Source organism: Amblyomma maculatum, chromosome 1, assembly GCF_055883805.1.
Source record: "Amblyomma maculatum isolate TAMU_Amacu chromosome 1, ASM5588380v1, whole genome shotgun sequence".
Classification (NCBI taxonomy): Eukaryota; Metazoa; Arthropoda; class Arachnida; order Ixodida; family Ixodidae; genus Amblyomma; species Amblyomma maculatum.
In genome coordinates this window covers 171,523,079-171,595,167 of record NC_139344.1, presented here as the reverse complement: position 1 = coordinate 171,595,167, position 72,089 = coordinate 171,523,079, and the positions used below count along the sequence as shown (strand labels likewise).

General features: G+C 45.1%; 2 protein-coding genes across 2 annotated transcripts; both read right to left on the bottom strand.

Annotated features, from left to right (window-relative positions):
- Positions 1 to 18,181: 18,181 nt before the first annotated feature.
- Positions 18,182 to 44,040, bottom strand: LOC146204873 (putative RNA-binding protein 18). Its single transcript, XM_084589588.1, has 5 exons — positions 43,838 to 44,040; positions 43,605 to 43,696; positions 41,052 to 41,265; positions 39,181 to 39,251; positions 18,182 to 24,832 (listed from the first exon to the last, which is right to left on the bottom strand). The coding sequence occupies exons 1-5, from the start codon at positions 43,838 to 43,840 to the stop codon at positions 24,649 to 24,651; spliced, it is 564 nt and encodes a 187-aa protein (XP_084445714.1). The 5' UTR covers positions 43,841 to 44,040; the 3' UTR covers positions 18,182 to 24,648.
- Positions 44,041 to 63,823: 19,783 nt separating this feature from the next.
- On the bottom strand, positions 63,824 to 69,258 carry LOC146204872 (uncharacterized). The gene is made up of 2 exons (XM_084605437.1): positions 66,592 to 69,258; positions 63,824 to 64,387 (listed from the first exon to the last, which is right to left on the bottom strand). The coding sequence occupies exons 1-2, from the start codon at positions 69,256 to 69,258 to the stop codon at positions 63,824 to 63,826; spliced, it is 3,231 nt and encodes a 1,076-aa protein (XP_084461563.1).
- Between the last annotated feature and the right edge of the window lie 2,831 nt (positions 69,259 to 72,089).

Below are 72,089 nucleotides of genomic sequence, written 5' to 3'. Positions count from 1 at the left end.
CCCAGCCGCAAGCGGCGGGTGCCTACGGCGGAAGGGGTCTACCATTCCCAGCCCCGTAGGGCCAAGAGCAGACACCCCCTGCAGTGCATTGTCACCGCACGTTAAAGATCCTCAGGTCCAAATTACTTCGTAGCCCTTTACTACGGCTCCTCTTCTCTCTTTCCAATTTCACTCCCACCTTCCTCCCTTCTCTTACGTCCACAAAAACAAGTTTTTCAGATACTGCACCTTTCCTTTCATGTGAAGCAACTGCTAACGGAAAAGCAGCCCTTGGCTGTACGATGTCCGCGCACATTAAAGGCTCAGAGGTGGGCAATTATTACTCCATTGCCTTCCACTACAGACTTCTTTCTGGAGGGATGGAAATAATTCTTTACGTTAATGACCTCGCGAACGAAGAAATCATTAATGCGCGTAAGAATCGTTATTGCAACATCTCTCGGGACAAACAACCCCTGCAGGAATATATAAAGGCAATCCGAACCCTCACATCGACTCCGACGTAACTGAGGCGGACGTCGGAGCAGCAATTTATAAAATCCGCACGCTCTTTGTACCTGGCGCTGATGGGATTACAAATAGTATGCTGAGAAACCTAGATCAAAACTCCATCACCCAGCTTTTTCACGGAACGTCAAGGATCATTACCGGAAACGTGGAAGCTCGCTAAGGTAACTTTAATTCCGAAACCGGGGAAAAAAACTTTCAATAGAAAACATGAGACCGATCTCCCTCACCTCGTGCCTAGGTAAATTTTTCGAACACGTAGCCTTGGCAAGGCCCCAGTCAAACATGAAGGTGTGGGATCTGTATCCTCACACTATGTTGGGATTCAGACCCCTTTTGTCCACACAGAACCCACTGTAAAATATTATGCATTAAATCTTGGCACCTGAGATGAACAACAGGCTAAGAGCCATGCATATAGATCTTGGCTTCACAAAAGCTCTCGATAACGTGGCCCACAAAGCTACCATAGGCAAATTTGCCGTGTTATCCGGTTTTGTCAGAGCTTTCACAGGAGCCCCTTGGTGCGGCGATTTGAGAAATATTCATTAAATTACTTATTTTCCGCTCATTTCTGTTCATAAAGTGGATTGTTTTGTTCACTCCCAATGCGATAGCTACCATCTGCGCTGAAAATCCCAGCGGCAATATTTTTATTCAGTATACCTTTAACGCTGCACTGGGACCTGCTTCCTCGTCACCACTGTTATATCGGCCATTGACTTTACAGCAGCCGTTTTTCACAAGCGAGAACACTATTTATTTACACTCGTCTAGACGCCACATGTTTCGTGCACACCCGTTACTGGGTCACCCGCGTGAATCCCCCGCGTAGTCTAGGCTCCAACTTATAACTATTGTAACGTGGAGATAAGGCGCGCCGGAAGCGGTACTGACAGAAAACAATTTGGCCGGTAGAAGTAGATCTACTGAAGAATTATTGACATTACAAATCTGAAAACAAAATTTTGAAAGAGACAAAAATTAAGAGGTGCGGAGTAAAGAAGGAGCATATAGTTTTACACACACACACACAAAAAAAATCTGTTGTGTGTTGCTACTACGCATGACGTTAAATGCGGAGGGAGTAATTACATCACTTTATTCTGATAACAGCACATGAAATACGAAGTAAATTTAATAGCTTGACAAGCCACCCTCTGGAATATGTGGGGCCAGCCTTCATTACCCTTTCTCGTCTATCGCGACATTTAAATGAAAGAAAAAAATTATTTCATCCCGGAACATTGTTATTTCTCATCGCCGTTCAAATACGACTTATTTCACATCCGTTGAGGGACGCTTTCGGTACTTACAGATCCCTGTCGCCTTCGACGCACGCGTTTATTGTGCTTCCAAATACTAGCAGGCAGGCCAATTTGAATGAACACTTGTCGGCTGTTAAAACGACTCACCTGTATACAAGGCTGCGCAGAAACAATCCTCGGCGTCGCAGCTTACAACGTCGAGTACCGGTAAACGGGCTCTCGTGGTCTTAGCCGTCAATGTGTGAACACGCTGCGTAATATGGGTTCGATAGATTCCAACTCAATCACTTACTGCGTCCTCACGCCAAGGCTCGCGAAAGAATGTGGAAGAAAAGATATTTTCCCCGTTTTGGCGGTTGCCTCAGTCCAGAGCCCGTACTCCTATCGCCCTAACGTGTCCTCCATCTCCAGTAGCGAAAAAACAAAAACAACAACGACTACAAGCTCGTTGTCGGGACGCCGTGGGGGTGGGGAAAGGATAAGACGCTGACCCCTGCCAAACCTATTGCCACTGCTGACAAGAAGGGCGGGGTGAGAGTGTATTGTGAGCAGGGGGAGCCTGTACACGGGAAAACTCATGCGTGGCTCTTCACGTGATTTCAGCACTGCTGGGAGATGACACATTGCACCTGACACGCGGAAACCGCCATCAGGGAAAGCGTGCTACACCCTTTGCTACCGCTTGTCGGTGCGATTCGAACGCATCTCCCCTTAATTTCTACGGTGTTCAAATGCGGAGGCGGAGGCAGGAACAAGGGGTGAAGGATGTGCTCCACGCGGTACGGAGAGGAGAAATGAGTATTCCCCAAGCTGGTTGGGGTCGTTGTGCGGTTGGGGTATAGTTGCGAGTAAGGGCGCGCGTGTACAAACTCAACACAACTCCACCCTCTTTGCGTCCCTCCATCTGCGCCCTGGTTCTGCCAACCAGGCAGCTGCCGACATGAGAAGGCAGTGCAAGACATTTTGAGGGGCAAGGATTTCAATAGGCTGCTACAGGAGAAAGTATGCATCATGCCCGGCCACGCCAGTTCCTCCTTCCCACCCCCCTTGTCCCTGTCTGCACACCGCCAGCCCCAGTCTTTTTATTCTTTGGCCTTTCATTGTTCCGCCAAAAAGGAAAAGTTGATGAAGCATGTTTATCGCCGAACAAATGCATGCACTACTTAGGACATCGCTTCTCTACCCTGCTGGATCAGGAAAGCGGCCGACGACTTCGTTACAGGGAGAGAAGGTAGGCAGATGACGATGGGCGACCTTTAGAAGTAGCAAACTTATTTACTTATTTATTTACTTCTTTTACATACTTAAAAACGATTACAGAATATGTGCGAGTACGTAATAGACGGAAACCAAAAGTAGAAATATAAAGCGCACTCTAAACCGCCAGTGTGCGATGGTCCCCAAGTGCATATAGCTACGTAAGTAAACTACTAGACTAGGCACCACCACTCCCACCAATTTCTCCAGGTGACTTCAGACATATTTACGCACACATGAGAAGGAATACTGGCGCTTTAAGTTGCGAGCTGTTTTGTTTTGTGACAGCGCCATTCGTCCAGGCTGAAATGGTTCTCTACTACCATGTAGAAAATGCTGTCATGGGAAAAAAGGGGTCTGACGTGTCCTGTAATTTTTCAGATAGGAAAGAAGAATTGTTTTTCTCTATCACCGCTTCGTTCAGCCGATCAAGGGCAAGCGGCCGTTATCTTCCGCGCCATATCTCTGCCGCCGCTCGGGTGACTTATCGGCTGACTACCTCGGGAGCAGTATTACTGGTATTACCGTTGCCGTTCTTATAATAAGCATTAAGTTCGCAAGACGTAAGATCATAACAGCACAAGGTGATTAGCGCGCGGGTACCTGTGTTAAGTTTAACTACATATGCGCCATTTATACCTCTGTTTCTTTTTGCAATGAGGAAACGACGTACTGTAGGCATACATCACATCTAGTGGCTATCACAGATGTCATATATGATTTCCCAGAAAGATATTTACAGCGAATTTAAACAAAAATAACAGCTCACTTAAATTAAAATGCGGGTATGCAAAGACGGATTAAACACAAATTATTAAAAATGCGAATGCTATTTTTCTTGCCGTTCGATGTGATTGACGTTTCCACCTTTTCTCTAATAGCTTACATTAAAGAAAGTCGAAACTTACTAAGACAAACTGAGTAATACAAGATAAATTTTTCAACGAACGTATGCTTACCAGTATGCAAAACGCAGGGTATGCGTTTTGCATAATGGTGTTTTAAACTAATACTAATCGCCCACACGATATTTTAAACTATACTAATCGCCAGCGAACAAAACTTGGGCAAAGAAATTAAAAAGGGCCTTAATTTGGTATGAAATATATAGAAAAAAATCATTAGTTCAAAAAAGTATACGCTCGGACAATATACACTTGAGTTAAGAAAGTTCGCGAACGGCCTGTTTCAATCCCCTGGTTCTTGCTCATCAACTGTGGTCAGCCATTCAATACTTGTTTTCTTCTTTTTTTTGGAGAGTACTATTTTAGTTCACGCATAGAAAAAGTTTTCAAAATGGTGGCACTTTATGCTAGCTTGTTTACAACACACTACATTTTAACGTCCTATAATTTGAGCGCTCATAAAAGTAATTTTAGTGTGAGCGGTCGGAAAGTGGGAAGGTGTGTGTGTGTGGGGGGGGGGGGGGGCGGAGGGGCGCCCCTTTGGAATAAAAGTTGGGGTGGGGGGTGACCGCCCACCTTTTGTGATGCTTATTTCATAAAGGTTTGGATTTTTCAGCAAATATTTTATATTAATAAATTACATTTTTTTCGGTAATTTATTGTGGCAGTCCTGCTGATTGAAAGTCACTTAGTCTCTAGTGACGTTTCAGTCCGCATGAAGTGCTTATTTTCCAGTAATTATGTGCAAATGGTAGTACATGGAGCTGTGCTTCTATATAGAACTTTTTATCATATTTAGAATCCATTAAATAAAGCAGCTGGCAGACATGAAACTCGAGCGGAAATTTGGTTCTAAATACTATAGGCACCCTACACCCGCTAGGCGCCGCCACCGTAGAGGCTGCATTCAGCGGCCCACGCGGCCGGTTCCTCGTCTCTGTTATGAAGGCACCCTCCGAGTCCCCGTACGGATTTCGTCTGCTAGCCGTGTGCCGCTGATTGTAGAGGCGGAATTTGGAGCTGTTAATGGGGTTGAAAAAGTATTTCGAGCGCAAAAATCAGGAAAGGAACGAAGCTTTTTGAGGCAGGCCATGTACACAACATGAAGGAGATACCATCGCACCGGAGATAACACCGGAGATAACGCACCGGAGATAACAGTCCGATGCGTTGAGCAGGCAGATATGCAGAAATATATTTATCCATTGGATTTTAGCACCGTGACTGTTGCGCTGCTAGTTTTATGAAATGTATCAACCTGCCCGGATTACCGCTACATTCTTAGAGCTTAAGTGATGCCTGTGATAGCGAGCGGAACAACCACTTGCACTTCCTCTTTTGCAGGCTGAAGGAAAAACATTTGAATCGTATAGGACGGGCACTCTTCTGCGCTAGATTTTGCATTTCCCACGAAAAGGCTGCTACATATCTTGGATTTCGTCGAAGGCACCCAATCCGTGCAATATCTTGGCTGCAGAGGTAAACATAAAAACAAATAAGCAGCACTCTGCTACGCGCATGCAATGAACGATCTGCGGCACCTTTATGCAATGTATGTGCAGCATGCACGGCAGATGCCAAGGAATATCCATTTTGTTCAACAAGTGGCTATTTCTACAGCATATCGTAAAAAAAAAGAAGAAAAAAAAAAACGGAGCTTAACACTTTCCTGTCCGCGGGAAAGGTAGTGGTTTTTGGGTGGTGTCATTAAACATTTTTTTTACCAAAACATTGTGTGGTATATGAGTGTTTGGTATCAAATTGTAGAGGAGGAAATTCTCTTTACAATGAAAGTAAGTGAAATGAATGTCTTTATTCAAGAATTTTCAAAACAATGAAAACAATAACAAAAAAAGTGTAGTGAAAAATAAAAAAACGCACAAAATATACAAATTTCTGATCATTGCGTTTCACTCCACACACGTTAAATTATGAATCCTCCAAATTTGAACTCATTCGGTTAAGTAGATAGTTCTTAAATGAATTTTTATTAATAATATCGAAAACAGCCCTCTGGTCTGGCAACCATTTACCGCTGACCTCACAACGAGATGGGCATATTATGTCCAGATGGACGATAGAGAAAAGATAAATGCAAGCACTGTGGGGTGAGAAGAACCCTCGACCATATAATCTGGGAATGTGCTAGCTCCCCAGGGGCTAAAGCAAATATAAATTGTAGAGCAGCCTGGGAAGCTCTGCTGTGGAGCGAGGTCCCTGCTCCACAGTAACAAGCCATCCGCCAGGCGGAAGAGGTCACGAAGAACTAAGACCTCTTTGCCTGCTTTTGACCGTGGAGCGGGGCGGGGATCGGGGGCCTCCTTATCTGGTGAAAGAATAAAGCTGTCATCATCATCATCATCATCATCATCCCCACATGTCGTCTGCTATTCGCGGTATCGGCTGCGCTCTTGCATGCACGCCGTGGACCGTGGTCACTGAGAGCTTCTTTTTTCTTTCTTCAGCAAAAAATATTGTATTCGCATATTCTTTTTTCTTTCACAAGCCTTCACTATAGTACGCGACCTTATTGATCCCCGGACTTGTTTTGGGCTTCGTCTAGAGATTATCGAGGAGACCTAAATCGATGGCTTTATGCTGTATTATTTAAACATACAATCAGAAGCACGCCCCGCCGGGGTGGCGCAGTGGTTGCGGCGCTCGACTACTGTTTCCAAGGATGCGGGATCGAATCCCGGCCTCGGCGGCCGCTTTTCGATGCAGGCGAAAAGCAAAGCGCCCGTACGTGTGCTGTGCGATGTCAGTGCACGTTAAAGAACCCCAGGTGGTCGACATTTCCGGAGTCCTCCACTACGGCGTCTCTCGTAGCCTGAGTTGCTTTGGGAAGTTAAACCCCACAAACCAATCAACCATATTATTCTTAAGTTATGAAAGTTAGCTTGACAATAAAATGCTCACGCATATAAAAAGACGCATGTCCAACGTTTCCTTCCGCCGTGTGCGCAGCGAAAGGGGGGAGGGGTTAGCGTGTTGCTGATTGCTGAGCTATTGCCCGCCGTCGCTCTTTAGGTCCAAAACTAAGAAATCCCAAACAAGCATACCTTAGGGCAACCCTGGACTTGCTGTTATATGCGCGTGTTTAGTCAAACGTAATTATTCCGAACTGGTAAAGCGTCCTTTTTTTTTTTAGTTATGTTCAGTGTGTGTGTGTGGGGGGGGGGGGGGGGGGGGGGGGGGCACGCGAAAGCATAACAAGAGCCTCCCATCTGCCGCCGTCTCCGCGTCTCCGCGTCTCGCTTGCGCGACTGCGACCGACTCCCGAGCCAAATGACGTCTCGTGAGTGCTTACACATACACACAGTAAACATACACCATTTAATATTTAGTGTGTGAATCCTAAACTCCCGCAGGAATACGTCGATTCGCGGATTATGACTGCGCCCCCAGCGCACGTGTTTGTTTACTAACAAGCAGCGCCGACATAGAACTGCCGGCTGCGCTCGCTAGACAGGGTCACATATCGACGCTTCCCGCTCAATGTGCACTCGCTTTGTGATGTAAGCAGTCGTCGATTTGGGGTCGCTACTGCCAGAACTACATTCGATGGCCACATATGCAACCGCTAAAGCTTGTGAATGCGCGCTCCCCAATCGCCGAAACTATGCAAGAAAAAAAAAAATAAAAAAAAATACCGAGGTGGCTCCTGCTCTCCCTGCAACGGTGGAAGTACAGTTCTTCCACCGTGGGTGGAAGTCGTGTGCTCCGCGTCTGTACGAAAAAAAAAAAAAAAAAAGAATCGTGCTGTCTCACGTGCTTTAGCAGCACTTTGGAGCTAGAACGCGTTTTCATATCAGCTTCGGTAACGGTACAAACACCGCGCGTACTGCGCCAAAACAAATGAGTATAATTATAGCAACCATGTATTAAACCGTAGATAAATAATGTTCAGCCCATTAAATATATTCTTCGCAATCAGCGGAATTCACAATCAGCGAAATTATTCTTTGCAATCTGCAGAATCAAAGAAAACATAATGAACTATTCTGTCAATAAAAGAATTGTTCGCGACATGTCAAGATGCTTCTGATACAAGCATTAAAAAATCAAGTTGGAAAGGCACCAACTGAAATAATATTTCACGCTAATCTGTCGGAAGTCGAGGTTAGCTGTAACGTCTTGCATATTGCAAAATGAAATAAAATCGGCATTTTTTGTGAGTCTCTTGTGCTTCGGGGCTGGAAGGCATTGCAATCTTAGCTTCAGTAGCTGTACGCAACTTCAGTTTACTGCAAAGCGCCGCGCGTACGGCACTGAAGCAAATGGGCACACATATAAGCAGCGAGTAATAAAACGTAGTGTAAATGCACACTCTATTTATATTACTCTTGGTAAGCAGCTAAACTGGAGAAACACAGACACATGAGCTCTCGTCAGAGATTTTGAGAATGCTCTTAAATCGTCATTTATAAATTAAGTGATATGATTTTAAATAATATCACACTCATATCGGCTGTGGGGAACAATGCGGCTTTTAAAGCCGTAGCAACCGTGAAAACGTGGCTCCGTCGCAGTTTTCATTAGAGGAAGCGGCAAAAGTCCGTTTGGTCGGTGGATTGCTGGCTTTTTTCCTTTGCACTTTTTTCGCTATTGCCTTTCTTAGACCGCGCCATTCATCCGCTGTATGCTTTTTTTTTTTTTCTCTTTCCTTTGTTCAGTTTTCTCCTCTGCTCCTTTCCTCACCTCACTCATTACTTCTTCCTTTCCCTTCTTCACCTGCGCGGCAGTCCTTTACCTGCCTTCCGGCAGTCCTTCGCCTGCCTAGCCAGCAGGTTTTCCGCTCGTCCAAATCTTTACTGTCCTGAACCTTGTTTGCCACGCAGTACTTGTTTTTTGTTCTGGTTGTGTCTATATAATGGCTCTTAGCTCAACGTATGAGTCACATGCTTCACGTGATTTCAATTTGCCAAGGACCTGTTCTGCGTTTGGATCCGGCTTAGGTTTGCGAGAAAAACTACCAGCTTGACTGTTTGCAACGAGGTACCGTTTTGCGTAGCTCCGAAATGAAAGGGAGTGAAATTCCAAGCTACTTGACAATGGTGTTACTTCAGCAACCCCGATAAAAACAAAACAAAACAATATAAAACTCCGTCTCTTCTATTCCACATTTAATGTCGCGACTTCTCGCAGCAGTTAAGAGTTGGAACGCCTTCTAATCTCAGCCTCAGTACAAATACCGCGCGTACTACGGAACAACCAAATGTGTACGAATATATATCAAGCCAGTATCTAAGCTCAGCATAAATGCGCACTTCTATGCTATTATTCATGGCCGTAAGCGAAATCGAAGAAATCTATAGAAATACATATAATTAACCCTATCATCAATAAAGAAATGGGTCGCCAGAACTTGCAAGATTTCTTTTCATACACCCATTCAAACATACAACTGAAACATCGTAAAGTTTTGCAGGAGGTCATGTTCAGCTGCAACATCTGGTGTATTGTAAAATGAAAAAAATAAAAAAGTGTATGTGTGTGTGTTGGGGGGGGGGGGGGAGGGGGGCATCTGTTGTCATTTGTCAGCGCGCGCTTCGCGGGGCACCACCAGACAGAAGCGCAACCCACGTGTTTTTTTTTTTTTGTTTTTTTTTTGTCCAATGTTACTAGACTGCCGCCGTCTGCGGCCGCTTCGCCGGCGCTCGCTCGGTTGCGAAACGTAAGCCGTGATGCGGAGTCACGTGAGAGGAGCGAGCGCGCTCACTGGTCCCAGACTGCAGCACCGTGGAGCAAAACCCCACGGCGCCGGCCATCCGATTTCAGGGAGTACCGGCACCATTAACTCCCCTCCTCCGTCAAATGCTGGCGCGACGGAGGCGACGGAGGAGGGAAAAACCGGCTGTGAGAATGAGGCCTAACATTTCTGGCCAAAGTCACTGCTGATGAGAATGGGGAAAATATAATGTGTAGCGGTTTGTTTTTTATTTTTATAACACAGTTAAGCTACAGACGAGCATCCATCGGGTGCCAAGTTCTCGCTCGGCCTCCGAACGCGATCGACCAAAACAGATAGGGCGACCGTCCGCTGATCAATTCCGTCGGCGTCGCGGGGCCGAGAACCCCACACTACTGTGATAGGCGACCGTTGGTCGTGCTGGCGTCGTTGCCGGTGCTACAGTGGCTAGAGTACTGGAGTGTGATTACCGCCAAGCGGCGCCTATGGGGAGCGTTGAAGCCGTCTGGTGATGCTTCCGCTAGACGGCGCGCCTTCTCGCTTACACGCTCTAGGCTTCAGTTTTAGCGCAGTTAAGTCGGATCTGATGATTTTCAACGGCTCAACTGATCAGGGTCTTAAAATACAAGGCCATGAAATACCTAGAGTAGCAGAATATAAATATCTGGGGGTATGGGTAAACGAAGGATTGGCATACATTGGAAAGCATGAGCAATCACTTAAGGCCAAAGGGCGAAGGAATGCCGGGATAATGAAGCATAAAGCATTGTGGGGATACAATAGGTATGAGGTTTTGAGGGGTATTTGGAAAGGAATTATGGTGCCCGGACGTACTTTCGGAAATGCGATTTTGTGCCTAAAATCAGAGGTACAGTCGACATTAGAAATAAATCAGAGATCGGTTGGACGATTAGCACTAGGTCTTTAATCACATGCATGCACGCATGGACTTTTCTGTCACGTCATAAAGGTTCGTGAGATTAGTGGGGTGTCACTGAATGTAGCGTGCAGTGTGCGCCTAACCGCTGATCTGGATCTCCTGGGTGCCGATCGAGGAACGTACGTGTTGTTCGCTATGTAACAGCTCGACACGGCTTTCGGCAGGTCGAGTTTAAACTATTGAAGTGGGTAATAATTCTGAAGTAGGTAATATACATACATATATATAGTGAAAAATGAAGACCAACGTGTGAAACAATTTATTGACGTTTCGGCTGTGGAACAGCCTTCGTCAGAATGTCGGCACTGAAATGGAAGTTACAGACAGCCTTCGTCAGAATGTCGGCACTGAAATGGAAGTTACAGACAGCCTTCGTCAGAATGTCGGCACTGAAATGGAAGTTACAGTATTGTAATACTGTAACTTCCATTTCAGTGCCGACATTCTGACGAAGGCTGTTCCACAGCCGAAACGTCAATAAATTGTTTCACACGTTGGTCTTCATTTTTCTTCACTGCTATTGACCGTGGCCAAAATTTCATTTTGGTGTGTATATATATATATATATATATATATATATATATATATATATATATATATATATATATATATATATATATATATATACATATATACCTGTGTTCAGGGGTAGATGTTTTGTTGAAGTCTAGCTTGATATATCTGATGATATTTAGCTTGACAACATCGAACGTGAACACGAAATGAGTGCTGCTATAGAATTTCATTTAAGCATAGCCTGCAAACATCTCGGCTCCCGGTGTTTTCCTTATTTATTTATTTATTTTAAGTACCTACACCGCCCATGAGGCATTATTGTAGTGGGGACACAACTACATACAATAACCCATGCAAAGAAGGTATCGGGAAACGTGTTAGCAAGGTAACACAACTAATGTAGTGTGTTACGTAATAGAACACTGACACACTAATAACACACTAATAGAACAGCGAATGAATTCACAGGTAATATAAGTGATAACATAACATACATTAAACACAGCGCTGGTAAATGCATGAGGTCTGGAAGAAATACATCACATCATTCCAACAGCACTTCGGACGCCAGGTGCAGAAACTACATCATCCGGAAGCTTATTCCAGTCAAGAATTTTTTTGGGGAAAAACGAATACTTAAATATATTAATGCGGCATAGATAACTCTTAATCTTTTTCGTGTTGTCTAGTCTCACCGAAATGTAATATGGCTGCTTTAGATAAGTGTTATTATTAATACCGGTACAGTCAATGTAAATGCTGTACAAGAACTTCAGCCTGAAGATTTTACTTCGGGTTGCTAAAGTCTACCACCCAATACGGTCGCGAAGAGCTCTTGATACGAAAATGATAATTGCCAGTTAATTAAACAACGCCGCTGAAGAATTGAAAAACAAAATTAAAATAAAAACAAATGGCGGTAATTTAGAAATTTTCCCAATGCTTCGGTGCATGCTAATCAATTACATAATGAAATTTCGTTGTGCAGCAGAGGTCTTTCTTCTTGTCTCACAGAAGAAAAACAGCCAAATTAAGCAGGCCAGGCAATATCAGTAGCGAAGCAAGACAATAACTGCGAAAACAAAATTACTACTATCCCTAAGTGATTCTTCAGCTGCTCACCTTTCTATTCGGAAAACAACAAAATTCACGGTGAAAAAAAAAATTCAGCGGTAGTTTACTAGCTCGGATATACATGCAATGTTTACAGCTCATGTTTAGAAAAGTATTGCCTCCTGTAGCTTTGTTATACCATGCCTTGCCACGTTTAGCTAAGTACTTAAATAGTTCCTTGGGTTTTCATTAGGATTAAGGAGGCCTAATTAACGTCTTTAGGCATGAAGCGAGGCATGCTGGGTAATCCTCCATGATGATGTCGCTGGCAGCAGACGGTAGGCAGCGTAGCCATGCTGAATGGAGCAAGTGCCTTGTCGTTTTCGACGGTCCACCGAGCAAATACACGGCTTTTTGTCGGCAGATTCCTGAAGAACATATACGCGTCGACGCTGTGCCTGAAAAATCGGGCGCGCTATGAAGAAATGCAAAGCGTGCAACACAGACCTGTTCAAGCTACGCGAGAACGACTGACTGCACTATGCGTCTGGACCTAGCCGCCCTTCGACATCGCCAACATTCATGATTTCTAGTTCTGGCAAGTAGTTTGATACTTCCCCGGATTGGCGTCGACCTTGCGTATCTTTGCCCCTGCGAGCCATTCGCATCGGCGTCGCTAGAAAAACTTCTTGCCTTCTCGCCCTCGTGCAGACGTATTTTTGAAATCGTGAAGAACCCGCAGTCGGCCTGTCCGATCACGCCAGCATCGTCTGCGTGCACTACGCGACCATGCAGACGAGCCTGTGTGGCAGTGCCGTGCAGCGTCGTCTGCTGCCAGCGACAACATCATGGCGGATTACTCAGCATGCATCGCTTCATGCAAGCTCCCTATAGGATGAAGCCAACGACCTTCGATCAAAGCGCAGCTTGAAAGAGTGGTAGCTTAATACGTGAAAAAAAAAATAAAAAAAAAATAAACTGGGTACCGAAATTGCTGAGTGGTCTATCTAGCACTGTGGCCAGCAACGTTAACCTTTTCTACCTCGGCCCGTGTCTGGTGGCACTTACTGGCGGCAAGTTTTTCTTGGAGTGATTGCCCAAAGGAGGTTTCAAAGCCACCCCGGCGAAATCCCGCTAAGAATGCTGGTTGTAATTCTTCCGCTTAAAAATGGCCGCTGCATAGAATAATAAAATTACTTCGGCACGACTTAGATAGTTGACAAATAAATAAAGATGCCGTGTAAAAGTGGAGGTCGTGGTAAGAGCAGAAAGTATGCATCGGATCTTGAAGGGATGTCTCAAACGCGGCTATTAACCGCGCGGCGAGCAGACGACACGCAGTGAGTGGACGTGTAAGTAAAGCCCCTCTATCGTGTAAGCGTTTGTCAGCGCCCCCTGGATCTCCCGCTCCGGAGCATCGCGGAAGGGCTTCAGTCGGCAGCGCGGTCCGCACACTTCCCCTATTCTAGACACTGTACCGGTGCAATGCCTCCGGAAGAAATGCATTGGCCGGTGCAATGCGACTTATCAGTGCGTCGACGTAGCTAAAGAAGTTAATCGCGTGAAGCCCACTGTGACCGTGCTTTATTCTGAAAAAAAAAAAAAAAAAAAAAAAAAAAAAAAAAAAAAAAAAGCATGCCTTACACTACATCGCTTTCGTGCGGTAACATCATCAAGCACGTTTGCATGAGGGACGACCACTGTGTCAATCTCAAAAAAGTAATATGCGCCGCTTTCTAGGCACTAAAACTGTGCGTGTAGAATCAGACCTGTATAATATTTAAAGAAGTAAGAAACGTCAATACATCGACCGACTTTTTACTTTTAGCGACGCGAATAAGGCGAATCCAACGCTGCCGTCGTCTCCCAATTCCGCGTTGGGAAGCCATAAAATATTGTTCCAGCAGGCAAATTCGTGTAATGTGTTGTGTTTTTTTGCCGCATAAGCAACTAAGGCTATCATGCGCCAAGAGCAAGGTTATTTTTTGTGTGTGAAACAAAGGGGGAAAACGCGGGTGTTCTAACTAGTTTGTAAAGTCTCCTTTTACAAAACGGGTTGTGTTGGTTTTTATGGCGCATAAGCTGCTAATGCAATGATGTGTAAAGCTTGAGGTTTTAATTTATTTACTGATGCATTCTTGATTTATTCTACAGTTTGCATAAGACATTTGCTTCTTTTAGAAAACTGAAAACACAAGTCAAATCTACAAATCTATCTTCGCCTAAAATCAGTTTTGGGTGAAAAGGAATGTGTGTTTGTAAAATGGGGTAAAATATTTTTTTCTTAGTGTTTCGAGACCTGTGCATGTTAATAAGGCGTGGTTAATAGTTAGTTGTTCTCCATATTTTTCGCATTGAAGTTTGTCTCTTTTTGTAAAGCAGAAAATTGTGTGTCAGGTGTGTGTGTCCAATACGAAGGCGGCATAGTATTACTTCTATGAAACGTTCCTGATGCCGGCACGACATCCATTCTCCCAAAATGGGCTTTACTAAGTGCAGTTCGTTATCCACTTCACTATTCCAGGAAGACTGCCATTTTTCTTTTAGTTCGTGATGTACAAGTTTCATACAGTCTTTATAGGGTATGTTTATACTCATCATTGGCTTGTCACGGGCTTTACCAGCACATGTGTCTGCTCTCTCGTTGCCTTTAATGCCCATGTGACTCGGGACCCAACAAAATTTTATGTTATATCCTCGAGCAATGGCTGTTGTTATACTGTGTATTATGTCTCCGAGTAAAGGAGCGGCTGCATTTCTTGGATTTAGAGCTGTGAGGACGGCTAGGGAGTCTGTGTAAATAATGCTGTTTGTAACATTCTCTTTTATTATTTTCTCTACGGCAACAGAAATGGAGTGGGATTCAGCAGTGAAAATAGATGCGCAGTGTGGAAGTCTTATTTCCTCGGAATCTCCTCGCACGACTGCACTTCCCGTGTACACAGCTGTTTTCGATCCATCGGTATAGAACTCTGTGAAGCTTCTGTATTCTTTCTGAAGTGTTTAAAGAATTCCTAAATAATGTGCTCCTGTGGGGTTTTAGTCTTTGGAAACTGTGCGAGAGATCACAGATTGTGGTGAGATTGTACCATGGCGGTAGAGGACTGTTGTTTTGAGCTATATCCGGTAATGTGTCCAGAATATGGAGTTTGCAACATATCTCTTCAAACCGCATTATCAATGGCCTCGTTGACTGAGGCCTATTTGTGAAAATGACTCTGGAGGGGCAAGCTGCGACTATTGAATAGCACAGGTGTTTTTTTTTGTGACTTTATTCTGAGGACACATGCGCATGTAAGTAAAGCTCGTCTATCTTTCAGTGAAGGCTCGTTACTTTCCACATAGAGGCTATGCACAAGAGACGTTCTGTATGCACCACAAGCAAGGCGGAGGCCTAAGTTAGGCACTGGATTTAATTTCTTTAAATATGATTGCCTAGCTGATCCATGAACTATATGCTTCCATAGTCCAAGGAGGAGCGCACAACAGAGCGATATATATGCAAAAGGCATGCTCTATCAGATCCCCAATGTTTGTGTGAAAAGACTTTTAAGATGTTTAGAGATTTGGAGGCTTTCTTCTTTAGTGCTTTTATGTGGGGGAGAAAAGAGTTTTTTGTCAAAAGTAATGCCCAAGAATTTATGGTTATTGTTTACGGACAATTTGATTTCATTTAGTTGTAAGGTAGGATTGGGCTGGTATGCCTCGTTTGAGCGAGAACATAACTGCCACTGTCTTCTGCAGAGAAAATTTACACCCATTTTCACTGGCCCATTTTGTTAGGTTATTTATGGTTAATTGGATCTGTCTCTCACATGTGGACATGTTGCATGACGTGTAGGCTATTTCAAGGTCGTCCACATAGAGTGAATACATTATGGAATTTGGTATTACTTTACTAATCGTATTCATTTTTACAACAAATAGTGTGGTGCTTAAAATGCACCCTTGGGGCACACCATTCTCCTGCAGAAAGGCTCTTGACAAAGTGGTCCCAAGACGTACTTGAAACGAACGATGTGACAGAAAGTCACTTAAAACCTTTAGCATTCTGCCAAATATGCCTAAATCTGGCAGGTCGCGTAATATCCCAAACCTCCAAGTTGTATCATATGCCTTCTCAAGGTCAAAGAAAACGGCAAGGCAATGCTGTCGGTGTATAAAAGCCTCTCTGATAGTGTTTTCGAGACACACGAGATGGTCAGTTGTTGAGCATCCTTTTTTAAAACCACACTGATGGATGTTTAAAAGTTCATGAGATTCTAAAACAAAAGTTAGTCTGATGTTTAAAACACTTTCAAAGGATTTTGCTAAACAGCTGGTGAGAGCAATGGGCCTATAACTACCGGGAGATGTCGGCTCCTTTCCGGGTTTCAGAAATGGTACGACAACAGCTTTTTTCCACGCCTCTGGCAATTTTCCTAGGACCCATATTTTGTTAAAAAATTTTAATAGTGCCTCTATAGCAAGTTCGGATAGGTGGGCGAGCACTTCGTAGTGAATTTGGTCAGGACCAGGTGCAGTTTGTTTACCGGCAGCTAAGACATCCGGTAGGCAGCGAACGCGATGGTTAGATGGCATCCTCGAGGCACTGCAGATGAAGTTATGTGATGTTAGGAAGATAGTGAGAGACCGGAAAGCGTGGCGTGACATGGTCCATAGGGTCACGAAGAGTCGGACGCGACTGAACGACTGAGCTGAACTGAAGACATTTTTTACTTCTTGTAGTGTAATTAAGCTATTATACGGTTCTTTTGTACCACTACTTGTAGGGAGTTTGTTTCTTTGCTGTGTTTTTGTATTTTAGGAATGTTTGAGTGTAGTGTGATGAACTGGAAACTGTAGAAAAGTATTCACCTAAAATGTCGGCCTGTTCTTGTATAGAGTTGTCTGTACTCCGGGGGCTGTTATAAGGGGAATGGTAAACGGAGAGTAGCTGCCATTTAGCTTTTTAACTTGTTCCCATATTTGTTTTGATGTTGTTGAGCTGTTTATTGAAGTCACATAATTCTGCCAGGAGGCTTTTTCGGCGCGGCGGCAGATGTAGCGGGCTTTGGCTCTTGCTTTTTTAAACTTTACGAAATTGTCCTGTGTTGGGTACCTGTGAAAAATTCCCCATGCTTTGTTTTGTTCCTTTTTTGCCTGTTTACATTCTTTTGAATACCAGACTTTGTGATTTTGTTTCACCACTCCAGAGGACTTAGGAATTGCTATGTGTGCTGCAGTAAGGATACAATTTGTGTAAGCATCATTTAGTTCATCTATATTATATTTATCTGAAGTAATTTCTTCTAGGCTGGCCTTCTCTTGAAACAGTGCCCAATCGGATAATGCAGCTTCCAGCGTCGCGGTTTGGATGGGATGAATTGTGGTGAAGATGTTAAGCTGATTAGTATAGGTAAGTGATCCCCCCACTTCCGTATGAATTATCTAAAACGTCCCATTTAAAATCTGTAAAAATAGAGGGTGAGCTGAAGGATAAATCAATACAGCTCATTTTTGCAGAACTAAAAACACAGTAGGTTGGTTTCCCGGTGTTAAGGAGACATATTATTACATAAGTATACAATCCTCATCAATGATTTCGCCTCTCGTATCTGTTTTTCTACTGCCCCAAAGGATGGAATGTGCATTAAAATCTCCTACTATTAAAAATGGCTCTGGAAGCTGCTTTAAAAGATCTAATTCATGAATACTAAATTTAAGGTGTGGCTCTAAGTATATGCAGCACACAGTTATAGATTTAAAAGCCTGTAAGGTCACCGCTAGCAACACAGCGCATGTGTTGTCTTCTTCCTTGTCCTTTGTCTCCGCGCTGTTATTCCTTAAAAATATGTACCAACTAGCTCAACTTTCCGTGTTATTGAACCGCTATATGTACTGACAGCTTTCCAATAGTTCACTGTGTGCACATTGTTCTTAATGTGGGGACAGCGTTTGGAAGTGGTAGTGATAAAATGCATTGCAGTAGTTGCCTAACAAAAGCAACACTATTGAAAGTTTATACCACTGCTGCCTGAGAATGGCAGTAAAAGAAATGAAATTTGCAAGTGTTTAAAAATTTATTGAAAAATTTTGCACAGTGCAGAAAGCTACACTTGCTTTGAGCACCGAAAGTACAATTATGACCTTAAAATTGCAGAAAAGTATTTTAATCTTTATATTATTGAGTCAAATCACTAACTTTCAATTTTTCTTTTCGATAAACAGACAACAAAATTATGTAAACAATTTGCTGTAGTTACAGTCCTGTGTCATTACCGTAGCTAAAGAAAAAGACCAGCAGAAAAGGGCACATACTTCAATAAGAAAAGGCACACACACACACATATGCACGCACGCACACGCACACACACACAAAAAAAAAAACATTAAAAACAAGCAACATTTTCAGCAGATGAATACCACAATAGACCATTGGGCAATTAGTCCTCATTTCCTGCTCAATCTACGAGTTTGAAGTCATAGGTATTTTTGAATATGTTGTGCATCTATGGGCATAGGGGAAACTGTTGCCAAGAGGCCCAGGATCCTAAGACCTTCAGTAGTCAGATTCTTCTTACATTTGAATCATTCCACCATACAACGGCAACATCACAGATGTTCAAAGTCTTCACACTATCAGAAATTGTTTCAGGTGCCTGCCTCAAATCGCTTGCTTCACTGCATCATTGGTAGCTTGTGTCTAGCAGTAAGTGCAAGCTACAGGGAAACACCTAATGCCTTGCAAAGGTATAATCTCCAGTCAGTAATCAGAAAACTAAACAATTATCAAGTAGAATATTGTTTGAAACTATAGAAACACATCAAAAAAGCTTAAAAATGAATAAGCATCCCTTTTCATGATTCCTTGCCCTACCTTGAGCATGACATGCCTTTAGCTCCTTCCATTGTTAGCAATCTCAGTTGAACATTGTCCTGAAACAGGTGTAATGCTGAAACTTAAGCACAAAGAAACAAATTTCCATCCGAAGAGCTATCACACTTGAGAGAAAGCTTTGTTTCCAGCTAAATTTGATCCCAAACTGGCATAAAGCTAGTAATATAGTCAACTGCACTCTAGCCCACTTATCCATCACTGCTTGGTGTAACAGTGCATTTGACCAGTATGTCTAAATATGAACAGCACTGAGAAAACGAGTGGCCACAATAACAGGTGTCACTGTTTTAACAGCACTGGACGAGGTGGCAGCATGAGAGAGACAGGTAGCGGGCTCTATTGGAATAGAGAGTGGGGAGGTGGTGAGTTAGTAGTAGTATCACGGTTGTATCTTGCTCCATGTTTTACATGTTCCATGATCGTTCTGTGTAGTACTACAGCCATTTGATGCCACTCTATGTCTCAACATCCAGCAAACATATCCGGAATCGGGAATGCTATGGTTTTAAGGCTGGAGTAGCGATGTGCTTTACCTATCGGAAACAGTCGCATCCATGTGGCTGCATGCAAAAAAAAAACATGGCAGCGGCAAGTGGCTGAAGAAAACTGGGACAATGGCATGACAATTTGGTCGAAAAGATACAAAGTGCGGGCAGCAGCATCTGTGAGTTACCCTAAAACATGCCACACAGGTTCTGAAAAGCATTTCATCATATTATTACTGATGAGGAGGCAGACTGTAATTTTGTTTTGTTTTGCACTTTCTGCTTTGCATTTCTGATATGGCTGGGATGATGAGTTGGACGAAAATAACACAGTTAAGACCTCAAACTCTTCTTGTGTGTCAAACTGAGAAAGCAGAAAGGTATTCATTTGCATGTTAGACAGCTTGTAGTATTTGCCAGCATATATATACACGGAGCGCCACCTCGTTTGCATAGAACCAATTTTTTTTTTTTTTTTTTTTTGTAATTTTTGCATAGAACCAGTGGCATTTTCCAGCATATATATTGAGCACCATCCAATTTTCACTATGCAAGGTGTGTGAACCGTTTATCATAAAAGCATGCTCCACATTGTTATGGCTGCAACAGCGGACATGTCGACGTGAACATGTGCACAAAAAAATAAAAAAAAAAAAAAAAAAAAAAATAAAATAAAAAAAAAATAAATAATAAAAAAAAAACGGTAGCAATTAGTGTTAGTATTGCATCCTTATATGCATGCCGGGTCCTTGTTCACATCATACCGCATTCTGCTCTCAATGACGCCATACCAGTCGAGCCTGTCTTTTAGACAGCTGCAAGAACATTTGCAATCTACAGATTTATCACAGAAAGTGAAAGTTCAGTAACTGAGAAGCCAATAAGACTCAGTATGTTGCTGCTTAAGTTACGAGCATTGATGGCATATCCAATGGCCTTTTCATGTGCAACCGCTTGTCTCCAATGGACTTTTAAGGGGCCTTCCAAAGTTAAGCATGTGGCTTTTATTGTTTGTATATGCCTAGTATAAGACATTGCGAGATGCCTGAACATCAAAGGAGATAGCCGATATCAAAATATATAATATTTTAACTCTTCGACATGTTATACAAACATTGTTATGCATGAAGCAAAACTGCAGATTTTTCTCAAGCGTGTGCTGCATTTAGTAGCAGTTCTTTGCTTCAAGTAAATTTCGCATCCTTTGTATTGCAAATAAAGTGCTATTAATGCAGGAATCTATTTAATGGCTACATTTTATGCTCCCATTGTCTGTCACGGTTCTGTCCACCAAGGCAGATCGACCTCGTCATGTCGACCGTTACTCTCAGAGGATTTTTAGAAACTCTTGTGTGTGGTTGTAGTAAGTGTTACTTCAAAATAATGTCAGGTAAATAAGTACTAACCGTGAATAGTATTTAAAATTTACTACCTCCAATAATACACTGCGAAGGTACAAGATTGTTATTCTGAAAAAAATTCTAGCCCTGTGCCAAGGATGGACTAGTAGTGCCACTTGGTGTAGGTAACGTGCACCACAATTTCGTTTAAATCACGTTAATGTCATCCGATTTTGCCACTTGTCCAAAAAGTACCTGTACACTTGTGTATGAATGATCATTTTGCCTTTTGCATATCCCACTCGTAAACTGCTACCTGTTTTGCAAAGATGGTATGAGCTCACATACTGGCGTTGTCATCGGCGGAATCTTTCACAAATGCTGCTTCCAATCGCTGAGAAAGCTTTCGACGAGAATGCGACTGCCTTTGGAAGCGACAGGTGACAACGCTAACTACGGAAAAAGATTGGACGCTCCTCCGATTATCCGTGGCAAATTAAATGCAGACGCGAAAAAATCGCAGTGGTTGGCAGTCTTCATGCGTGAACTACTTGGAGTCAAAACTGTTAATAACCCCCTTCAAGCCACTACCATAAGTGTATCTTTGCATGACAAGTCGATGTAACCAGTATGAACTATGTGTGTTACTTCAATTATCACAGGCCGTTACTCGCCGTCCTGCCCGATAGCACAGCGGCATACTACACGTGATTAAAACTAGGTTACCTCACAACTGTACTTTGTCAACAAAACATGGGCCAGCACACATGCCTTCCTGTAGTAGAATAATCTAGGCGTAGCACAAATTAGACCGCCATTTTTTACAACACATAGAAAATGCATTAAATATTTAGTGAAACAGTGGTGGAGCACATTATCGCCATTTTTGTGCCGGAATACTTTGGCTTCAGTACTGATACTTTTTTTTACCTAAGGAATAATTATTTCTATGATCATTCAGGTGTTTACCTGATAATTTGTAGAATTTTATATTATTTCAATCAATTATGACACTTTGTATTAAATTTTGCGCGTCACTGCAAAAAACTGCCTTTTGCGCTGCACAACCAACCTTGTCTTTCTCAAGATCTGTATATGCTATTTGATCCTTTCGCTATCACGAATGTACCAGTACATTGTCATGCTACCCCCTCATAGTGACACTGACGTACCGGTACATTCTCTATTGTACGTTCAAAACTTCGTGCTTGAGCATGAAGCTGGCGTGCTTGGAATGGCTATGCCACCTGTCAAATCTTTCTACAAGTTTGTATTTTCGCCCCGCACTGTGTTGGTACGTATATATTGAGAAGTATGGAGCGACAGTGCCCACCCCGCCAATTTCTTTGCTGGTGGGCACGGTCGTTCTGTGCGCGCTACTCTCTCGCGCTAAGCGATCATGCACGCACGCGCTTTGTGGCGTGCGAGCCCCGCCGGGGTGGCGCAGTGGTTACGGCGCTCGACTACTGCGCCCAAGGAAGCGGGATCGAATCCCGGCCTTGGCGGCCGCTTTTCGATGGAGGCGAAAATCAAGGCGCCCGTGTGCTGTGCGATGTCAGTGCACGTTAAAGAACCCCAGGTGGTCAAAATTTCCGGAGTCCTCCACTACGGCGTCTCTCATAGCCTGAGTCGCTTTGGGACGTTAAACCCCACAAACAAACCTTTGTGGCATGCGCGTGCAGTTACAGGTTCAAGGGTTGTTCTACCATCTGCCGCGGTTTGCAGGTTTTTTATTTTTATTCTATTGGCGGGTCTGTAAGATGCAACAAGTTGAGGGGCGTGCGCCGTTGCCTCTACAATAGGTTGACACATGACTCGATCATTGCTTTCACTCTCCCTCGCCGCGCCTTTGCTTGCGGCTAACTGCAGCAAAGAAGGTTGTTTTAGCCTCTTTCCACCTCCCTCTATCATTATTGCACAATGTGTCATTTCTCTCCATTGTACGGGCCACCGAAAGATGGCTGATGGTTACTTTCAGATGGCGTCACAGCCAGAAACACCCGACAGCGAAAGGGTTAAAATAAAAACACAGTAGAACCTCGGTGTTAGGAATCTCGCGAAAAAATTCGTATCATCCGAACATTTGTATCATCAAAACGAAAGAAAATAAGTATGCAGAAGCATAGGAAAGGCAGTCGCGCATATCTGTCTACATTCGAGAAGGTTTATTACGGTCGTGCGCTCCCTGTTAGGCACTCGTGAAGCACGAAGCGCTACAGGCGATCGCGATGTCAGCGAGACGCGGGCCGCGTTCCTCCGTGGACTTCTCGCGGCACGACAAGTTATGGCGACGTGCCAGCCGCGCGGTGCCGCATACTGCTCGCGATGCGTACAGCGCGACTAGCGGTCGCAATGTCATGTGCAGCCCATGCGTGCCCACCGCGTGCGCCGCCAAATACTACTCACGGCCGCTGAAAACACATCGCGGCGTGAAAAACGATCAGGATGCCTGCGATGTACGGTCCACCCGCCTCCGCATATTTCTCGCGGCACGTACAGCATGACTGGAGATGGCGACACGCAGGTCGCGCGGCACCGCAAACTGCTCACGGATCGCCATTGCGGAGCCAGCGGCGTAGGCCACCACCAGCTACGGCGGTTGCGACGTCTGTGGTTTGTGGGCCACGCGCCACTGAAAGCTTTTCACGGCGTGAGTTCGACAGCAAATAGCAACGTCGGCGAGGTGCGGACCACGCGTCACCGCAAACTGCTCGTGATGTGTACATAAAGCGCGGCTGACGATCGCGGATTCCAACGATGTGCGGGCACTGAGTAGTGCTCAAGGTTGCGGTCGCAGTTCGCGTGTTCTTATCATCCGTAGTGGTGCGGGACAGTGTTCGGACCATCTGAAATTTTGCACATTGCACACAATACACTATGGCCGGGAAATTCCGCAAATTCGTATCATCCCGAAATTCGTATCAACCGGATTCGCATCACCGAGATTTTACTGTATTTACAATGGAAACAATTATGCCATGTCAAAAGGTTATTCTACTCCAGAGGGCCAAAATGCGGCAATTTGTGGCAGAGGAAATGAGCAATAGTCAAACTGGGTGCTGTTTTTCTGATCGGTTAGGCGTTCGAGTTTAAACTTAGTTCTTTTATACTCGAAAAATGAATCTAAAATGTAGTATCTCTGATTTCCATAAGGTTTTTTGCATAGAACAAAAGCTAAAAAGAAGCAGCAGAAATAAAGCTAGGGGGTGACATTTTCTGTTTCACATCAAACTTTCACTAGTGCCAACACTGTTATTAAAGCCTCAAAGTAGTGAAGAACAGCGAACTAATGTACCTTGGCCAAATATGTGAAGAAAAAAGTGGAATAGCCTAAGTTTGGAGAACCAGTGGTAAATCCTACCCACAAAGAGACAATGGGAAGGGCTTCATTTGTTGAGTTTGCCGCCCTACTAGAATTTGTTGAGTTAGTGTGTGCAAAATCTGCAGTTGGCAAGTTTTCTAAGTGAATGCTTTTTGCTTGCATGCTCAGATTTGAATAATTCTTTCTGCGCTTGTTTCTTGAACTCATGACGCATCCCTTCAATCACAATGAGCATCACTAAAAAACACTGCAATGCCCCTCAATTCACAGCAAAAGGCAAAGTGATCACTAGAGGAAATGAGCACATGTTCAGGGCGAGTTCACGACAGGCCACACTATCAACGATTATGCTGGCCTAGTGTACAAATAAATTTTGACAATGGAATGAAAAAAAAAAAAAAAAAGGAGTGCGTCAAGTGAAGTGTGAATTGGGAGGCTTAGTACAGTTATGTGATGCTATGTGGGTGGCATGGTGAGATGATGTCATCTAGACATCCTCTGTGGTTGCCTGTAGGGTTTGGCCTGATGCTGAGTCACTGTTGGCTTCATTGCAACAACTTGTGATGGAGCAGCAGGAGTGGCGAGCAAGCAGTGGCCCAGATCCCTTTCTTTGTCCCTCTCCATGGCACGCAGCTTAGCCTCAATGGCATGAATCTGGCTGTTCACACTGCATGAAAATGTGCACCACAAATGTAAATGCAAGCAATGTAAGAGCTAATGTCACAAGGCAACAACAGGAAACAAAGACTTGCTGTCAAAATGTGCACCACTGTGGGATCTCTCTTAAGAGGCGTGAACATACCAGTGCAGACGTGCACGTGCCATGAGCCTTGTGTCATGCACACAAAACGTAAACTACATTGAGCCAGCACAATGAAAAAGGCACAGCTACACCAAAGCATACATGAGGCATGAGCATTTATAGCATGCAGATGCATACATGAAGCAACAGATACTATTAGGGCAAAATGAATGAAGAGCACAGAAACCTTCATTTAACAAAGAAAATGAAGGCCCCTACCAAAACAGGCAGTACGAAGATACCTGTGACTCTAAGAGAAGCAAAACCTACCACAACAAGATAACTCGAGATAACAAAGTAAACCAAAGAAACTCAATGGCACTTTCTTGCACTCCATCACCTTGTGGAGCCAGGACTCATACAACATGCCAAAGGTGAAGTTCAAGTCTGGCTACAATACATACATACAAGCTTTATGCCACAATCACTGAATGCCTGCTTCATTACAGAAGGCCTTACTGAACTGCCAGAAGAGAGCTACACAGTAACAGCTTTACATAGCAAAAACTCTGCAACAACACTTTGAAATCACCATAAAACAGAAGTTTAAAGCATAAGCTACTCAGGAAATTATCAGTATCCCTCAGGAGTCAGGATGAAGTGGTACTATGCTTGAAACAATTAAATATCAGGTGCATTTCCTGTCACACAGCGAAGGAAACCAAGTGGGAGATAGAAACCATCTTTGTTTTTCTAACCAACACTCTTTGTAGGCCCAGAAGTGGCACAGTCATCACTCAAAATAAAAGATAGGCCAAGTTGGTCACTTATAAATTTCAGTGTAGGTGAGATCACACAGCAAAAAAGCTCAGTAACAAAGGTGAATTGATTCGAATATGCGAGGGGTCCTGCTTTAAAGCATGCTACCACATTGGGATTATTTTAGCATACACATGAGTCATGCACAGTAAACTTGGAAAATAGTGTATGCGTCACAAGGGTACACTAAGGCTAGAGTTGAAATAGCATCCAGTGCACTTTACAGCAAGCTATCCCATAATGTCTATTCTATACTGACCCTACACTTTGCAATGTCACGTCACCTCTGCCCTAACTGCAGCTTTGGCAGTGCTGCACGACACTAGTGAGATGGAGCACAGTTCTTGCTCTACATTCGCCTTAGCTGTGACTGCCGGAATCCAGCCGACAGCAGCAGCACAGGTGAAACTATAAAATTTGCAATGATTATGACACACTGCAACTATTTTAAGAAACTTTCTCCTGGCACAGACAAATTTGGCTAGCTTTGAATGCAAATAAAAGTTTGCCAAACTGTACAGCTCAATTGGCTGTTGTATGCGGTGCTGTGTAACATGTGACTCATGATTTAGGGAAACCTTACCATGTCTCTTTCTGGTTTGGCTTGGTTTATAAGACTTAATGTCCCGAAGCAACTCGGGCTATGGGAGATGCCATAGTGGGAGACAGGATAATTTCGACCACCTTCATGAGAGCAAGGGCCGTATCCAGCGGAGGTTCCTTTCGGGAACCGTTCTTTTTCAAGATGACGTCAATTTGACGTCAGCAAGGCAGCGGGCGCCACCTCACGGCGAGGACGAGAAAGACAGCGGCCAATCAGCGATGGCGCCAGATCGTAGGCGTGTCCATCACGAGCATGTGGCTTTTTCTGGCACCAAATACTTGTACCAAAGTGGTGTTAAGCACGAAATAAATCTAATAATTACATAGTAATGCAAACTAGTGAATAATAGACTGAAATATTCTTAGAAGCATCCTGTTAACAACTGCCAAGCAATTGTCTTGGCTCATGAGTACCTTTCTTCGCCGCTAGATGGCGTCACGCGCGCGGCGTCGTCGTCTGCTTCCTCGCTCGCTGTGAAATTTTTGTAAGTTCTGCCTTTCGCACAGAGTGGCAAATATCCTAAGAACGAGGACTACAACGCCCGTAGTATGCAGTCCGAATCACGCTAGCTCTATGACGGAGGAGTTGCTGCCGCCATTGCGAGTACGAATGAGCTGCTTGATACCGGCACCGCGCCGGCGCGTCCACGCCTGCCTATGTAGCGGGGCAGCATCCGTGTAGCGGGGCAGCGGCCGCTCAAGCGTCTTGAGTATGCGCGACCTTTCCGTGAATAGCTGTCAATGTAGGACGCAGCCGATGACACATGGAATCTGACCATACTCGATCCAGTCAGCCACCGTCTTCTCCCCTTCCGCTGATGTAGAAGGAGGCAAAACTCAGCCTGCGCTTACGGACGCAAATTATTTGTCTCTATGACTGCCTGATTCAAATGGTCACACTGCTGTTGACCGAGAGCTCCCGATCGCCAAGTAGCGATCGAAGCGCGTAGAGCACCTTTGCTTCTGACGGCAGCCCAGCATACCCCTTCGTCCCCACTTCGCTTCGCGATCAACACGCAGCCTTAGCCAGTGTTGCCGCAAAACCTCCTGAGACATGTAGAAGGCGTTGCCTCGTTTTTCTTTTTTTTTACTGCGTCAGTTTACTAAACCCGCAAAGCGCTGCCCCCCCCCCCCCCCCCCAAAAAAAAACACACACAAAAAAAAGGATACCACGGCCGTACTCAAGCAGCTACGCGGCGCGCGCCGTCGCTCAACTACGGTACGGCCATGAGGCGCCACAGCAAGCGCAGAGCGGTTCCATCTCGAAGCAGACCAACTCGTCGCGGTTCCTACGCCGGCCGGCAAAACGGTTCCTTTCGGAGTGGTGGCCCCACCCTGTGACGTAGGCGAAAAACGCGGAGCCGCCTCCGGAAGTTTTGGGGGTCGCGCTGGACGTGACGCAGCAACCAATTAGGAGCGGCGAAAGGAACCAGTTCCCGAACTGAACCGTCGCGGGATCTGGCCCCAAGTTTACGAAGGGTCCTGTGCTAAGACCTTCACTAAAGTATTTGACACACCACTTATATTTGAGCATGGTATGCATGAACAGAACCACAAGATTAACTGCTAATGCTAAACAAAGCTCACAGCACCAGGAGGTGCAGGCTTTTTGTAATCTGCTTGCCAGACAACAAACCACTCGCGATCATCAAAACAAGTTCCTTCTTGTGGTGAAAATATTGTTTTTTACACCAAGTAGTTGCTGCTTTTGCGACGAAGTTTGCAAATGCGTGTTATACAGGCCGTGTGGTAAAGAGTTTAACTACAGGTCCGGTTGGAGTCTTTTTTCTAAGCTAGAGTTTTCTCTCCAGAAAGCAGCTCCCAGCGGGTAAGCCCTAGCAATAAACAATGAGGAGATGTGCATTAACTGTACTACTTAACCATTGTGAAAAGCACGATATAAATTTATTCAATCAGAAGCATCCAGTACATGTGTACTGCTACCAAGCAAGGATTTTATATTTTCATGAGTGGACAAAACAATTTGCTGCCATGAGCAACCAAGCACATCACCGTAATGCAAAAATTATGGGGGACACTTTAAAAGATATGACACGATAGTGTAGGCAACCACCCGACATATAATGCCCCAATTTAACCAAGCCGTAAGGACGCGCCTGCGTGGCCTAGGAGCAGCGTGCTGACACGGTATCCAAGAGCACTGGTAGGCTGACTTTTATTCTACCTTCCCGCTTCAGATGAGGAACATGAACTGGCAGCTCTGCCCCAATTTCTAACATCAATGTGGTCGCGTTAAGTCACACAAGCCACCCAAGAATCGGTGCTCTCTGTCACCTGCTGTCCCCTGCAAGGGTGGAAGAATGGGCTAGTTGGTAAATCATCTTGGAAAGCAAAATAGCGCACTTCAAAACATAAACACAGGAAGGGAGCGCTGTGTGTCGTTCCCTTCCTGTGTCTATGTTTTGAAGTGCGCTATTTTGCTTTCCAAGCTGTCACCTGCCAGCACCATGCCTGTGATTTTTCACTCACAATGCAGACACCCACAATGCTTACACCGGATTTTCAGGGTCATGAGGCCTTTAACATTATTGATATCACGTTAAAAGAAAACATTACGTCAACATGCATGAACAATTATATCCCTGCGTATTATCAGCGATAATACAGGTGTATAATTTGCTTTTTGTGTGCAATTTAACGCGGCCATGTTAAAGGCCCCATTAACCAAATCTGATGTTGGCATTAAAAACACGAGCCTGGCTCTAGCAGGTGGTAGTTGGCCACTGATATGACTGTGCACTGACTGGTTGTCAGGTCATGTGACGTGATGGAATCGCATGGCACGGACAAAATGGCAGGTGCTACCAAGTCCGGCTACGCCTTTGCGGTGGGAGAGTGGCATCAAAATGAAGGTTACCAAGTCCCTTGTACCCTGAGTAAGACATTACTGCCCCTAGGCCACACAAGCACATCCATACAATTTGGTTAAAGCAGGGCTTTGCATCTACGTTTGGTGGTCTTCCATACAATTTCGTGACTTAAAACTGCAAGCAAATTAGAGTGTGTTAGAAAATAGATTCACATATTAAAAGGTTACAGATATACGAGTAGCAAAGTGCATGTACGTGAATGAGAATCCGTAAGGGAAGCCAGCAAACCAGAGCCGTTAACATTTTCAAGTCACACCTTTACAGGCAGAGCTTCAGTGTTCCCACAATTTGCGATTTCAGTGTATACATAAATCTCATTGTGTTGCATGTTTCATACAGGAGCGCATGAATTTTGTTCACATTTTCATATTTCTTGCACTTTATGCATGCATGGTTACTCGTATATAGTACTATTATGTTCAATATGAGCTGCAACACATGCGATACGGTAGGAACTTAGTTCTAGACGCCTAGTGACCTCAAAGGTCCTCAAAGGTGCTCAGAGCATCGATATAGCCCTGAAAAGAACGAACAAAAACTATTGAATATCTTTACCAGTTGAATGCCCGGTGTGTAGCGCATTCTTTCTATATACTGCTGGAACCACAACTGTCCCTCTGGGCCTGTTGCAACTCGTATTTAGCGTGATAGTACATCTGCTAATTTATAGATCTGTGCCTATGTTTCTGCTGCAACATACATGAGGGAGGTGTGTGCATGTTTCCAGTCTTGATTTCATGATGCCAATGTGCCACGCTTGCAAATGCCAGGATAACGTAAGCCTAATAAGTATGTTGACCCCGCAAGCCTAATAAGTATGTTTACCTTGGTTTCACTTTTCAGTCACAGTGTACGATGGCTCACAGAGGAAATGCATGTAGCGCATTATGATTGAGGCTGTCTCAGTCACTCAGTAGTTTTCACTACCTCTTTCATGCCTAGGGAGTAACTAGCACCAGTTTGACGTTGATTTGACACTTTAATAGCCAAGTCAACATTGTAGCAATTCAATCTCTCTCAACTTAGAACACAGGCCTGCTGCCACGCTCTTCACGGCACATATTAGTACAGACAAGCACAGGAACCAATGCATATGGAAGCAACTCACTTGACATATTCCACTCACAGCACATGGCTGATTCTGATCAACAACATGACATGTGGCAACGATTCGTTATTAAAGAGCCCACTGTCCATGATCACACTCACTGCACAAAGCATATAGCAGATGATGCGGCATATGGGGGAGTAGGGTTATATTGTTAGCAATTATGACAGTTGGCAGACCAGCAAGCTGTTCCCAAAGAAACTTAATACTTGATATCAAAATTATTTACTGCTTCGATGAAGCTAAAACTTTTGAGGTTTTGCAGCCTGGCACATTAGAAATAAGATGCTTCTTCTTTATTTCTCTTTCAAAAAAATGAAAGAAGGAACTGTGACAAAAGGCGGTTAGGCCTGACGGGGTCACAGTTCCCCATACAGTTCACAGCAGCGCGCAACACGGAAAACAAACGATAACAGAGCATTACAGCAAACTTGGTAATTAAGCATACTGGAGTAAAACCTAAAAAAAGAAACAGTGTACACTATACACTCAAAAAGAAACAACAGCATATGGCACACAAAATGTGGAAAAAAAATTTGTACAGTAGCATAACATGATAAAAATTTTGCATTTGCCAAATACAAAAGCAGACTAGAACAATTATTCCACTTCGGAGAGTATCAACTGCTTTTTTATGTCTCTTTTAAATCTGCGTTTAGAGAGATGGAAAATTGAACATAGGGATGGGTTTTTGAGAATAGTTGGAATCTGGTAATTAAGCTTGTGTTTACCGTAATTTGTCGTTGTTTTTGGGACGAGGTTTCTGTGTTGCCTGTGAGGCTATTTAGTAGGAAATCGGTTAGGAGAGACGGAGAAAAGCCTATTGCTATGGATATGTTGTAACAAGCGGTATGTGTAGACTCGGTTAGCTTGAAGTAGATGTTTTTGGTATAGAGGTGATGTTGGTAAGTGTTCCGGTCTACCATGATAACCTTCAATAGCCCGGAGTGGCTTTTTTTGCAGAATCAAAAGCTTCTGATAATTGCTATTTGTTGTGGTTCCCCACACCAGTGCACAATAAGATAACTTAAAAAAAATTGAGCATAATACATAGATACTTTTAATGAAACAGGTAAAAGGTCACTGGTCCTGTAGAGACAGCCAACAGTTCAGCTAAGATCTGTGGCAAGTTTAGAAATATGTGTATTCCAGGATAAGAGTTCATTGAACCAGACACCGAGAAACTTCTGAGTGGTTGCCTGCTGTATTTGTTTGTTAGCATACCTTATATCAAGTGAGTAATGGATCGGGGCGTTGATAGGTCTGAAAATAATATAACTAGTCTTGGACAAGTTTAAGCTAAATTGATTTGCCTGCATCCAAGCGTGCAATTTTACCATGTAGTCATTTACAGTAGTTTCTAAATCTGGAAGAGTTCAGGCTGTGAAAAATATATTTGTATCATCAGCATACATGACCAAATCAGGTGAATCAGGTATGTAACAAACATCATTTATGTAAACTAAAAATAAAAGTGGGCCTAAAATAGATCCCTGCAGCACACCTTGAGTAACACACAAGGTAACACACAAGAAATCTGAAACAAAATTATTGCATTTAACGTATTGAAGTCTGTTGCTCAAGTAACTTCTAAGCAGGCTCAAAGGAGTACTTAGTATTCCATACCCAGTTAGTTTGCTCAAAAGAATTTTGTGCTGCACGCAATCAAAAGCCTTTCGGAGGTCCAAAAACAAACCAAGTGTATATGCTCGGGACTAAATGTTATCAATAACTTTCTCTTTAACAGCGAGTAAGGCTTGTTCGGTCGATCTATGTTTTAAGAAACCATACTGGGACGGGTTAATTATATTATGAGCACTAAAGAACTTTTCCATTCTGCTGTGAATGGCTCCTTCGAATACCTTAGAAAATACAGATAATACGGAAATTGGTCGATAATTTGTAATATCATTTCTATTTCCTCCTTTATATACTGGGCACACCCGGGCTATTTTTAGTTCATCTGGAAACACACCGCTGGTGAAAGTTAGATTTATAAGATAAGCTAGAACGTCGCAAACTGATGCCGATACATACTTTAATGGTATAGCTTTTATGCCGTCATGGCTGGCGGAAACATTGTTTTTTATTTTACCAATATAAAGAGCTACTTCTTGTGGAACTACAGGCAACAGCACAATAGAATTAGATAAAGGTTCAATGAGGTCACGCATGGAGGGGTTTGATAAAGATTGATCAAAAGTGGGTTTACCAGCTTCAATGAAAAAGTGGTTTATGGTGTTTACTATATCAGTTCCACTGGTCTTGGAATGAGATATAAGAATTTCTGCATTACCTCTGCACTTGAGCTTGTTTAGTAATTCGTTTATCTCATGCCAAACTTTCTTGCGGTCGTTATATATTCTCGAGAACTGTTCTATTATAGTAAGTCGTTTTTGCTGCCTTGAGGTCTTTAATTTATTTCGAAATTTCTTGAACTGAGTAAAAAGGTTTGCATCATGAGTGCATACGAAGTTATGGTACATTTTATTTTTAACCTGTACTCGTTTATATAACTGCTTATTGACCCATGGCTTTCTGGACTTTCGGAAGCTCTGCCTAACTTGAATTAAAGGAAATGCAGCATTATAACATTCAGTGAACTTTGCACGAAATGCAGTATATGACAAGCTGACATCAGATATGTAATACATATTGTCCCAACCGGTGTTTTCGATAAGAGTTCGAAATTTAAAAAGGTTTGTCTCACAAATATCCCTAGTTACCTTTTCAGTGCTTTTGGATACTGTTTTATTGTGGTTCATAGGAAGAAAGCAAAAAATCGGGATGTGATTGCTAATTTCAGAAGATAACAGGCCAGCCTCCATTTGAGGAGACATCGTATTTGTGACACAAACATCCAAAAGAGAAGCTGTATCAACGGTAACTCTAGTTGGTATAGATACAGCATTTATACAACCATAAGATGCTATAATGTTATTGAATTCATGTGTGTTACAGTCATCATGATTTAGATTAATATTAACATCACCCATTATTACAAAAGGCAACCGGAAATTGGCAAGATAGAGCAGTAAACTTTCAAGAAACTTTAAAAAATGCAGTTTTTTCCCAGCAGAAGGTCTGTATATCACAACCACAATGATATCGGACAATGATACAGCTAAACACTCGACATTGGGATCTATCATCGAAATAAATGTCTTCTAGTACAGATTGTGGATAATAATTTTTTACGTACAAGGCAATACCACCACCTCTCATGTTCGGGCAAATGAGCCCATGATGCCGGTAGTTCTTGAATGGCAAATGATCATCTTGAGATTTTAACCAAGTTTCGGTAAAGAAAAGCACATCAAACTGCAGATTTAACGACCCAAGGAACTCATCAAGACTGTCACGTTTGTTCTTCATACTACGGATGTTAATACAGTGAAAGCTCGTTAATTCACAACTCGTTAATTCGAAATTTTGGATAATTCGAAATAGTCATCGTGGTCCGGTCCGCAGTGCATAGAAGTCTATGCGCGTAACAGCTCGTTAATTCACTCAAAAATTGGCGCCGCCACCCATAATTGGAACTGCGCGCCGCCAAGCGGCGCTGTTAAAAACCATCGTTGGAAGCTTTCACGGCAGAACGATAGATGGCACAACCATCGGGGCGCCGCTAGGGTGCTGGAACAAGTACTAAACAGTCTTTCCTGCCGCGACTCCTTCGAGGAACGACGTTTTAGTGTTATCGACCACGGTTTCGTGTTGCATTTCGTGAGCCCTCGTTTTGCACGCCGCTTGTTGTGAGCTTGTGTCCGCGAGATGTGTTCGCGTGGGAAATACTGTGCCAAGACGGTGAAGGAGAAAGTGGCTATTTTACGCGAGGTGGATGAACGGAAGGCCAGCAAAGTGGAAATCGCGAAAAAGCACGGGATTCCACCAAGCACGTTGTCGACGTATGTCCGAAATAGGAAGGCCATCGAGGATGCCTATGAAGCCGAAGATTTCGCCAGCAACAGAAAAAGGCTTCGGTTAGCCAAGTATCCGGAAATTGAGACCGCTGTGATCACGTGGGTGAAAGAAATGAGAAGCGCTGACATTCCACTGAGCGGAGCCTCTGCCTGCGGCTGTGCGTGCTGTGCTGCAGGACGTCAGTTTTGATGATTACGTTGGAGTAGACAGCGATGCAGCAGTGTGCGGTGCCCTAAGTGATGAGGACATTGTCGCTGAAATTGTTGGGGAGCAGTCTGTCCCAGAAGAGGCAGAAGACGAGGACGACGACGAGGAGCAAGAGCCCGTGCGTCCATCCGCGGCAGAAGTTATGGGAGCGCTGAATGTCGCGCGCCTTTTCTTCAGCTTTGAAGAGGGGGAAGAAGACTCCCTGCGTCGCATTCGCATGCTAGAAGACCGAGTGAGTACGGTAGCCCTCAGAGAGAAGAAGCAGAAGATGATAACAGACTTTTTTGCTAAATAAATGTTTTTCGTGCCCTCCGGGCATCAAACGCCTTCATTTTTGCTCACTTTCATTAGTTCGAATTTTGGTTAATTCGAACTGGCCTGGCGGCCCCGTGGAATTTGAATTAACGAGCTTTTACTGTATGTATGCCAGAGAATCTTCTCATGGAAGTGACAAACTTGTTGTTAAAGCATCGTGTATCACAATGAATGCAATGAAACGGGCTGTCCATGTCAATGAGATATCAATCCAGTTATCAGATAAGTCAACACCTAATTAGCCATTTTAGCCAGATCAGATCCTGCAGAGATTTTGATTATGTCAAATGATTCATCTCTGCGTGTGAAAATTTTGCAGCCATTCGTCCACACAAATTTCCAGCAGAGTTCCTTTTTCAAGCAATGGTCGTTCCTAGCAGTTTTTTGTTGGCATGGGTCAAGTGTTCATTGACGTAGATACGCCCACTGTCTGTGTCTGTGAAGCCAAGTTCCTTACTAGACAGCCCATGCTTTCTGGCCTTGGAAAGAAATGCATGGAGCTTATCTCGGCGCAAAAAGCGGACTATGATGTTGCTGGTTTCATCTTTGTGGCTAGTGGGGATTCTATGACACGTGTCAATGTCAATGGCAGAAACTTCCTCATTAATGACCTCGCTGATTTTCTCTACCACTTCGATGGGTTCAACATCTGACTTTACACCCTTGATTTCTAGGTTGTTTAGGCGACCATACTGCTCAAGTTCTTCAACCCTTAAAGCCAAATGTTTGTTTTCGGCTCTCAAATTGTCATTGCAGCTCACCAGCTCGCTAAGCTCTTTTTTTAGTGCTTTTATTTCAGAGCTGATAACTTTCGTCTCGTCACAAGTGTCGCTGCAGAACTTTAGGCTATCCTTGACAGAATGCACCTCAGCTCTCATTTCACGTTTGAAATTGTCCAATGCTTTCGCTATTTCTTCATCTTTCGACACGGCACAAGAATGATAAAAACCACTACACAAAAAATTCAAGTTTGGCAGCAGTGCGCAACAAAACTATGGGCTAAGCAACAAAAAGTTCAATCGCTCACCTGCAAAAAGCAGAATGGATAAGAGGCTTGCTTTTCGTACGCGCACCGCTGCCAAACTACTGCAGTCTCAGGAATGCTGTCCGTTTTAAAGGCAGCAGAAGGCAGTTGTCACACAGCGATTGGACGCAGATTATACACCGGAATCGCCGATGATCTGCTGTGACCAGGCAGACAGGCTTAGCCGTCGCAGTCCAAGGCAGCTCCAGCACGTGTTGTGAAGTACAGGCGTTTGACACTGAAAAAAGCAGAATGGATAAGAGGCTTGCTTTTCATACGTGCACCGCTGCCAAACTACTGCAGTCCCAGGGATGCTGTCCGTTTTAAAGGCAGCAGAAGACAGTTGTCACACGGCGATTGGACGCAGATTATACACCGGAATCGCCGATGATCTGCTGTGACCAGGTAGACAGGCTTAGCCGTCGCAGTCCAAGGCAGCTCCAGCACGTGTTGTGAAGTACAGGTGTTTGACACTGCAAAAAGCAGAATGGATAAGAGGCTTGCTTTTTGTACGCGCACCGCTGCCAAACTACTGCAGTCCCAGGAATGCTGTCCGTTTTAAAGGCAGCAGAAGACAGTTGTCACACGGCGATTGGACACAGATTATGCACCAGAATCACCGATGATCTGCTGTGACCAGGCAGACAGGGTTAGCCGTCGCAGTCCAAGGCGTTTGACTCTGCAAAAGGCAGAATGGATAAGAGGCTTGCTTTTCGTACGCGCACAGCTGCCAAACTACTGCAGTCGCAGGAATGCTGTCTGTTTTAAAGGCAGCAGAAGACAGTTGTCACACGGCAATTGGACGCAGATTATGCACCGAAATCGCCGATGATCTGCTGTGACCAGGCAGACAGGGTTAGCCGTAGCAGTCCAAGGCAGCTCCAGCACGTGTTGTGAAGTATAGGCGTTCGACACTGCAAAAAGCAGAATGGATAAGAGGCTTGCTTTTCGTTCGCGCACCGCTGCCAATAATTATATTCCAAAATAGGCATCATGGCTGCTATAAGACCACTCCTGTATCACAAATGCAAATCCAATCAGAGCTTCTGCTTTTCCCTGATGCCACCGATAGAGACAAGATGGAGTTCTAAATGCAGAAACGGTGTCAGGCTTAGTGACCTAGGGAGAAGGCACAACTATAAATAATTGTGACGGTGGAGACTCTCGCAGTCTCATTACTATAAGTGCAAAAAAAAAAAAACTTTAATGGGTGGACTGTCCCATTGTGGACAGTCCACCCTGCAATATTGTGGAATCACACTGCAATATTGTGGAAACTCCCGAGGGAATCTACCCTGTGAAGCTGCTAAAAGTGAAAGGTAATGGAGTATTTTCCATGGGGGACAACGCTGTCAGAATAATTTTCTGCCAAAATTGCAAAGAAGATGATGTGTTGGGTTTTATGTTGCATAAGCAACAAAGACCAAACATGCACCAAACATCGGGTTAGAAGTGTCTGTCTGCTGTGAGGAGAAGCAGCTTTTGAGAGTTACAGCTGTCTGAAGCATTTTCCTTTTCAAGGAGCTTAACAACCTGCAACAAATCTTTAACTGCACTTTCTGGGGGCAAATAAGAATAAGGTAGCCTGTAGCACTCAGTACTTGTTCTTGAGACAAAAACGATGACGATCCTTTTACATAAAAGTAGGAACTGTTTTAAGGGTTTCCTCAAAAGGTTAAACATGCAATTAATATCACAGCTTTGCTATATATTCTTCAGAACAGAAGGAGAGAGTGCATATCTTGTACACTGTGCAGCAGTGCACACCGTTTCTTGAAACAGCATCTGACCATCTTTTCCAGTCTACAGTGCCACTCAAAGCAGAAAGACAACCCTGCCATTAATTTTACAGAACCACACTTGCACACAGATCACGGCTCACAAAGGCACAGTGAAAATATAGCGATGAGCTTTGTATGCTTGCTTGTGCGTTACATGTGCCTATACTCAACGTGCAACAGCAAGAGCTACAGAGCAGGATAAGAACTAGGTCGTTGGGAAGCAGATGTCTGTACATTTCCTAGTGACAAACACACATACAAAAAAAAGATGCAACAAGCAAACTGAAAATATGCAAGCACTTTTGGTAATGCCTATGTACAAAGCATGCTAACTAGTGGTACGGGGCGTGGAACCAACACTGCGGAAGCGGTGCCGCTCACGCTGTTTTTGCTGCTATTGCAGGCTGGAGGTGTTTTTTGACTACGGTAATCCTGCATCAATGTTGTCAGCACTGTATCAAATGATGTTTTTTTTTTTCAATGTTGAGTGTTGCCTGTGGCTCAGAGTTTTTTTTCTTTTTTTTCGATAGTCATTGCTTCTGAGCGTTGTGCATGTATAATGTGTATTTCATTTGCCGTATAGCAGAAGCTCATGTGTCCTTGGTCTGCTTGTAACATTGTAGCCTTTGCACCCCTACTGTAATACCTACAGGCGCTGTGGGTACTGAATAAGTAAATAAATAAATAAGTACTGTATATATGCGCAGAGGCGTGCAACAGACCTGTTCTATAGAAAACAGTCCCAACATTTGCAATGGTCAACTGCAGCGTACACCACAAAGCTACAGGCTTTTGGCTTCACTACTACTGAGATAACAATGCTCAGAATTAATAAATAATGAGGTTCTTGAACGTTGGATACTTGAAGTTATAACCAAATTGACTTCAATTTTGACCTGTCACACACCGGGAACTGTGATGGAGAGAATAGAAGAAAATGTACTAAGCGTAGTAAGTGCAAATGCAGTAGGAATATAGAAAAGGAAAAAAGAAACCATGAAAGGAGTCTGTTTCATCCAAAATACCATTCAAGGCAGTAGGCATTTTTTTCGGAAGGAAGCCTGAACACAGAAAAAGGTTTGTTGCTACTACTGCAATTAATTTAACTGAAACTGAACAGGTGTCAAGAAACATATGCAGTGCAGGAAATGCAGTACAGTACAACACACAGCTCAGCTACTTTGGTCATCTGATGAGAAGAGAGGAGTCGCTGGAGAAAGATTTGATGTTGGGAAAGGTTGAGGGTCGCCGGAGAAGGGGTAGGCAGCGAACGCGATGGTTAGATGGCATTCTCGAGGCATTGCAGATGAAGCTGTGTGATGTTAAGAAGATAGTGAGAGACCGGAAAGCGTGGCGTGACATGGTCCATAGGGTCACGAAGAGTCGGACACGACTGAACGCCTGAACTGAACTGACAACACACAAATAGGTGTGATAACAATAGAGACCACGGGGTTAAGCTGTTCATGGTGGCTGCATGTTTCAGTAATACAGATGATTTAAGCTTCAACCTGAAAGGTTTTAACAGCTATAACAGGACAACAGGGCGAAACAGTCTCGCTGGGCAACCTGAGAGAATACCAACATGCCAAAATGCCAACCTTAGAACTGGCTTCTGCTCCTTCTTTACAACGCTGAAACCTGGCCCTTGCCTGCGAGCTGACAGGTCATCCTGGAGAGTAAAGAGTCACCGATTATAGAAGCCAACAATACATAATTTTTCATATGCATAATGAGTTAAAAAAAGCAATCTACCCCATTTTTCACACTATGTTATCTAGAATGCTACTCCCCCCTCCCCCCTTACCCAAATGTCACACTGTGCTCTATGAAACTATTGCAAAGCTCCATTAATGAAAAGGGAAGCTTTGGGGGCTTTTTGAAGATTCTGAGCTCACGCCATATTCAGAATACCCTCTCCTAACCACAACAATTCATCAAAATATTGAATGGGGCCATCCTAAAACAGCAAAAATATGGTCTATGGGGTTTAACGTCCCAAAGTAACTCAGGCTATGAGAGATGTCATAGCAGAGGGCTCCAGAAATTTTGACCACATGGGGTTCTTTAACGTGCACTGACATTGCACAGCACACGGGTGCCTTGCTTTTCGCCTGCGTGGCCGCGGCAGCTGGGATGATTCCGCACCTTTGGGCATAGTAGTCGAGCACCTTGACCACTCCACCACCATGGCGGGGTAAAAAACGGCAAAAATAGCAAGCCAAAACTAAGCTTGAAGCCAGGAATGCTTCGCATAATGCAGTGGTGTTGTCACAAACACAGCTACAAAAGCTTATTCCTATACTGAATGACCAAGTAGCTACTGAAAACAATGTCTTTTTTTATGAAATGAATCAGATCTAATATAAGTATAAATATTTGTTCACAAAGTGAGCATTAAGCAAGTAGAGACACCATATTTTTATTGTGTATCCAGTCTATGAAATGATACTCCACACATTACCGAACATGACTAGAGATGTGGATTGCATGAAAAAGCAGTAAATAATTTATAATTCAATTTTTTTCCCTATGCAGTTTAGGTTTCAGTCACCGAAAGACGGCTGTAAAGTCATATATGCGCTGAGGTCATGTGAGGTGTGCAAAACCCGCAGTATTTATTGCCGCTTTGTTCGTTTTAATTCACACGAATGCTTATGAAAGCCTGCTGAGAAGTTTAAATCACAAAAAATTAATAAGCAATGATTATCAGTTTTTCTCATCACTCACTTGACCAAAGCACATCTATTACGTCACAGCCGTCGAACCAAAAGCGAAACTACATGAAAACAAATTTTCATTATAGGTTATTTAGCTGGTGTAAGTGAATTTCTGCATAGCGATTTATGTACACTACCGTCTTGCACACTACTGCAAAGAAGAAATATGTGCCAAAAATTCTGGTGACTACTCCTTGAAAGGGTGGGGAATGTTTGTAATGTGAATAATGCAATGCTGCCTGTAGAAATTATCTCAACTGAGGCCACTGGAACAGCAAACTTTACAATTATTTAGCACAAGAACTATATGCAGCATAGCTGCTGAAATTGAGGAAGAAACCAGAAACGAAAAAAAAAAAAAAGCCTACAGCGTAAGTTTCATCACACTACAGTAAAATTAAAAAACCCTTGCTGCTGGCCTTAGAGAGAATGCGAGCAGGCAGAGCACTGCACGTTACCTATAGAAGTTTTGTCCTGAGTCTCTGCCCAAGGTGCAGGCTTATTTAATAAACCCAGCAGTATAGGACACGAAGTGCTATATGGACCAGCAACAGCGGTGCAAGAATGATGCCCTTGCTTAACGCTACCGACAGAAAAGTGATGTCAACCTTGCACATACACGAAGGTCTCCTACTACACCCTCATAACTGCAACAAATTTCTCTCTATGCTGCATTTCAGCAAAACTCATAGCAGTTTGGGCTTTTGCCATTAAAAAGCCAACTTTTTTTTTGCAGATGTATGCACACTTACATTTGGGACGTTGTTGGCCCATTTTGCAACAAGTGTCTTTGAAAACACTAGTTTTCCATGTAAACAGCTGAGTGCATGCTCAGCTTGTTCTTTGGTCTCGTAGGTGACAAAGCAGTAGCCTCTTGGGTGGCCCTTCAAGGGTCCAGCCTTATGGAAGAGGAAGTCAAATTTTTTAACATTGCCATACTTCTTTAGGACTTTTATAAGCTGAAACCTGAAAAACGAAACAGGGCAAAGTTTGAAGCACCAGCTTTGGACTTTGTATAGATGCGACACCATTAAGGCTCCTATTCAGAGGGGAAAACTGTGTGCTAGCATTGTTGGCGCTGAGTGAAAAATCGTGAGCATGCCTCTAGCAGGTGGTAGATGGTAGGTGACATGGCCAGGCACTGATTGGCTGGCAGGTTATGTCACCTCAGGAGACTACATGACAAGAATGAGTTGGCAAGAGATGTTACCATAGGACCCTGCATCACACTCCTACTAGGCCATGCAGACACATTCATATGGCTCGGTTAAAGCAGGGCTTTATAACTAGGTTGGGTAGTCTCTCACATAATGTGGCAACTTATGACTGCATGCTAATGAGTATGAGCGAGGTAACAGAGGCACAAATTAAGGGACGAGTGCTTAAGCAAGTAGCAAAGCCCATGTACATCAACGAGGATTTGCAAGGGGAGCTACAGATGAGAGTCATTAATGCTGTTGCATCATATGCCAAAGCGTAAGTGTCTCCTCAATTTTCAGCTGCACTACACAATCATGACACATTTACGATGATTCTACAATGAATTTAAAACACTGTGGTAATTAAATGAACCTAGTTGCATTGTAGTTACTTATGAGAAGACAATTCAGTTTGACAAACAAATGCTAATCAGCAGCAGAGCTGCATGCTACAGTGCTACCAATGAGAAAATAAATGCAGCATAAAAAAAGCTAGAGATACAAACTCAGTCCTGCATTCCTTTGGATTTTTGTCTCCGTGATTTCGCATGGTCAGTGAAAACTTAAGCTCACTAGTGAGGTCACTGAATCATGAACTATACAGGTGTAAGTAAAAACGTCCCCGGAAGACTCGGCCCCGGAAAAAATGTGCCTGGAAGAAAAGGCCCCTGAGGAAGCAGATCCTAGGAGAAAACATACCTAAGGCAAAATTTTGCCCAGAGAATATAACCTTCAAAAACTCACTAGGCAAACAAATGAGGATTTTATTGCATTCTGTGCTGGCTTTGATAATAGATTTAACCATTCTATGGGGTTTGAATCCTCTGGATGCATAATTAGTAGCCTTAAGTAACCGCTCACGAGAGGGCACTACTGAAACACCCTCGCAGATCTTCCAGTGACGATGGTCAACCGGTCCGGTGGCCATGATGCAGAGTTCTAGCTACATTACCGGTGGTGATGAAGACTAAGGAAATCAGGATGGCCACCCTGAAGCACCATCCACCGCCAAAGCCGGTGGTCAGTGCGCAAGCAAGACAAAGACGAGGCCACACTCGGAGTACCAGATCATGCCATGATCATGCACTGCAGGTCAAGCCATGAAAAAGTACACTATTACTACAAGACACTTCAATCAGTGACGACGTTGAATCACAGAATGATCCTGACAGGCACTTGCCTTCGGTCATTCAGTATCAGCATACATTATTGCAACTCGCCATGTAGAATCATAATCTACATATTTACACCCCAATGAGGAGCTACAGCACGTGGTACGAGAAGACACATTGAGAAACGCACAAAACGGAAATCAGGTTCGAGTTAAAGACATAAAAGGAGATTCAAGATAAAATAAGCGAACGGCCACGACACTAGTGTCCTCTTAATTTATTGGGTAAAAGCTCACTTCCGGTCGTTTTTCACACTATGTTCGGCCGAATACCTATTTCTCAAGCAATTCATACCCGAGAAGACGAGCCCGAGGCCAGCCGAGAGCTTGACGTTAAAATACATTTGATTGCACCTGTTTGGGAACATTTTCTCCTACTTAGCAAAAAGGGACTTTTTTATTCCGGGGACGTTTCTTTCCGGGGAAGCTTTTACCGGAACCCGAACTATACAAACCATGCGTGTTACAGCCCACATGAGCGAACAGCACGTTTGATGCTCGTGTTCGATCCTCAACACATTGGTCACCTGTGCTCACTGCGCAAAGGTGCACAGCATCTCATCGATCCTCAACACATTGGTAACCTGTGCTCACTGCGCAAAGGTGCACAGCATCTCACAGATTCTTGACCGAACAAAAATAGAATCTGCAGATTTTACACTGGGAAACAAAGTACGCACTGTCGATCTACACGACGACTTGCGAGACTTACGTGACGGCAGTAGCGACTAACTAGGCTGCATGAACGAAAGTCAAACTGTTGTCACTGTCATTCATGTAAAGCAAATATCAGCTGCTTACATCCCGGCGCCACAATGACGGCTGCTAAACTGGACTCGTGAGCGGCAGCCAGTGGTAGTCATTTCGAAAATTGACAAGCAAAGGCTAGAATAAAAAACAATGACAAAGGCAACGTGACGGCAACCCGAACTCACTCAGTCAGGCGGCTGTCAAGGTTTCCTATCCATATGCGTTTGTCTTCTGTCTCGTGAGGCAATGGTTCTACCGGCAGAGGTATCCTGGTGTCCTATGTCAAACGAAAAGGCAAGCCGTAACATTCAAATAAACGAAGTGCGAACTTTCACGACAATAAAAGCTGCAGAGACAAGCAAGAGTGCACTGACCAACGATAAAGGTACGCGCAAAGCTACTATACTTTCAAACTTACCATGTTAATTAAACGTTCCAAGCCCTAATAAAGGCGCAACACAACATTATCGAGCAATCGCAGGCAACTGCTCAAGGAAACATAAATAACGGCATCGCAAGGCTAGAAGCACTAGTACTAGATGCTAGCCAAACATTGCATAAACGGAAACGGAACTGGCGCGAACCAGTGTCGCGCGGTCACATCGTTGCCGTCATACGGTCATACCCGTCATAGAGTTAATACAAATGGTTGCCGTGATCGCTTTATAAACTCTCCAAAATCGAAAAGGAATGACTTAAAAAAAAGACGTAAAAAAATCTCCAGAACATTGCAATAAAAGCTACTTACTACAAATTGTGAATCGCAAGACGCAGTGGGAATAATTAAGTGAAGCTGGGAGAACAACCAGTTTGCTATCAAAAGCGCGGGAAATTTAATCCTGTCTTCTGTTGTGCTGTTTTCTGCCGGCCGCGAAATCGTCTTGATTTATCATGCTTACTTGAGCATTGAAGCAAATCAGCTGCCTTACCTTTCGTCAACAGTGCCAGCCAGAGGTCGTCACCACGGTGGTCCCGGGAAAGTAGCGTTGTGTCGGCGTCCGTACTGTCCGTACTGAGTTGGACTCCATGCGCATTCTGAGCACTTTTCGTGTTCCTGCAGATGATATCGTGCGTTAAACGATGATACAAACCCCAAAGTCGGCCTCTAAGTGGTTGTAAGACTTTTTAATCTTGTATCTTCGCTTTCTTGTCTTAATTGAATTTCACTACAAACGGAAGCGTCCAGAGCACCGAGTGCGAATTGCTCGTGCTATCCGGGTATTCCATCTTTTTCGCGATCTTTTCAGCGCGCAGGCCTGAAAACGTCGCAAACGAACCAAATTGCGTGCTGAAGCAACTAACATTTGTTGCAAATGCTTTTAAAAACGCTTTCATCTGCTTGCGAGCGCAGCGAACTGGGTCTATTGGAAGAACTTTGGAAGAGCAGAAGAGTCTATTGGAAGAGCAGCAACGGCAAGAAAACCCGGCCAAACTGAATTCTGTCAAACGCTTCGCTTCTCCGGCGGGGTGTAAGTGTCGTCTGCATTCAGGCATGGTGCTAGCTAAGGACTGTGTGGTGGCGCTAGCGTTACGCCCTATACTGCCTATACCAGTACATGTGTTACTCGCGCGCGAAACATATGCATGCGCGCTTTTGCATTCGTGGCCCTTTTTTTTATTTTCTGTTGGTTTATTGAAACACCTTGAAGTCCACCGTGTTCAAGACCATTAAAATTCGCGGAAGTTGCCTGCAAGTGGCTGCTCCACTGGCGCGAGGAGCGTCATGCTAGCATTAGTGTTCCAGGAACACTAGCTAGCATGCATAAAGTTAATTAGCAGTTAAAGTTAAGTAGCATGCATTAACTCTATGCTAGCATGGCCTCCGCATCTTGGAGGCCATGCTGCTAGAGAATAACTTCGCGACGTGCCCGCGAGGCGGAGCCAAAATTACGTCCTATAATTCAAGAGGCAGTGCCCTACTTTTTGAAGCTAGATCAGGGTGCCTTAGAACACGCAGCTACAAAAAGAAATTTAACAATGAAGATGACGCATGTGCTGTATGTGGTAACTTCAGTGAAACAACTGACCATATTATACTCGAATGTAATGGTATCCATCCGGAAGTCGATGCAGGCGTAGTCACTCTTCCTGAATAAATGGGGTTACCAGTGGCCGGGTGAATAACCTGCGGTGGAAGCTAGCAAAAGCTACTGGAAGATTGGTGGCTTAAGAGCAGAAAAGTGACATAATGTAAGTAATGTCGAAACAAAAATTCAATAAATAGAATGATGGTATAGTTAAATAATCTAAAACAATAATTAAGATATAGGGCGAAAAAGGAGCATGATAGCAACTGCTACCACCCCGTTTCATCCATCCATCCACCCATTGGGAAAGAGAGTGGCAGTAGAGGGAGAGGGTTTGGAGGGAGGCTTTTTCGCCTTAATACATTTTAACAATGAGCGCCCAGCTGTCGCGTACGCTTCCTCCTGTACGCCAGGCTACCGCTCGCCCCTTCAACCCACCCGGTCTCAGGAAGACAAGAAAAAAAAAAAAGTCCGAAAGAAAAAGCGTGCAGAGAGGGTAAGGAGGCGATGGAAAAGTAAGAAAAAAAAAGCCTGCAGAGAGGGCAAGGAGAACCAGACGTGTGTGTGTATATATATGTCTGTGTGTGTGTGAACAACTCTTATTTTCACCAGAATGGAGGCCACCTACTCCCCGAGCCCGGCACGCAGGCCTAAACATTGTTTGGTCTGCCATGTAAATGGACTAACCACGGTTTTGCGTAACCACAGTTACGCTAACCATGGTTAACTCTGCCCGTGTCAAGAGGGGGGTGGTAACGCCGGGACCTCCGCGATTAGAGGCAGGCAAAGAGGTTCCTTGCGGCCTCTTCCGCCAGGCGGATGGCAATTGCTTCTGAAGAGTTGGGTACTCGCTCTGCCGAAGGGTTTCCCAGGCTTCTCTACAGACTATTTTTGTCTTAGCCCCTGGGGAGCTAGCGCATTCCGAAATTACGTGGTTGAGGATCCCTCTCTCCCCACATTGCTTACATTTATCGACCTGTCTCTCACCTTTCTGGACGTAATAGCCCCAGACCGGGTGGATGTAATTCCCTGCCTACAGAGCTACAAACGCCGCCATATGCGGTCGCCTCTTTGTTGCTCAGACGCATATCCGGTGGTGGCACTAGCTTTCTGCTTTGTCTATAATTTTCGACTATTTCTGTGTAATTCAATAGACGTTCGTCCATGTTCTGGCTATCGGGCGGCTCCACGGTTACCCGGAAGTAGAGAGCTCGGGCTAACTCGTGTGCCGCCTCGTTACTAGGAAAAGACGCGTGCGCTGGAGTCCATATTAAGCTGACTTTTCTATTCAGCTGTTTTCCGGTCAGGATTCTCACCGCTTCCGGTGCGATCCTGCCCTCTGCGTAATTGTAGATGGTTGTTTTGTTGTCACTAATTATGAATTTTGCTTCCGTTCCCACGCAAGCGAGCGCTAGGAGAACCAGAATTATAGCCGTGACGTAGGTTCCACGTCGCCCTTGTTGTCACGTGATCCTCCCCAGTTGTGCAAAGATTGAGTCCCGAAAGAGCCTAGCGCCCATAGGAATGCATGGCCAAAAGATTTCAAAGCAGTTTCCTGAGTTCACAGTGCGCCTACGATGTTGTCATTCGGTGCAGAGTAACCATGAACATCTCAAAACACATTGTGAAAGTATGAAACCTCCAGAGGTGTAGCATTTTAAAACAGCGCGAAACGTATGAACTTGCAAGTTGGTTGCACGGCCCAAAGAAACGCATGCAAGTAGAAATCTTACCAAATAATTTTCCGGGTTTGCGGAAGCTCAGTAAACACTGCGGATGGTTAAAAGTTAGTGGATGTCTTGAAGAAAAAATGTGACGAAGTATGCGGCATTATTTTGCGATTTGTAGAAACACCTAACGATTGCGAGCCTGTCGGTGGTATGTACGGTTCCATAACACGTATATTTAGCGGTGTTATAAAATTATATTGCCTCCGAAATGACGTAGTCTACTTTGGCACGCACAATTCTTCAAAACGCTCGCATCATTTAATGATCGGTCACCTCTTCTGGTGCTCTCCTAGACGAGAAAAATGTTGCGGTAAGTTCCGTTTACATGTGTCTCTAAGGGTCGCCCTCCCAATCTGCAACCCGGTACGTCTCGCGGTGCTTTCAAAATACTGCGCCTCTTAAATGACGCTTCAAGATTTCGCAATCTATTCTAGGGTGTTCATGGTTGCTCTGTACCAAAAAACGGCATTAGAAGTGCCCAGTGAAATTAGAAAACGGCATTGAAAACTTTCGCTTCCATGCATTTCTATGGGCGCTAAGCGTACTTTTTATCCCCAGTAAGGACCATACCCCCAGTCCGCTGCAGAGTCGCGAGCGCCCCCTTTTGTTTGTAAACACGGTGTTGGCCTATCCACGCTGCGATGCGAAAGCACCCGTCCTGCGCATGTGCAGCCATTTTTCTTTTCTTTCTCGAGTTGTTTGATCCGGCCGTCAAATAGCGTATGAGCCATAGAGTTCCTTACACTAACTAGAGGGAAAGCTGAGGGCGCTGCACTTCAGCCACCATGGGCGCGCTAAGAATCATGGGCCGGTGTGCTACTTGTTGCGGGACAGTCGGTTTTTCTCGGGTACGTGGAGTGGCGTTACTGCGATGTTTCTTTTTCGTCATCATCATCATTTGAAGGTGCGTACATAGACCGCGAAAGCCATAGTAGCGAAGGCTCAAAAGCAGACGTCGCCAATAAATGGTTTTTGTTTCCCAAAATGCCACTAAAAACTTTCTTAAGTGATTGCACAACCATAAATATTTTTATAACGTTTTTTTATTTCAAAGTTTGCCTATTAAGTGCGAAATATTGGTATTTGTGCTGCTCAAAACTAAGCCAATAGGAGAAAGAGCCATCGCTTATATTGGATAAATATCACACTGACATGCTGTTTCTCTCTCTCTTTACAATTTATAGTCACAATATTCAATCTTAGGGCATTATTTACGGTAGAACAACGTTTATCTTTGCATTAGTTTTGGCCAAAAGTTGTAGTTCTGCACTCGGTAGCTCACCGGCCCATGATGCTTTGAGCGCCCATGGTGGCTAACTGACCGTCTGGAAACTCCATGTAAACGCCCATAGACGGCAGCACAGCTTTCCCTCTAGGTAAGAGTAAGAAACTCTATGGTATGAACAGCCGAGGCAGAATCGCGCATTTTTCAAATCCGTTAATTCATGGGCTCAGAAACAAACTTGTTATAATAAAATAAAATGATGAGTATTGACATTACCTGAACAAAACAACAAGACCGTACGGGCATCTACGAACATGAAACGTTTTTGTGGCAGACGACAATTTTGTGAAGGGTTATGCAGACGGCAGGCTGCGGGAAAAGATCTGCTGCTCGGTACGGGTTGTACATCTTAAATTACGGGTTGTACATCTTAAATTATAATTAGCACGAATTCAGACAAGTTGCGATTGCGTTTGTTTTTCTTGTGTTCGTCTTGGAAGCGACTTACTTGTTCCATGGCATAAGGCGAGTAACACAGCTAAAGCAAGCACAATGGTTTACTGCTGCGCACCATTCTGCAAATCGGAGCAAGGAAAAACGCCTAGCACAAGCTTTCATGAGTTTCCTGTGACTTGTGTGAGGGACCAGTGGATTCGGAATATTGCAAGAAAAGGTGAGACCTGTTTTAAATTTCTCATCGCGTTCAGCTAGACAACAAAATAACGACATAGGCAGTTTACAAATTAGAACTATGGATAAATATTAAAACCAAACTGTACGTAACGGGTACCATGGGTTTAGCATTGCCGCATCATTTATTGTGAAATCTTGTAGATCCTCAAATGGAGCCATTCACCCAAGCGGAACATGGGATGTTCTGTATCTGCTCTTTAATCGTAATGCAAAAACTATCGCATCAGTCGTTTACGTTTAAATACTGGGGAACTTGCCCCAATCATATACGCCAAATATAAGCATTTGAGAAAACAGTAATAGTAACATGCGCTGGGGAACAACAGCGTTACATTCTATTCCTCTTTTTGTTTTATTTACTTCTTTAAGCGGTCGAAAGTGTGCAGTTTGCACTTCACGGCTGATGATTTCAAGAGGCTTGAAGCGACAGTTGCTGACAAGTGAAGCCGTAACCGCGTTATTTTTACGCCACTCCGGGCATGTGATCCCAATTGGAAGAAAGCAGTCATTGTATGCCGTAGATGCGCCGAGAGGAAGCCTAGCCGAAAACGATGAAACAGTGGCGTCGAAGGTCACCTGCACCCGGTGCGGAGGCACGCCGCCGACGGGTGCACACTCCCGCGCATGGGTTTCCGATGGGTATCGAGGTGATGGTGGTGTTTCGTCAACAAGCCGCGTTCGACGGCGCTTTGGAGCACTTAGAACAGCGTGGATTTCACAGAAAGCCGATTGAATGTCATTTCATCTGCTGGTACGGGTTTATAAACCACGAGTGTGCACTCCATCCCAGTATATAGTTACAATTCCATGACTACCAATGTTGTGATGAGTGCAGAAGCGACGTTCTGACGCTGTGGAATGTGCACATAGTGAACCGCAGGAAATTATATGAAACGCGCCTCAGCTATTTTGTTCTATTAGCTGAGAAGCAGAAGGCTCTTATTGCCTCGAGGCTTCTGTAAATATGCAAATAAATTCTCTTAGATTTTGACATTCACGTACGCTGTTCAAAATCGATACCTTCCCTGAAGGCATGTAATTTCAAGCGCGAGTGCATGCATATCGGCGCATCCTTTCCTCCTCTCTCTCAAACACTCACTATTTAACACTGCAAATTGAAAATAAAGCTCAATACGATAGCATGTGTTGAAGGAAATCGGTGTTCATGGCAGAGGTGAAAACAAAATTTTAATTTGACCACAGGCGAGTGTATATATGCACAATGCTGGCATACACCGGTGGGAATGGCATACGTCCTAAGATCCATTTTATCAAAAAACTGACATTACACAGGCCTTAGTATTGTTGACTATTATGTTTGCTGCTTGGAACGGTAGGTAAGCCCGTATTTCAAGCCCGAAGCAATTTATTGCCGTTCAGTGCGGCATGAACCTAAACGGAAGAACATTGTTTTATCGTCCGTTATGAACTTGCGTCGGGTTATAGTGGTTTACACAAAATTGAACGCAAACTATGAGTAAATACAGCGATAATTCTTTAAAGCTGCCGCGAAAAAATGCCAGAAACGTCCATACATGCATACGCGTATCAATCAGAGTATATGTCTGCTACGCCGGAAATATGTGATTGATTACTTTGCATCGAGTGGCAAAGCGCAGACAGAAATAATTTGTGCTCGTGCGCGCACTTCTTAACAGGTTTGAATTTGCCGAATGAAAAACGAACTTCACTGACACATTGAACTAGCTGAACGCTCCAGCAGCTGCTGCGCGCTGCCTATCCACTGCGCTGCCGTCGCACAAAGCGGAATCGAGGTATGCCGCATGGCGTCCGGTGAGAGAAAAACATTATAGCAATAAACAAACTCTCCGCTAAAATACAAAAAGGCAAAATTTTTGAAGTATAACTCGGAAAAAGTTCTTTTTTTTTAGTTTGGGTTTAAATTAATTTTATGATTTAATGATGATGGTAATGGCAGACGATGAATGGATAGATGGATTATAGGAGCGTCCCCTTTGAAACGGGGTGGTAGCAGTTGCTATCACGCTCGTTTTTTCCCTCTCAATTATTATTGCGAAAGCAATACTACTCTAGGTTTCGAGCCTTCAGCGTGGCGCGGCCTCACCCATGTGACGCTGTGACGTCACACCCCACGTGACACAAGGGTGAGAGTAGGGCTACCAACTCAAGCGGTCGCATCCAAGGCGCAGCGCGTGACGTCACACCCCACGTGACACAAAAGTGGTCGGCGTGGCGCTCTAGAGGAGGAGCTAGTGCTCACGTGATACGTGACGTCAGGCACGTTGTGGGCTGGCAGGAGCTGCCAACTTGGGTCTCTCGTTTCCCACGGGGCGGTTATGTTAGAATCAGCCTTCTAGGTCCGTGGCATTCACGTTACCCCTATAGGCCACTAAGGCACATTCATGCGGGTTGGTTAAAGCGGGGTTTTAAGTGTGGGCTGAGGAAGAGAGAAGAAGGACGCTCGGTGACCCGCAGCTAATGCTTTCGCCCAATATTTGGTACAGCAGCGTTTAACACTTGTAATGTTTGTTTAAGATCGGTTAACTATACCATCATTCCATTTATTGAATTTTTGTTTCTACTTTACTAACATGACGTCATTTTTCTGCTTTTAAGCCACCAATCTTGCAGTGCTAGCGCCCACCGCAGATTCATTCACCCGGCCACTGGTATCTCTAAACCCCAGGGCTTCTGGAAGAGTGACTGCGCCTGCATCGACTTCCGGATGGATACCATCACATTCGAGTATAATATAGCTAATTGTTTCTGTGAATTTACCACACACTGCACACGCGTCATCTTCATGGTTAAATTTCTTTTCGTAGCTGCGTGTTCAAAGGCACCCTGATCTAGCTTCAAAAAGTAGGGCTCTGCCTCTTCAGTTATCAAAGGAAACTTTTTTCCTGATCTGCCTTTTCCACTTTCGGTATAATTCTACACGTTTCTTTTCCATAGAATGCATCCAATTTTTACTTTTTGTGGTTTTGTGACCAGCATACTTACTGGTTAGTTTCCTAGTCCTCTTCCTCCATTGTGAGTCAACGCTTTTTAGGTATAGGTATTTAAATATTTTAGCTGCCCACCTGTTACTGTCCAATTTCCTCAGGCGTTGAGCTTCCCGCAATTCGAAAGATGCCGGATTCCTTCAGCGGCTCTGAGAGCGGACGGACATGACTTTCGCGCGCTCCGAGCCCCGTTACGCGATCTCTGGACCGCGCCGCCCCCAAAATCGGGCCTCCCGGGACGCCGCGCGCCTGCAAGGCGAGCCCCGCGTCCCCGACCGTTTCTCTGCCCCAGTGATCTTCGTCGCCTGAGTTCGCTTCGGGTTCCAGACGCTGCCAGCTCTCTTTCGAAACCAGCATCCACATCCTGCAGCGTTATGACGGATGCTGCGCTGACGCCACTGCCATCTTCCACGCCACCTCTTGCCCATTGCTCTGGCACTACCGATATTAATGTCGACTCGGATGAAGCTGCACTTGCAGACAACTGCGATACCAATACAGAAGAAGGGTGGATAACACCCAGCAAAACCAAGAAAGAACGCCTAGCGCCGCGCCCCAGGCATGAACTACATACCATCGTGGTGCTCGTCTCCCACGCCCTGCGATTTGAAACCGTCAAACCGTATGCCATCTTATCCGCCTTCATCTTAATTTGAGGCAGCGCTTCCACCCCAGATACGCCAAGAACTGGAAATCCAGACTCGGCCGCAGCAAAGAGTCATCATCCTGAAAACTGCCTATGAAGTGGCCGCGAAGCGCCTCGCTCAAGTGGAAGAAATACGCATGAACAACCAAATCCATCAAGTCACGCCGTATCTCACCGCACCGCTCAACTCGTGCAAGGGTGTTATCCACGGAGTGGATGCGGGCTTTTCCAACACTGAATTAATGAATTGCCTGGACAGCATTCAAGCCACCATCATCACGGCGAGTATGATGGGTGAGACCGAATCAGTTCTCATAACATTCGAAGGCACCACTGTCCCCCATGCAGTGCTTTTCCGGCGAGCATCATACAGGTGCCACCCTTATCATTCAAAAGCCCTGAAATGTGAAAGATGCAGGACCTAAGGGCATCGTACCATGAATTGTCCCCAAGTGCCGACTTTCTGGAGATGTCCTACGTGTGCTACTCCTTTGCATCAAGATCAGACAGCACATGAATGCATTCCCTGGTGTTATCGTGCACTGCGGCGGTGAACATCCTTCTTTCGATCCTACATGCTCAGTGCAACAACAAAAGGACAAAGCCAGTATCAAGGCAGCCTACGACCAGCGAACTAGTACACCTCCGCAAAAACCTTCAAAAAGCCATTACACGGATTTCGTCACCCGTCAAGCGCGACAATCGCAGTCAACAAACAGAGCCGCCGCGAAAAGCACCAACAAGAAGACAAACGCGAACCAGCTGGCACCGCACCATCAGCGACTTGACATACCATGCTGCACAATTCAGCACCAAGCATCTGCGCTCGTGCAAACATCAACGCTACCACAAACATGGGTATGGGGACGTGTGTCTCCACCTCCTGCAACGCCTATTGAACCGTCACAGCAGTGCACCCAACAACGACCGATTCTCCAGCCGGCCATTCTACAGCCTCCAGTCGGAAGAGTTCCGAAGCCCACTTCGGATAACAAGGCTTCCAACGCTGACCCCACGTACCGAGGACGCACGATCGCCGTCCACTTCACCGCCCGCAAACCCGCCTGGACTTTCTTCGCCAACGAATCTGCCAGGTACTCCTCACCCCTATCCAGTACCCCTTACTTATTCCTCCCCCATGCCCAAGCTCCCTCTCCTCATCAGCACATTAACCAGCAACTCACATTGCTGAAAGATTAGCTCCGCGTGAACAACATATAGCTGAACTCGCCGAACGCATGACAAACTTGGAGAAAATTGTGTGCAACATTCTGAGTATGGTTAACCCCCTTGTCTGCGCATATAGAAGAGCTCACCAAAGTTGTAGTTTCATTAGAAAATAGTTTTTCCGCTCTCTCATCATCACAAAAACCTATGGAAGCAACATTTCAATCTCTCAAAAGACCTCGATTGCCTGAGCCCGCACAACCGGGCATTCCTCCTTCACAGCCTCCACTCTCCCCCGCAACCGGATCCTCGTATATTTCATATTGGATGTTAAATCGGCATTCAGCGTCATCCAGTGGAATTGTACGAGCTTGAAATCCAACCGCACGCCCCTTCATCAGTGGATTCTTACCCTCCCGTTCCTTCCTCAGGTTATCTTACTTCAGGAAACTCGAAATGCGATGAATATTCCTGGATATCGCGTCCTTCATGCTCAACCAAACGAGGCCCCACTCGTGTCCACATTAATTCGACGGGATCTCCAGTATGAACCTTTAGAACCTCCCGCAGCTCTTGCAAATCAACTGACTGCATTCGCTTTCTACCCCTCCCCAAAACGTAAACCGTTTTGTTTTTTTAATTTTTTACAATCCTCCTAAAGAACACAAACTCTTCAAGGCCCTTTTCAGTTTCACTGCAGAGCTCGCCAATAAGTATGAGGTCCTTTTGGCCGGCGATTTCAATGCCCCCCCCCCCAGTCAGCCGGGGATATCGGAGCACCCCACGTCCAGGCAGGCTTCTGCATTCGTATATCACACAGCAGCATTTCACTATAATTAATAATCCTGATACCCCAACCAGGGAAGGTGTAGGTCGTCAGCTATCTACCTCACCTGACTTCACACTCTATCTCGGATCTGCACATGTCTCCTGAACTCATACTCAAGAACAACTTTTTAGCGATCATTACATTATCCTTATTTCATTAGACATGTGCTCTCGAAAACGTAAAATTCAACTCAAGCACACCAATTCGGATGCGTTCCGCAAACTTCTTGTGAATTCAAATAGCTTCACTGAATCGTATGATGAGTGGGTTCAATCTGTAAAGCAGGCGCAGGCACAAGCAACTAAAGAGGAGGTCACCACGGCCCCTGCCCAGCATCCAGACCCGCATCTGATCGCGCCGTAAACGGATCCTGAGGCGGATCAGGGAGCAGCCCCAAAATTACCAGCTTAGGGAGTGAATAGAATCTTTGGATCTTCAAGTCCGTCAGCACTGTGCTTCCATTGAGAACTCGAACTGGGCAAAAGTATGTGATCAGATTGACGGCAGCTTGCATCAAAAATCTGCATGGCACCTACTTCGTGCTTTACTTGGTCCGCAACCGCCCCCCGTACCAACTCTAGGTAAGCACCTAACCGTACGGCTCTCTGATTTATTCATATATGTCACTTGTACCTCTGCTTTTAGGCACAAATCCGCATTTCCGAAAGTAAGCCCGGGCGCCATAATTCATTTCCAAATACCCCTCAGCACCTGATACTTGTTGTATCCCCACAATCCACTATGCTTTATTATCCAGGCATTTCTTCGCCCTTTTGCCCTTAGTGATTGCTCATGCTTTTCAATGTATGTATATCCTTCGTTTACCCATACCCCGAGATATTTATATTGTGCCACTCCGAGTATTTCATGTCCTATTTTAAGACCGTGATCAGTTGAGGCGTTGAAAATCATCAGACCTGACTTAACAGCGAAGTGTCCCCTTCATCTCCGCAATACTTAACTAGAGTTTGCAAGTCTTCCTGGCTATCTGCTAACAGCACAGTATCGTCTGCATAAATTAAAACGGGGAGGCGCTGCTCTACCACCTCTCCACCTAATCTATATGACAGGTTAAAACCTAGGTTACTTTCTTGTATCCTCCGCTCCATATTTATCACATAAAGCATGAAGAGCAGAGGTGATAGAGGACAACCTTGTCTTAATCGTTTGCATACCTTGACAGCTTCCGTACTTCTCATCCCTTCCCCTGTAATTTCTACTTTGTTATCCCGGTATATTTCCTGTAGGAAATCTGTTATCTCATGAGTGATACCTTCTTTTAATATGTTCCAGAGGAGTTCCCTGTTTACGTTGTCGTACGCCACGCCCCGTTTACGTCCAGGAAGGCCAAACACAAAGGTCTATTTTCCACTCTAGATATTTCGATGCATTGGGTAAGCACGAACAAGATGATCATCTAAGCGCTTACCATTTCTGAAGCCGTTCTGAAGTTCTCCGAGTATCTTCTTACTTTCTACCTATGATTTCATCTTTAATTTCACCGCATGCATGGCCAACCTGTATATAACAGAAGTTATGGTAATCGGCCTGTAGGATTTTATGTGCATCCTATCTTCTTTCCTTTTATAAAGCAAATTCATTTTACTCTGCCGCCAGCTGTCCGGAATTTGTTTATTCGTTATCACTGTTTTCAAAGCTTTTAGCAACGTTTCCTTACTTCTTGGACCAAGTTCATTAATCAGCTTAATCGGAATTTCATCTGTTCCCGAGATCTGCTTTTAGGAATATTTTTTTCCGCATTATCCCGTTTAGATTGGTCAGTTCTAAGCTGTTTTGTATTCGGCTATCTTGTGTTGCTTCCTGATTTGCTGAGATATACCCTATCGTCGCTCTTAAATGACTCGGCTATTACTGATGTAATGTAGTTCACAGCATTGTCTCCCTTTGTCACAAGCTGTCTTACCTATACAGCGGAAGTTGCGGGATCTTCTGCCTCAGGAGCGAAACTCACGAGACCTCGCCGCTCCTCTGAGCAGGCTTCGACATGACGGCGGGCAGCGACCGCGCGTCCTTGACGCGGGGACTGCGTAGCCAGCCGAGAGTAAACGCATACTGCAGCAAGCCCGCGGCAGTGCGCTCTGGGAAGATTCAGTCTTCCGGGCCTCTCTCGCGGCCGCTCTGGGAAAGCGTCTTGTGTTTCACCGGGCCCGCGATCGACGCATCGTTCTCCTCATCTGTACGGCCGCCGCTACCGATCAACTCAGCCTTCGACGCCTCAACTAACAAGAAAGCCGTGAGAATTCTTTTTTTTTTTGCCACAGACGGTTTTTAATAGAACATGTTTTCGCCTTTGTTAACCTTTATCTGACTTAGTAATATTTTTACTCTATATTTTCTATGAAACCCTGGCCTATACTTATTATATCCGGGTTTTCCTCTTGTCATTTACAGAGTAGTCTTTTATCACTATCGTGTCATGGCGTTTTATTTTTTTTACTACACTCTAATATTACGCAGTGTAATTTGGACTACTGTCTATAAATATTCAATTGTTTGCAAAAGAAAGTGACCTTCTTGAACTTATTCCTCAATCACACGCTGACAGACGTACTTCACGGGTTGACCAGCCTAACTTTTAAATGTGTTCTCAAACCTGATAGAGGGATGACGGGTAACCGTAAAGGGGATCCCGTGCCTCGGTTAACCGTAAAGGCGGGGGTTTGTGACATAATTGGCGTCCACGAACAGGACTGGTCAACAAGTGTCGGTGAGAGAGGGAGAAAAATAGGTGCAATATTTTTTTAGTGTTCTGTCCTAGCACTGCATAACGCTTCCTCCTAAGATGGCCGATGCAGTGTTAGAACGATTTGTTGAGTATGGCTAAACATTTGGCTTTGAGGGTCAAGAGCTGCTCAAATGGGTAGACCAAGAGCGAGCTCGTCGCAGAGAGGAACGCAATGAGGAACGTGCGCGGCGGAAAGAGGAGGCAGAACTGTAGTCGCTAAAGGCCCGCGAACAGTCTAAACTTCGTATGGCGGAGATGGAGAAAGAAAAGGAGTTACTGATGCTCCGACGAGATCTGCCGAATAATCCGGCAACTGACGCTAATAGCACCGGAAAGACAAGGTCAGAAACGGGAGAGGGTCAAGTTGCTCGGCCCGAACGCATAAGCCCGTACAAACTGATGCCGGTTTTTAATGAGGGCAGGGACGACCTTGACGCTTACCTCATGCCTTTCGAGTGCGTCGCTGAGAGTCAGTTGGCCTCGCAATCAGTGGGCTACAGCTCTTAGTCTATGTTTAAGCGGCGAAGCGCTAAGCATTTTTTAGTCGCATGTCTGCGTCCCAGTGCTTGGACTACAACAAGCTCCGGAGGCACTCATGATTCGCTTCCGTATGACAGAGGAAGGGTTCAGAGAAAAATTCAGGTCTGCTAGTCCCCGGAACGAGGAAACGTGTTCACAATTCGTGACGCGTCTACAGAACTTCTTAGACAGATGGATAGAGCTGTCGGACACAACGAAAGAGTATGCAGATCTCTTTGACCTGATTGTAAGGGAACTGTTCCTGTATAATTGCGCCACTCCGCTACAAATGCTTTTGAAAGAAAAGAAGGACACATCCTTCGCAGAAACAGTAGCAAGGGCAGAAAAGTATGTGGAGGCCCATGGCTGGTCGAACTTCGGATAGCGAAGCACCCCGAAGAATAAAACAGAAAACGCCGTCCCCAAGACTATACCGAGAGAAATGAAAATTTGCTTCAGTCATCGGATGCGAAGAGCAGCGATGAAAAGAAGTGTTTTATTTGTTCATGCACGGGACACCGCCCCGAAATTTGCCGGGTCGCCACCTCCGACGGATCGGGACCGCCCAAGAAATGCCACAAATGCGGCAAGCCAGGTCATCCAAGCTGGAGATGCTGGGCAAATGGGGCACCAAAACGAAGAGAAGAAAATAGGGAGTCCGCTGCAGTATGCATTGAGAACGGATACCTAGAACTTAAGGACGGAGGGAAGATCCCCGTCATCAACGCTGGCTTCACCAGTAAAGGATGCGTTGTCAGGGAATGCTTACCTGTCGTAGCCGGCATGACTGGGGGCCGCACAGTTCGATTCCTGAGAGACACAGGCTGCAACACGGTGGTGATAAGGAAGAACTTAGTACGGAAGGAAGATATCACCGATACGAAGTCTCCAGTTTACTTACTTGACTGATCAGTCTTAATGCTCCCAGAAGATTGAGTCGATGTCGACACCCCGTACTTTAAAGGACGACTTCGTGCTAAGTGCATGGAAAATCACTTTTATGATTTGGTGCTGGGGAATGTGGAAGGTGCCAGGCTAACAGACGACCCCAATCGAAACTAACTGGCAGAAGACTACAGAAAGCGAGACTACGAAGTCCACTGAAGTGAAGCGTGAAGCGCGCCGCTGCATCCAGTCCGGCCGTGACCAATCACCGCTCTGCGATGTTACTTGCAGCCTTCCAGAGCACCGTACAACTCGGCCACAAAACTCCCTAATTGGTCGACAAGTTGGTGACGTCACCTAGTCTCAGATCACACACACGCCAAGGGCTTTTTAAAATGTTGAGAGGTTTTGATGACAACGTAAGGTCATGGTACCCTCGAACAATCAAAGAAATTCGTGACACGCCGTTTTTTTTCGTGGGACGCAGACTGCCCTATCGCATTTTTTGAAGCGCAAGCTTCCTGCGCTAGGTAAAGCAAACGTCGCGTAAGCCTCAGTTCGACCTTCAAGTGACCTTGACAGATACTTTCATTTTTGTGAACCAATTTACAATCGAAGTGAAAGCTTCACAACGCTAGGTAGAGCTGGTTCTCGCGTGACAGTAAATTTCATCTTCAAGTGACCTTGACCTCATTAAGCGTGCGTGTCCACGATTCAGTGGTGTCCACCCAAAAGAATACTGCACCTTCCATTCCACAAAACTTAAACGGAGAGGCAGCCCTCTGTTCTGCGATGTCAGCTCACGTTAAAGGCCCCCAGGTGGCCGAAATATTAAGCTTTATTAGCCTCGTCCATCCAAGGTCATCGGCGTGATAAATTTGACCTCGCGGGTGCGGCGCGCGAAGACGGCGGCGCTCGCTTCTTCTGCTGCTTCGCTTCTTCTATTTCGCACACTTGCTGCCTCTTCACACGCCTGGTAAACTTTACTTGTACCGGTGCATATCTCCACCAATACACAATATTGCCTGACACAGTGCCACACAGCCATCGAGTCCCTTGCGTATGCCCTTTCCCCCAACCGACACCGCTGCCAATCTGGCTCGCCTCCTAGTCCTCCCCCTTCGTCTTGCCCTCCACACCTTCGTCTCATCTAGACACGGCTGTTGTGTCCTTGATGTTCGCATATAGCTACGAAGGAGTCGAGCGAAAGGACTGTAGACACCAAATTTTGGTGGCACTTTTTTTTCTTGTTAATGATGTGTAAGTCATTCCTGCATATTGATCCGCACGCAGGTTTCGCCTACGACCGCTAAATAATTTATAATTGAATTTTCTTTTCTCAGCAGTTTCAGTTTCAGTAGCCGAGAGATGGCTGTGACGTCACTATCATGTCTTGTCGCGCGGCATGAAAAAAAAAAACAGCGATATAATCGCTGATTCTTCACTTGTAGTGAGTGGTGTTCTTGAGGCAGGCTGGCTTTATCATTGTAGTGAATTCAAATGACACAGGAAGGATTATATCACTGTATTTTCATTGCTCGCGTTACCTAGACTTGGCTGTGACATCACATCCTTCGCTTGGTTGTTCAAAACCGAAACCGAAACAGGTGAGAAAAGAAATTTGATTATAAATTATTTAACAGCCGTAGGCGAATAGGGCATGGTGATCCGTGTACAGTAATGTATTAGGCATCATTACAAATAATAAAACACGAACCCAAAAAGGCATCTTGTGAGCATACTAGCATTGCTATGGCTTCACTCAAAGTTTTGGCATTGATGTTGAGCTGTGACTTTTGCACTGAGTAGAGCGAAAAACGCCCCAGTACTCGGATATCATCGATATTTTTAAAAATCCACGTGGGTCAAATCGATTCGGAGACGTCCAGTATGTCTCACCTGATAGCCCACAGCATGACATCAGAACCTAAAAATCCTTTAAGTACTTGAAACACCCTGGCAATGCCGGTGAACAGAACTCCCAAGCGCTTGGCAGGCCACTTCCACCCCCCCCCCCCCCCCCCCCAATGGCCTCCACAGGCTTCACCCAGCCCATTGACTTCCACTCCAGCAGTGTTTTTTTTATAACCTCCTTGCACTGCCCTCCCTTGGAACGTTATGACTTTGGAGCTTCCTTGTTGTTCATAAACTACTGCAGGTTTCCCTCTTTTCAATTGTACCCGTGCGCGCGCAGTTTTACTACAAGATCTTGTACTCATGTGGGGGTAATGTCAGACCTGCCAATGTCAGACACGACCTGCTAGATACGGGCGTGTGACTAGGTGTGGCCCCTTCGTTTTTCTGTAATTTGTGATCGCAATAAGGGGGTGTATGCTGGTCGCATTGAAATATCCATGCGCTGCAGGAGGAGCAGTCTTACATTTCGGTCCTGTGACTAAACTATGCAGAGCAACCTGCGGACGCGCTCGTGCTGTTAGTAGTATAAACTCAGCTGGAGACGTCAGAAGCTGGGCCTTTGGGTCCATTGTATAGTGCACTAAATACAGTATAGCCAATTACCCATTGAGTGTGTCGGTTATAATTATCAGTCGTAGGGCCTAGCATAAAAGCGCAAGATGGCAGCAAGTAGCAAGCAATGCCGGTTTTCGAAGCGTTCATTCTTAAAATAAACTCGTGCGGGTTACTAAGGAATGTAGAAACCGCAGTCATTACTATACCTTTCTGCGACTGTTACTAGCATGCTACTAATTGTTTACTACCCCAAACGCAGTGCAGGTATTAAGCAAGATAGTTGATGCAGCAGCGGCCACTAGTTACTAGACCTGAACTAGCAGCGGTTACTAGGACTAAAAAGGTGAACAGAAATTCGTAAAATAATGTGGACATGGCTCGCACCAAGGCGGCAGAGCGGACTTTTAAAATAAAAACTATTAGCAACATGATCATACACTCTTGTATTTTTAATTTTTGCCATTTCAAGCGCAAAAATGACTGAAATACCTTCTTTGAACTTGTGAGTGTAAGTGGCTCTCAAACAGGGTGGCATCATGTAGGGGATATGAGCTCGCTGAATATTACTGCGTGTGCGCGCGCAGACCAGGGGTGTGCTTTCCTGCAGTGCTTCTTGTCCGACTGATATATATATCACCTGATCCGCGGTGTGGATGTGCTAATTACGTGCTCTGTCAAAACATCTGCAACATCACGGACCATTATCTTAATACATTCAGGCAACGTTTCGGCAACATTTCGCGTTGCTTGGGTGCACATGGTTACAGGTTGACAGCTAGTTCTTATTACTATAGCTCCTCTGAATAGGTTAGTTACATGGGGCTAGCTCTCTTAGTAACTGTATACTTCCTAGAAACATATGTGACAAGCACTTACTAAGTTTGCCTCAGTAACTATAGCACGACCTTTTTTTTTTTAACTGTGGTGGATTTTTCGGGATGTCGTGAAAGATAAAGCAAAACAGAAATAATCAAGCTTTAGACGTGTCAGACGAGCTATGGTTCAGTCAGTAGCGGTGATAGCACTGGACATATGCGTATATGTCATATGCATTATCGTGAAAGATTAGCCACTGGACAAAGTATGGCATGTGCAGGAGCCCCCCCCCCCCCCCCCCCCCCCTCCTAAAAAACAAAAACAAAAGAGACTGTTGTGTTGAAGAAAAACTAGGGAATAAATACAGGAAAATGTGCAGAAGACAGATTGTATGAATGAGGGAAGCGAATGTAAGCAACTTTATTCGGCGAAAGTAAATGCATCCTGAGCAGTCTCTTCCTGGTCCAGGAGTACAGTGCTTGAGTTTGCCGTATAGGGAATGATCTACCAGCCCTTTCTGGCTGAAGGGATCAGTGGTCCCAGTAGATAAACGAGTTTCCAACAACGACCGAGAGAAAAAATGGCGGTTACAACTGCAGCTATTTGCGATGTTTAATAACTATACTGTTGATGATAGTCTGACCGTGCGTCTGCGGTCTTCGACAAGTTAACAGGTTGTCACCTTTCATAACGTCTCAAATAGCCTAAATCTCCGACATCTGGTCCGATTTGTGATGTTGTGATGATGCGAAACGCTTGTTTCAGTGGTGTGCTGAGGTTCTGTAACAATACGAAGATACATGGTTTCGTTCACGCAAAAAAAAAAGAAAACTGCTTTGTAGGTGAATGACAATGTCTACCGATCAAGAACGCACTGTTGCTACAGCTTTGATGTCGTTGTCCTGTTTTACTGGCCAAAGAGCTAATACATGCGACATATGTAAACGCAAGAGGTAAGTGTGAGCAGTCGTACTGAGCGACGATGCTACCCACATTTCCACTAAATAGAAGAAGCACTAACGCAGCTGAAGACAGCGCACATGCTGGAGAGACGCGCCGAAACATGTGACGTCATGGCTACCAAGATGTTGTTTATGATTCGCCGCCAGCGCCAGATGCACTCGTTCAACGAAGAAATTAGCAAAAAATCTGCTTTCCGTTTACCTAGAAGCGCCGGCCTTTTTCTTTTTTTGAATTTTAAATCGCTCTTTTTCACCAAAATACAGAAATGGAGCGGCGACAACTTATTGCGGTATTACTTTCAACTTTGAAACAATTTTAATTTCGTCCACTGCCATGCATTCACGGGCATGCATTTTCACGGGCAGCAATGTCGGACGACACAAGTGGCTGCGCAAATGCAGCTCGCCCGAGCGCGGTTTTCGGCAACTTTATTGCCGCAAGGCGATTTAAGCCTCACTATTGATTTGTGAGGGCGGAGACACTCGCAATGAGATGGCCACGACTGCTGCTGCGGCGGCTGCGCCCCAGAGCAGGTTGCCAGCTATACGAGGCAACACTGACTCTTATATATATATATGATGCGGCCTGGCTCCTTCTGATGCCGCTATAGGGAAGCTCCTGCCCCGCAATTAGTCACCAAGGAGTGCTCGTTCGGAAAGAGGTCTCTCCGTTCAATCGACAACGTGGGGCCTAACTGCGTTACTGGTGGCCTCGCACGTGAGTCCCTATCAAATGCGCCGACAGCGTCCTCTGGGGGTACACGTGTGCGACGTTCCCAGGAGCCACTACAGCTCTTACGGGCACGACGCTTCCTACAGGCACGACACCTCTAACAGGCATAATGTTCCTGGCAGTCACGACGCCTCCAGAGGGTATGACACTTCTGACGGGTACGACGTTTCTGGCTTGCACGATGCTCCTGGCGGGCACGACGGTGCTGGCTGGCGTGACAAGTTGCTTCATTGTCTGGAAGCCGCCGCTACTGGATGAAGAAGCCCTGTGCACGGACGTGGTTCTGCGAACCGGCGCCACATGCATGGGCGCCGCCAGCGTGGGGGCCAATGCCGCCTGTGTCGGCAGAGCGTGTAATGTGGCTGGGTAGGCCTGGCGGTAGACCATGGTAGACGGCAGGGAAGGGCTGGCCGCCACCACGCTGACGATCGCCGGTGATGGTGCGGCCAAGTTCAACTGGCTGCTGCTCGTCACTACGGCAGCCGGTTGCAATATCCTGGCCGAGGGAGCGCTTACAGGCACACACACCGCCTGCAAGAGTAGACCCCATCATAAAGACAGCGAAGGGAAACTGCCCGTCGTGGAAGACACACCTCTTTATTCACACCTAACCAGCCAAGAACATTACCATCGAACGCCTCTATGACGAATGTATCTACAGCGAAACGATCGGTATGACGAAAGTGTTCGTATGTCCCGGCTGAATTCCTGTCTTTGCTAAGAATACTTACTTCAAAGAATTTGCCTGTACAACGAAGGAATTAAGGCTCACCTGAAGGCTGCTTTAGAATGAAGACACTCAGAGGCGTCGCCATTTCTCTCCGCAGCCTCCTATCAAATCGTCGATCGACACCACAGCAAAGACCGCGCGGGAGAATACAAACTACGCAGTAGCCGAGGTAATTACCAAGGCGAAGAAAAAAAAAAGCGCACTGCGCCGAATGACCGAAGTGGAACGTTCCCTCTGGCAAAAAAGCATAACTATATATAGGCACACCCATCTCTGTGCTCCATCTCGGCGGCGGCGCACACCAAACTGGCGGATGCAGCGGGTCGTTTTTAGAAGTGACGAAATGACACGAAATTGGTTGAATGCTTGCCGCCACTTCCCCTCTTCTTACATTGAGTAGCACTGTGCGTTGTGCGAAGCAAGAATTTTGACAAGAGAGACAATAGTATAGTCCTCTAGAAGAACAATTTTCTAGAGCACTATAACAATAGCGGCATTCGATGGTCTGCACCTGCACCTTGCGTTGCTCTCGGGATTCGAAGCGGAGCATAACGTGTACCTTGATGTAACAAAGTCGCCTTCAGTTGCATATTGCATTGTAAGGGGTGTGTAGAAGATAATGACTACTTTAATTAGGGATACCTTCCATTCACATTAAATGAAGATTATATTTTGCTGCACGTACTTAGCTTACTTTATTGAGTGTGATAGGGTGAGCAACCTTTAAACGAAGAGACTTGTATGACGAAGTATTTTGGAGGTCTCGAGCGCTTCGTTATAAGGTGGTTCGGTTGTATATGTTTTTGTAGTGGTACGTAATATGAAGGTCGTTACCCCCTTACCTGTGGGGAAACAAAGTAGCTGTGAAATAACTGCTGCGCTTAGCTGAATGATTGTTGTAGCGTGAAAAGCAGAAAATTGCTGCGCTTTGAAAAAGCACTTTAGGATTGGAATTAAAAAGAGCTTCGATTAGCTGACACTCAAAGACAAGCACAGTAGACAATGGACGCAAACTTGCGATTATTTTATGGCTTTTGAATTGAAACCTTATACAGGCAATGATAACAACGAATAACCAACGACCCTAAGAGGGAAACTAATCACCAGTTGTCATCTTGAACAAACGCTGGAAAATCCCTTTTATTTTTATTTCAAGCGTTTTGCTTAAGATACGCATTGGTTTTATTTCTCTCTGATAGCGGCGTTGGATATCCGTTTTTATCCTTGCCTATGTAAGGTTTCCCTTCAAAGGCAATAAAATAGCATGCACGTTTGGGCCGTCTACCTCATCTGCAGTGTCACTTCAGGCTTGCGCAAGTTGTTTTAGATGCAGCATGAAGCAATTCGCCCAGCAAGGCGCGCTTCTAAGAAACTCAAATGCCGATTCTGAAACTTTGATTGCCGCCAGGACTATGGGCATGCGGAGTGAGCGGAACCAACAAACTGCGAATGAAAAATGTGGAAGCATGAATCATGAAAAAAGAAAAAAAAAAGCGAATAAATGCTGTTGCAATATTCCAGACAATTTCTGCATCACTCGAATTCATTCGATCATCACTTGCACTACGCTGTCGACGCGAAGCAAAACCTGCTGATGGCTACTGCTTATGTGTAACAAAAACGAAAGCTTTTATCTTTAGCCTAGGACCCCATGCACGCTTGGCAAAGTAAAATGCGCATAAATAAATCGCAAAAATAGAAAGGTATGTCTGGCACGCCATTACGTTTTGTTTATTTCACGCAATAATGCCAAAGGCTTACCGCGATCAAGTGTATTGGCATTAATATATCAGCTGCTTTTTACGGAAGATAGACGGCTACCTCGCGGCAGTGCATATCTATGCTTATTGTGTGCAACGTTGAAACAAGATTTTTTTTTCGCCATTGCACTGCTGAACGTAGAGCTAGAGCGTATGCTATGCATTCGATGGCATGCTGCCGTCGTTACCTGTTTTTCTTGTTATCACCCTCGCGTGCGCAATATGTGTAGGACAAGACAACTCACACTCATCGGCTGCGATGTCACAAGGACATGCTGAGACGCCGGCGGAGCCATAGTCGCTGGAGTCGCGTACATCAGCGGCATCTGAGCTCTCGGGGCCAGCAGTTGGTGGGAAGACGCTGCCATGCTTGCGGCGAAGCGACTTCGCCCTTCCGACTCTACCATTGTGACAGAGCTTTCTCGGTGCATGGAAGAGCTGGCCACATGACTTGGAGCTGCGCCAAGAAAGGGACCAGGCGAGGGAAGCATCGATGGCATAGCCCCCATTGCCCCTATGCTCGCTGTAGGAATTCCGGTTACCATGGGTACTCCACTAGTGACAATGCTTGTCGAGGAGGATACAGCGTGAAGCCTCTTGGGTGTCTGTATCAACCTGGAGGAAAAAGAAGACATCTGCTGCATAGGTGGTCCAAAAGGGGGCATGATTGATGTCCCCTTGGTAGACATGGCGACAATTCTTCGCGTCGTTCCAGGCGGCAAATCGGCGCTTGAGTACATCTGCAGTAGCCTGGAGAGTGGATGGCCTCGATATTGCTGCTGGGATGTTTCTTCGCGTTCAAGTTGTTCACTCTCTAAAGAACGCCTTTTGCGGGCCCCGTGCGCCAGTGATCCCCTTTTGGCTCTTCGGAGTACACGAATGGGACGCTTACAGCGAAAAAAGTACTTGGCCAACATAAAACAGAACGGGATAGTTAAAAGAGCAAGGAAGGTGGCCAGAAGTAGAGATGCCCAGTAAGCGACAAATTCGAGCACGTACGTGTAGCAGACAACATCCATGAAGGAGCTGAAGAGAGCCCGAAGAAGAGAGCAGCGCCCTGCGACTGAGCTCCCCTTCCCTTGCATGATAGTGTCCACGAGGCCTTTTACGAATCGGCTATAATAGGACGGAATTATGGGGAGCAGGACTCTCTCAACGGTGGTCTTATTCAGCATGAAGCTCTTATCGCTTGGCCGGAGGGCAGACAGCTCGTCAAGACCTACATCGTCACTTAGGTTGTTCTTGATGTATTGCGTAGGCGCTGAGCGCGGATTCTGAGAAGGCTGCATAATATCGGCGAACAAATCCGTATAGCGTGAGAACGAATTTTCGAAGTTGCCAAATCTGGGGCGAGAATACAACTCTCGTAGCACGTTTTCCAAATTTAGGCGTGGAAGGAACACACCTTGTCGACGAGATGTTCTTCCATGGCTAGGCTTAGGACCTAGGTCGAGGATGGAAACCGAATCATTTTGGCAGTTCTCCAGTACGTCAGAAGGTATTATCCTAGACAACAAATGGCTTCGGTTGCTAGCTGGCCATAGTCTTTCCAAAGCATCGTCTAAAATTACGTAGTTTTTGGTGAGGTAGGGCTCACAGAGATAAGTATACCCCAGTGTGCTTCCTATGACCAGGAACATAGATTTCCATATGGCCACGATGACAAATATAGTGAAAACGTAAGCTGTCAGGGTGAGTTCGCAGCCTATCAAATGGGACAGGTGAGTTCTTTCATGTGGGTCGGTTTCGCTGTTGTGCGTGCAGGCGCCCATCAGTATGCCCACAATGAGGAGACATAAACTCAAAGTGTGCAGGATGATGAGCCAAAAAAGGTCAGATTCTACGAATGATGCTAGCGACTTGAAAGGACCTTTGTTGTCTTCGAATGCATGCACTTCTTTCTCGAGCTGACTGATGCTGTTGTGCGACGGTAGCATGTTGCAATCGCTCTCGTCCATCATGGATGCGTAGTCACTCAGAACTTGGTAAACTTTTTGGCGGTCGTTACGCGTCGCAGCCGCCACCGCTCGCGAGACGTCCCCGAGAAGCTGCTCCCGATTACGACGAACATGAGTGCACCACCGATTCTCCATCGGTTCGAACTTATCACCAACCTCGCTGTAGGCTCGTTCCATGCCTCCTAGGTAGCGCTGGTCACTGGTACATTCCTGAGCGCTTTGATACACAGGAATTCTGACGTCTGCCATGGCACTACTCGCAATGAAAGACTTGAAGGCTGTGTCGAAGTCGTCTCTCAAGACCTTCTCCGCTTTCGGCATGCGCGCGGTTCTTCTGTTGAGTGCAATCTGGGCCACCGTCAAATTGACAAAGGCGCGTAGGCCGTTAAATGTGGCCTTGACTACGGCGGGCACTTTCTCCGTCACGCTGTCGGCCATGCTGTCACGTGTGCTCAAGAGGCTTAGCAGCAGAATCGTCATGAGCACAAAAAGTACGCCAAGTGCAACGAGAAGGAACACAAAGAACGTCATGTAAGAGGGTGTCACCCGCTGCCTGAATTCGCCGGTCGCACACGTGACGGCGCGATGCAGCGTGTTTCCAAAAGTGGTGAGGCAGAAGAACACCATTACGGCCCAGAGGAAAGTAATGAAACTGCCCACGCTTGGCTGGTGGTAAGTGACGTTCTCCTTGACGGCCTCGTAAGTGGGGTTGGCGGCGGCCTCTTCGAGCACTGAGGCGTCGTAAGGAGGGTGCGCGAGCCTGGAAACGATAGCGGATCCAATGTCGGACATAAAAGGCGACGAGCTCTCCTGTTCCACATTGTACGTCTCGATGTCGGCCTCGCTGGCACTGCTGGCGATGGAGGTCACGTTGGATTCCGGCTCGGTGGTATTCGTTCGAATGCATGGGACCAGCGCCAAGACCAGCGCCAGGACAAGATCGCCTGGCGGCATGGCGACGCGACACCGGACAGCGCTCACGTCAAGCCTCGAGCTGTACAGCTGAATAGCCACTGGCGCAGCAACATGTTGCCGGCGCCTTTTCCTTCTTCTTTTTCGAACTACCCGGCGGCATCTCATTCACATTTTCACAGCACTTTTCTACACCAGAGGTGCAGCAGGCGTAATTCCGTTTTCCCAACGGTAGGGTTCCGCAACTTCTTTCTCCTCACTGGTTGTCTCTCGGTGAGTTAAACAGCGATTGTGGCTGAGAGGTGTCTCTGAACGCAACCTAAAGGTAACATACACTCATTGAAGACAGAAAATGATTACGGTAAAGGTAACTGCATAGTGTAACTGCTATCATACCGTCAACTCCTGGCTCTGTTCATGGCTGGTTTCGCGGTTATTAAGAATAAAAGGAACATCACATAATGCAACCTAAAGAGGAACACACCCCAAAAAAGATGTTTGTAATTTATTTTAATCTTGTGAATAAAAAAAATGCATTCGGCATTCGAACAGATGTTTTAGTGCTGAGATAAGTAGTGTTAATCCACTGCGCCACAGAAGCGACGGGAACGACGGGCTTTAAATGCTGTCTTATTCGTTGTGACAATTATATTTCCTCTACTTGTCGCCAACTGACGCTGCTTAGAGGACTCTACCGTTGAGAGAACGGAATCACGCGTACAGCAGGGAGCGAAATCTGATAGCTTATGGCGAGCAGGAATGAACATATACAGGATAACGACGCTTTAAGAAATTGCTCACACTTTCTTAGTTTAATGACCAAGTGCGGATGGTTTCTACCCTTGTTATTCTCGTTGCTAACTGGGGACTACAAATCTTACTGTTCGTTATGCACGATAATTTTTATTGCACTTTATTTTTTAACGCTGATTATTGTCTCACATGCATAGGAATTAATTACATATATGGAAGCAAGTTTGTGGAATGATCCAACTCTAGAAGAGACCGTTGACGGGGTTCATTTTGGAAATACTCAGCGCACACGGACGAGGACAAAGACGAGTGGGCAGACAAGTGATTCCAAATGGTCTTGAAAAAGAATACAGCTGCAAGGCAATAGTTATCAAGAGCTTTCCACAAGAAGGGGAGAAGGACAAAGAAACAGAATAATAGGAAACCAAGTGAACCATATCTGCCTCGCCTGACATTATCTGAAAAAAAAAAAAAAAAATATACTTAAGGGGGAACCAAAGTGGGAAGGGATAAGAAGGAAACATGTGCAGCTTATGCTATTGCTGAGAGATGGAGGGAAGAGTATACGCGTGCTGTGAACGAACTGTACAATTAACGCTACAAGGGATTGTTTTCCCAACTAGTTATGGCTACGAAGGAATATGTTTGAGGGATCCTAATGTTCCGCCCGAGATATTTATTCCTGTTAGTTCCAATGTTCTAAATTTATGGATTATATATGCCTCCCTATATTTTCTGTCCCTTGAAGATTTAAAGCCTGATTGGAGAATAAATAATGTAATTTAATCAAACTTATGTTGGAAAACTGCTTACGGAAGGTGTTTGCCTGTGTCTGCCCGATGACCATTTAGCCTTACGTTTATTGATTACCGTGTCTCTCCGATGTACTGTTTATGACAGAAGGAGCATTCTAGAAGGTAGATAACGTTTGACGATGCGAAATTAAACCCTGATTTTACGTGAAAAGCGAAATCGCTTGCAGTACTTTTAACCAGGCCGGGTGTCTTTTTGTATATGTTTGCACGTCTCACATCTGGGTCGAGAGCAAGGATGTGGTTGTTCGGACGCTTGTTGTCGAGTTCAGAATGCACTAGAATATATCTGAAGTTTGGGTTACGTTGTACGTAAAGATTGACGTTTTGGGCAGTCTAGTGAATGACAGCATAGGAATGCTGAGTGACCGCTTTAAGAGGCTCCTCGAAATTCTATAGACGGTTTTAGTTTCGATGCCTGGGCGCAGGCATCTTAGTTTTATGGTGGCACCCCGTATGAGCCAAACTGGAAAAGTCCGCTGCGGCTCCTCTTGACGTCATCTTGGGCTGTACTGTGCGTGTTGATGCTGCGATGCGGCAGTGTAAAAGTGCTGTTTCGCGGTGCATGGTGAAAGCTATCCGACACCTTGGTGCTATTTTGTGCTTTGTTTGAGCGCGCCAGCAAACCGTATAAAATCCGTTTGGCATGGCGGCAGCTGTTGGAAACAGCACTAGCGGCCGGGGCGACTGCTAAGGACATTGCGCGGCGCCTCCGCAGGCCAAACTCGTCAGAGTTAACTGTGAGGATGTGTCTCTTGTATCTTTCACGTTACATGTATGTTCAATTATATTTTATAATCGCAATGGTAACTGTACACACAAACATACAGCGAATGAACCGTACGGGCAGCTACCGAACGCGAAACGCAGATACTACGAAAGATGCTTTCCAGTCATCGCCGCATTGATTTAACGTGAAGTGCGACCCATTTCGATATACGATCGAGCTGTTCTGCTTCAAAAATGTATACTTTCAAGTTAAACCACGGTTCAAGAACAGCACATAAAAGAAGTAGTGTCTAAAGTACCATCCGTCGACGGTTTTATGCAGCCTTGGTGTTCGTCTTGAGGCGCAACAACACCGTATCCCCGTCCCGTACGTCGTAGCAGCATCGTTTGCACGACGTATTGTTGAGCAAAACGTCGAAAAACGTGCGCGCTCAGCTGCACATTAACGAAGACGACAAATTCGCAGCACGTGCATACCGCAGCGCTTACAAAAGCGGCGCCGCTCGCTGGCATGTCGGACGACGGCACTCTAGCCGAGCGCTATATATACTTAGGCCTAAATTGTTTCACATCGAAGGC

Excerpts from the sequence above, each read along its gene's own strand:
- LOC146204873 (XM_084589588.1), bottom strand. Across the intron at positions 39,252-41,051 it reads GGGCCAACAACGTCCCAAAT|GATGACCTGTCAGCTCGCAG; the intron begins GTAAGTGTGCAT and ends TTTACTCTCCAG. Across the intron at positions 24,833-39,180 it reads GAGCAGAAGCCAGTTCTAAG|TGTGAACAGCCAGATTCATG; the intron begins GTTGGCATTTTG and ends ATTTTCATGCAG.
- LOC146204872 (XM_084605437.1), bottom strand. The coding sequence starts at position 69,258 with ATGCCGCCAGGCGATCTTGTCCTGGCGCTGGTCTTGGCGCTGGTCCCA. Across the intron at positions 64,388-66,591 it reads TGACATCGCAGCCGATGAGT|GCGGTGTGTGTGCCTGTAAG; the intron begins GTGAGTTGTCTT and ends CTACTCTTGCAG.